Raw genomic sequence first — 71183 nt, 5'->3', positions numbered from 1 at the left:
TCAGTATAAACTCCTTTCACACACAGAGTGGTGATAAAGAGGAACCACTTACTTCAATGCCATGCAAAGACAAACTGTGGCATGTTTAAACATGCAATGTGGCAAGATCTCATAGAAATTATAGCAAAATTCTATTTAATGTGGGTTTTTACACAAAAAACAGTAATTATATGAAATACCATCACCAAAACACACCAGTATTTAGTCTAATCTGCTCTTCATCTCTATTGTGAATAAATGAAAAGGTAGTGTGCAATTTGGCTAAATGAGTATTTAACCTTTTCTTGGCAGCAGTTATCACTTCGCCTAACAGACTGTTTGGTAAATATAATTTGATAATTCAGTCACTATCCTATCTTTTTGAGGCAAGACAATGGCTGAGCTTTCAACTTAAATGTTTGTCTGCCTAAACAGACTTGCAACTTTTCTGGTGCTTTATATTTTAGTCAGCAATGTCATGGCCTACATTTAATTTCATGACTTGAATCATATTTAAATGGTGGTTGTTTCTAGAAAAGAGAACCAGCTCCTAGTAGACAGAACATGTAATGAGACACTTTGCACCAATTCAATTATTCAAGACGAAAGGATCGGCCTAAGTCCAAGACGGGATACAGAGTACTACAACTCATTTAACTCATCATGAACCAGGTAGCTCGCATAGAAAGTTGGACTCCAATGAGGACACCAGTACACAGAAGAGAGTTAAAAGGCAGTTTACAAGGACAAGGTCTTTCAGCAGCTGTCAACAGGCAGTCAGGTTAGATGAGGCAAACACACACTGTAAAACTGAAAGACAGACAGAATGTTGGCAACATGTTGTGCGATACAGAGCCACAGCCCGGGCCAAGAATAAAGAGAGACTGACTGGAGCAAAGAGAGGGGTGGGGAGATGACTGGTGCTGAGTCAGACTGACGCCCATTACCAGGGCTGAGGAACAAGAACATGTTCTGACATTGAAACAGTCCCTGTCCACTGAAGCTGTCCCTTACCCCAAACAACAAAAACAGTGAATCCTGTTTTTGTTGTTTGGGATAAGGGACAGCAAAGATCCAGAGAAATTGGATCCAAAAAAAAAAAAGGCAAAGGCTAGATAGTTACTGGTCCTGACAAGGAAGTGGTTCAGCCAAAGACGATGGGATAGGAAACAGAGATCAGAGAGAGATTCCAACAGACAGACATTCAGGCAATGGGATTGGGTCTGACTGATGAATGAGGGTGGCATGCAGCATGAATATCTGTGGAAGAACACAGGGAGAACAAACTGACTGAGAGATAGTCGGTGAGCTCAGCAGCTGATAAAAACATGAGTCAAACCGGTCAGGCCAGCAGCTGGAGAGTTAATGAACAAAGAAAAACTAATCATGACCTGGTAAACACAAAGTGAAGAGAAGAAGTGGGACACTTCTTCATCATCGCTCATGGAGTGAAACATAATAACCAGATCACATTTTGTGGTGCATTAATTTAGTTCTAGCTGCGAGGTGTCTAGAGGTTATCTTTGATACAACTGTTTGATCCCACTGTCTATTTCTCAGGACCTGGATAGTTTATTATTTCATTTTCATTTCATTTTATCATATTACACTGTTCTTAAACTGGTAACAACAGTATATATAAAAAATGACACAACAGATATAGCTTTGTTTGCAATGCAAGTCTTACAGTCAATTCACCACACAAATTATACGTCAGCACCAACATGTTGTTGTGACCATGTTAGCATGCTGATGTTAGCATTTCATGGAACCATTGTAGCCTAAAAGTTAGAACCTTTGCATGTTAGCATTGTCATTGTGAGCATGTCAGAAAGATGCTGTACCACACAGAGCTTTTAGCAAGGATGTCAATTATTACTCTTGTTTATACACAAGAAAACCCCCAAAAACTATCTGCAACTGCCTGATCTTAATAGATTTCAATGAACATAGAGTAGGTAAGTGACAAAGTAGATGGATTACATTGACTTTAGGTTAAATTGCTTTTCTGACTTTGGCTATGACATAACACTAACTGGGTCAAAGGTTGTTTCTGCGCAGGTGTGTTACAATGGAAAGCAATAGATTATATTTTAACCTATATCTCAAATGTATAACAGCTGTCTTTAGTGGCTTTAAATACAGTATGCCCCCATCTAAGGGTCAGTCACTGAACACTTGAGAACCCAGGGCCACAGTCATGGTAACATGGTTGGTGCTGGGATCTTCACGACACCATCACAACTCATCACAAAGAGACATGTGTGTCAGGGATTCTTTTCTAAATTTATGATGCACGTCTATAAAGTCTTCCTGTTCTAAAATAGATTGACCCATATTTTAGCTCAGCTGCCTTTTTAGGCACTATACAACCCCATCCATCTGTGTCAGGAGCATATGGTGACAACCTCATGCTGACCAAAGGTTAACTCTAGACATGAAATCAAATGTTACTTTCTCTTTGTAGCTTAGATAAAATATTGATTAGCACTACAGGTGCAGAGTAATAATCTACATCCTGGGTTGTTTTGTTGAATGAACTGACCCTGTTTAAGGCCTGCTGAAAACTTTCTGCCCTTCAAGGCTTATGTTACGCTAATGGTGGTGCAAATTTAGCTCACTGGGAATACAAAATTATTACATAACTCCAAGAGGAGTATCTGTACAGTACACATGAGGGAATCGCCTTCTCTACTATTTCTATTATTATTACCATATAGTAATAACAATAATCAAAATAGATGTTTTTTAATCATAAGAATAAAAATACAAATAAATATTAGTCTTAATTCAGAGAAAGGTAGCATCAGTCTACAGCAGGGGGGCAAACTGGGAACATACATAATTGGTGGGGAGTCTGGGGGTCCCACCCCAGAAAAAGATATTCTAATTTCCTGCATTTTTACACCCCCTAACCTCTTTGAATTAAGTCAAGACACAGCCCCCTGCACTGGTCGTCTAGATTAGTTAGACTGAGGTGCTATGAAAACCAAGAATGCATCAAAAACAGTTTATAACTGGTGGAACAGGACAGGAAGTGATTATTAGAAGAATGGCTATTTCATATTTGAAATTATATTATAAAAACATCATGTACTGTATCTAAAATGGTAGGTCACAGGCTACTAGACCATTTTCAAGGTCAAACAAGGACAAACAATTGATAAAAAAAATTAAATTACAACACATTTGGATAATTCAACCAGGTTAAACAATGTTAAACCAGAGGGTTGCTGTTCTCAATACTCACAAGGTCATCTTCAAAGTCTAACAACTGCAACAATTAATGTGCAAACAATCTGGATGAATGAAATGGCTTCACAACAACTACCTAATGCCACCTGTTTATTTTACTCACAGGCTCCAGTGGTAGCTGCTCTCATAGCTCCACTAGTTGCTGTACTTGTAATGGTTTGCAGGAAGGAATAATCATGACTTCAACAGCAGATCATTTAACCTACATTATCTCAGATCAAGGACTATTGTAATGCACACAACCTGTGCTCGGATGTTTAGACTTTGTCCTGTGTGCACAGAAAGTCGATTTAACATAATCATAAATCTATTTCTACATGACTGAGTGGATTTGAGGCTTCCTCTGTCTTCAATTATTTTAACCAAAAATGTAGAATTATATCAATAGATTTTAAATTCAAATGCATACTAACCTAAAAACCTGTTACTGGCATCTAAATGAACGTTTCTGAGCGACAGAGACGCAGAGCGTCTCGTAACCATAGTAACTCCGTCCCATACCTGTCTGCGTGCGCACGGCGTGAGAGGAGCAGCATGGGAGTAAATTACCATCACAGATTTGTGGATATTTCTCACATTACCCCGTCTCGTCTGCGCTGTTCTGTCGTGTCTATCTGTGTGCTGTCAGTGTATTACCGCGCAGCAACGTTATCAGTTATCAATTTGTTTTTCATGCTAATGCTAATTTTTGTGTGTCAAATTGAAATAGCTAGCTGAGGGACGAGCGAGAACATGTCTAGTTCACCTGGGCAACATAGCTTAGTAAATACACAAAAGATGTTAGCCAACTCACAAATGAACATGAAGACTGAAGAAAACTTACCATGAAGAAAGACGATTCCTGAATGTCAGATGATGCTGTTTGTGCCTATAGGCGCTGGATGCATTTGATGACGTATGCTTCTGATGACGTAAGACCATTGATTGATACTAGTAACGTATAAAACTCGTTGTTAACATTGGTTTGGTGTAAAAATCTCCTCATATCTTACACTTTGTTGTCTAGAGAATTATTTATCAAGACCCATATGCTATCAGGTTCACTTGGAGATTTAGAAAATGCAAGTGTGATATGATATGAATTTAACCCCTACAGAATTAATATATTTTTATAATTTATATTTTATAATTAATATATATTTTTTTATTAATCTACACCAGTGTGAACAGACTTCTAAATCATGATAACTAAATACTTATGCCTAAATAGCTCTCTGACCTCTACCAAGAACGGAGTTCACTGACGAGTGATGGTTTGTTTAATTAATAATTAAAGGTTTTGTAAACCAACGTCAGTGCAACTAGATGTGCCACAAGACCAACAGCATCTCAGACCAAAACAAGTTTAGTCGGTTACACAACTGCCTGCCAAAAAGTTCTTTCTGTCCGCGGGAGCGCGCGCAGCCTGTTAAAGCTGAAAAGTGCAGTTTCTATGCCTCTACAGCTGATTTCATCTGGATCAAACAGCCATTACGAACAAATACACTAACTCTATGTCCGAGCTAATAGTGATGTTATGTATGCGTGAGACGATAACGTTTATTTCAACAGAATTTGCGGCCATAAACGTGTTTGCTGTTTACAGTCAATAATGTTATTTTTATGTTTGTGTGTTTGTTATGTCTGATATCCTTGTTAAATAGACTGTAATTAACATGATGTACATCTGACTTATGTATGCAATAAAGACATTTGGGACTGAAAAGGTTTTCTGCCCCAAAATTACTTCAAATCACTCACCACGATTATGATTTGAAGATTATACCATAACCAGTACTCTTTACCTGTTGAAAACTCTGTAAAGGGCCAATGTAGTTGGCAATGCAGTTTTTTACTTGCCAAAAATTGATTCCAGCTCCTAATGTTGGACTGAAAGAGGTTTTCTGCCTCAAAATGTCTTCATGTAACTCACCAGATTTCTAATTTGAAGATTATACCATAACCAGTACTCTTTACCTGTTGAAAACTCTGTAAAGGGCCAATGTAGTTGGCAATGCAGTTTTTTACTTGCCAAAAATTGATTCCAGCTCCTAATGTTGGACTTAATAGGTATATATATATATATAGAGTACTGGTTATGGTAATAAACAAACAACCTAGAATGGCACTCAGTTGAATGCATGCCTCCACCAAGGCCAAACAATCCTACACATGTGCCAGATCTGGATCATTACCTGGATCTACACACAACTGTACAAACTCATAGATCTCAATACAATAAAAATGTCTAATTTTCAAGATTCATACATCATTTCCTGAGCAATTGATTGATTGATTGATTGATTGATTGATTGATTGATTGATTGATTGAAAGTTTTGAAAAATGCCCTGTTTCACAATGTTAAGGGGGGAATGGGAAAAGTAAAAAAAACATAGAAAATCAATGTATGGTGGTCAATGTTTCACATTTGACATTGTTGCATTCTGCCACAAGTGTATAGCAAATGCTGTTAAGAAGAAAAAAGGAAAGCAGTTTTTCCTTCTCACATTTTCTAAATTCATTAATATTCTGTAGGCTAACAACAGACAACACATTCAGTAAATCAACAAACTTAACTACATCAACAAATGTAAGTACCGTACAAAAGGAAATCAAGGAAATTATTGACCAAAAATGACCTTCATATTTAGACAAATATCAAATCACTTGATGAAATTGTTAATTTTAACATTTATTCAAGAAATATCTAAACACACTGGATTCTTAAGGACATAACATTGGATGCTGATAGACACTTGCTTATGCTTTTAAAGCTGCATTGAGTTGGTTGGATGGAAAATCAGGTCTGTGTAGTGAGCTGGAACAAAGCCTTTGACAGATTGTGTGACAGTATCTGCAACCTGTCTGTGCTGTTAATTACAATTTTTGTAAATCTCCAAAAGAGACAATCCAACATGAACACCCACGTCACTTGGTGAGTGAGAAGGTAAGAGAGTAGGCAGGATATGAGCTTCTCTTTTAAGCTCTCTGTGTTCATCCTTCCCACTACTTCCATCACTTTTTGTATACGTACAATGTATACGAGTGTGACACCATGTAAGCCTCAGAGGAGAGACTATAAAAGTACATCATTGTCCACATTTGACAGATAATCTCATTTCAACTTTTGCCTAATACGTGGTTGGATGACACTTTGTACAAATTTCTTTGTATCAAGCATAACCCCAGCCTTACTGAAAAGAAAGAGAAAGGGAGAGAGACAGATCCATTGTATAACATCTGAATGACCTTTATTTATAGCCTTCCACATCTTTACCTTTCAAAAACAAGTTTTTCTGAGGAAAGGATGACATGTCAGTCATATCATTCAGGTGGAAACAGAGTAAAAGAAACACTGAATTAAATAGGCCAGCTAAACAAAAACAAAAACTAGAGTTAGAAGTGTTACTTCACCCAAATCACAAAAAAAACAATTTCTTACTTAAACCTAGTAATTCAAATTTAATTTCAATTTCACAGATGAAATACAATTTTTCTCCAGTGTATTTGGGTTGCAACATAATATCAGTAAACAAAACACAACTATTTGCATGGGTGGATGTCACTAGGGGAAGAGGGGGAAATACTCTGTTTTGTGTGATATGTGTGACTATATTATGCATCCATTTATGGCTTTGATCACCTATTAACCCTATGAAACTATGATACCTTTTGTATTTTGTGTAATCTCCTGTTTTTTGAGATCATCACTTTTTCATGTATCTTGAATACAAAAAACAAATATTTACAATATGCAGTATATTTATGATGAAACACAAAGCTTTTAGGTGTGTAAACTCCCTCATCACCCATTAGAAGTTTTCTGCTAATAGGAAAGCCGCTTTGTGAAAGCAACTTTTTTATACAGTTATTAAAATCATTATAAAATGTGGGTCAGCAACTTAACAAAAGGAAATACAAAAGGTTATGATCCAGTCTGCTACATTGGCTGTAAGGCAAGTCCACATATGTTTTCATCACACTCTGCATCACTTGCAACAGTTTCTTTGAGATTCTGTGTGATAGTATCTGCTGGTGACACAGTAATGGAGGGTTTTACTTTGAAAATGTCCCACCTTTCAGGAAGCAGGCCATGGTTGAACAAGAACAAACCCAGCATGGAAAACACTATGATGGTCACAAGGGTGCAGAGCATGGAGACTGTTCTGATCGGGTACTTTTGGACATAGATGCCATCTTCCAACGTGCAACCAGGAAGTTGAAGAACGACAGGAAGACCTATAGTGTTCTCTCCCAACAAAATCCTTACAGTCAGCCCTATGATGTAACCCACCATGGCACCGTATCCATTTGTCATTTCAATGAAGAGCACGCAGATCAGGTGGGGGAATATAAGGGTGTAGGAAACATCTGCTCCAAGAATCCAGAGGACCAGGGTGCTCTTGGTGAAGAACGTTATGGATGTCCCAACCACACCCACCACCACCACTGTGACCCGAATCACCCATTGTATTTCATAGTCTGAAGCCTAGGGACATGGAGACGAGTAAAAAGAAACACTTCATGATTCATTCATGTATGTTGGATCCAAAATGGATTTATTTAATTTGTTTGTCCTTTTTTAGTTTGCAATGAATGGAAACATTAAGGACAGAGAGACCAGCCCTAGCCCACAGGTCTAGAGACACACTGTGCCACTGAGCTGCCACCGTCAACATCCGCACTTCCTTACCTGTTTACGCAAAATGTTCTTGTAGATGTTTGACGAGAAAACAGAAGTTGCAGACAAGAGGCTGGAGTCTGTGGATGACATGACAGCAGCAGCCACAGCTCCGATTCCAATGATTGAGATGTAAGATGGAGTGAGGTATTGTAGGGTCAGGGGAAGGACCAGACTCTGCTCACCACGTATGTATGGAGGTGGAGAGCCATACAGCGTCAGGTTCCAGTCTGGACAAGAGAAATGACAAAGTTCAATTTCCTCACCTGGATATTATATCCTTACAGCACTCCAACAGAAATCTTGGCTCTATTCTGTAATTAAAAGGTTTTGCTATCAAAGACAGTTCTCTACCAACTCGCATTTATTTATAATTATATAATATTATATTTATAATAATATAATATATAGAATTATAAAACGTTTACAATCTATAATGACATAAATTAAGTTGTATTAAACTGAACAAGCTGTACACAAAAAGCTGTGTTTCTCTGATAACTTAAGACCCAGATACCAATGACTAAAATCCTCCATCTGGTTAAAATGTATTGTTAAAAAAGACCAAGATCTAAGAAGTGTATCGTAAAACTGTGGCTTAAAACGGGATAAAAAATCCATATTGACCACTTCTGGCAGACAACCACAATGCTGACAAATAGAGACACATAGAGAATATGACGGCATTGGCAGGCAACCAAATGAAACAGTTACCTTGATTAAAATTACGTATTTCTCAAGGTTTGAAAATTGCTCGAAACATTTGAGATAATATAAGGTAAGGTGTAAGGATAGGTCTAATCGTTTTTTGGCTTTTTAATGTGGAAAAATTACATATTATACCTTTATGGCAAACATGTTAGCAAATAGTTGCTTATTTACACATCTAGCAGAAACACAGCATCATTACCATTCATTTGGTGTTGTATTTTTAGCCGTCTGATTCAAACTCCTGAGGGAAACATCTATCTCTTCAGTTACTAAATACCCCATTGTGTTCACCAGCTAGTTGCTAATTTTGTCTCCCTGACCTCTCTGACTTTAGGTGCTGGGCAGGTAGTGCACAATGAGTGTTTTCACTGAAAACAGCTGCCTATTGTGGCTATTAATGGGATTGATGAGAGCACTGACAGAGAACCAAATGAGCAACTACAAAGCTGGGTGATATTTCGCTGAGTTCATCCCTTTGTGCAGTCCCTTTAACATAACACATTTGTTCCACTGTTAACATAAAAACATTGACTTGTATTTTGTTACACAACATCTGAAATAACAGTCACAGGCTGCAACAAACAAGCAAAAGAATTCATCAAATTACTAGAACCCCATTTCATATTCAATAATCAATAGAACAATCAAAATACAAACATAAAACGGAGATAAAAAAAATACAAGGACAACGTGAAATAAACACAAATAGTATTTATCAAAAAGAAAATCTTATATATTACAGTAATCTTATATAGAATATAAGCTATAGTGTAGCTTATATTCATTTCCAATTCCAGATGAGCATTAGAGTTTATATATCATTTTGAATTATATTTACACTTATTGTATATGTACAAAAGCAACCTAACTATCAAAACAGTCAGAAAAGCCTGCCTCACCTAGCCCCACAAACACAGCATCTGCTGTTAGCCATGTCTACAGCCTCTGACTGACCAGGTGTTTAATACCTGAATGTTGTGCTCAACGGAAGCACTTGAAGTCAAAGAAAATAACTGTAAGACAGTAGCTGTATCTGTTTTATATTGTTCCAGTATGAAAAGTGGAACAAAGAAGCATTTGTTTTGCCTAAAACAATAATCTACAAATGATTACTATTCAGGAAGTAGAATGAGGCTCCTTGTGTTCCAGGTCAAAAGTATTGCAAAGTGAGTGTTATAGAGAGTGCTTGTGTGACAGGGGCCTCTGTTTAATACTGGGCAAACTGTCTGTGGGCTTTCAAGAAATAAGCAGTGCTTTACAGTAGATCAGCAAACCGCATTTTCACAGAAAGCCCAGAATTGAAGCTTAGTGCAAGTTCAATCAGGAAGACTAGCTCTATTCTCCCTCTCTCACCCCTCTTCTCCTCATAATCACCAGATTTCAGGTGTTCGGGAACCAATCACATCGTGCCACAATCTCATACTGCCAATCAAGTTGTCCCAGTCATACTTTAAAATTGGTTCTCCTCTCTCTCCCATCGTCAGCTGTCATCTCAGAGCGGTTGCTGCGACCCTCCTCCAGCCCTTTCACCTCCAGTCTTCATATCGAGTTAGGCTGAGCTCATCATCACTCTCTTCACATCCAGATCTCCAGCCTCTCCCCTTCCTATCTCCAGGACCACCACCAGTGTCTAGACCCGGGGGGGTTTCCTATATTTTGCCATGGTCTGATGTACACCGACCATGGTAACTAGCAAACTAGTGCTGCTTTCTCTGTTATATTGCAAAATGACTAACAATCAATAATTTGTCCAAAGAACACAAATAGCTCCAGACCATAATGTGTTTGTATTAAAGGTCTGTCATCTCGAACCTAATTCCCACCTGTGGAGGCGGCGACAGCCCCGACCAAGATGGGGGGGACTCCCAGTATGCTGATGACAAGTGCAGCAGCGTAGCAGGTTAACTGGGCTGTTAGTGTTGAGGAGGCAGACAGCGTCCTCTGGTGGAAACTCTGAAATGCAACACTGCCAAGAGCCTGGAAGAAAAGAGCAGAGGGAGAGGAGGAAAATGCACGATGAGGACGAGGAAAGATGAGGAAGACGGGGAAAGAGTGAAAAGATAAATTGATAGAGAGCATTTCTCCATCACACTGTGAAGTTCAGGAAGAAACAATGTCCTAAAGATTTCTAATACTGCTCTGACAAGTTGAAATATTTACTCACAGCGATTTATTTATTCATTCCCACTATACCTACTCCAATTCAAGAGCTACAGTCTGTCACAGAATGCATCTCGCCAAAGGCAGCAAAACACTCTAGTAAGGTCAAAGGTCAAACACAGGGTCCATCTTAGTTGTGTTCTTAGAGCTGTGGAAGGAAACCAGAGAAACCGCGGAGTAACTCACACACAGACTCTGAGCTGACATTCAGACCTTAGACCTTACTTGTGTGAAGTAGCATTGCTAACCATTGAACCACTGAGGTGACCTTTATATGACATTGTAATTTAGGGGCAGGGTGAGACTCACTGTTGTAGCGTGGTTAAGTGGTGAAGAGGTGAGTTTTTATATTTATATACTTTATATATCCATTACAATCATGTAACGTTTTATATTTTTTAATATAAAAAACCCAGTATTTGACAACAGTGTAGATGTAAATGTTATACAAGCTTTACGTACAAATAAAAATAAAAAGCCATGCACACATCTCCAAATGAACAACTTCTCACAGCTGCATGTCTAAGTCATAAGAAGCAACATGATGTGCATGTATATCATGTACTGTACAACTGCTGTCACGACAACTACTGACCTCACCTCCTCTTGCCTCTCTTCAGCCTCCTGTTACTGGTATTAATCCTGTTGTATTTATCCTGCTTATTCACAACCTGTCAAACCCACTCACTTCACCGTTACCACACCATTAATCCAGCTGCTCCATTATTCTCCAATCAGCATCAACTATACAGAAAACTTCAGTCGTGAAAAGTAACTGATTAAATTTGTTCAAGTACCATATTTAAGTGAATATTGTAAATGTAGAAAAATATTGACGGTACTTGTTGTTCTACATATCTATATCGTAGGTAGATGTCATAGGTACTGGAGATGTGATTCTTCCAGCACTGATGAGGCAGTATAATAACCCTGTAAATGTGTTGTAGTCTGACAACAAACGAAAAAGAGAAGAAGAAGACAGGCACAGTAAACAATAACAACACATGGAATGGCAGCAGCAAGTGCTGGTGCAGCGACAGGTCTGAGGCGACTTGTGGAAAAAAAAAGACACACAGAGAAACAGTATCGTTTTTGTACCCAAAGGTACATTTTTCAGAAAAAGTACCCTGTACAGTACTGAAATGGTCCTTAGGGAGATAACTGTGGAGCTTTGTTTAATTTTAAAGGTACAAAATCATTGCTGACAGCAAAAGGTACATAATTGTACTTTTAACAAGATTAAGGTACAGGCAGGTGATGCGGCGAGTCAGACAGTTGGGTTTGTTGTAATAAAACAGGCTACAATTTCCATTCAATTCTTGGTCTGGGAATAATTTTATCAGCTTCATTAACAACATAGCTGGGTTTGCATTTTAGTGATTTCAGCCAGTCTTTACATTGTTATAATGCTGTTAATAATGTTGTAGGGTCATAAGGCAGACTTACAAAGCCAGATCTGCTTTTTGTCATGTGCTGGACCTTTTTTAAGGATAAATCAGTTCCATCACAACAATACATTGAAATGCACTGAAAATGGATTAGTTTACATCTAAAAGGTTGATTTTGTTATAAGATGTAAACTAATTGTCGGTTTTTTAAAAATAGATTTTAGTCAATAACTGTAAACAACTTTGTGTCTGAATTTAGGGGCATGTTTTTGCCTCATAGAGGTACAAAATGACATGTCACTCCAACTGTACCTCATAAGGTACCAGTTCTGTTTAGTGGTATTTGCAGGGGCCATGGGTGTGAGTCCGACCCGTGGCCCTTTGCTGCATGTAATTCCCTCTCTCTCTCCCTGACTTTCCTGCCTGTCTCTCACCGCACCTACCTGCTAGGGTGCACCTGGAGCAACAAAGCCTTTGTACCTTTTTAGGTCCATTCCTGTACTTTGATTTCTTAGTGTGCACGGGGACATTTTGAACTTGACACAGATCATCAGGGAAAAGTTCTAGACAACCAAAAGCCATATATGGCTGTCTGATTATGTCCAAATGTTAACCTATATAAACTGACTTCTTTGGACTTCTCAGTGCTATTTAGTGATAGTTTCAGTTTTAGCCAGACTTTAAATTAAATTATTTTTAATTCGAGGAGGATGTATCGATAGAAGATGAAGGAAGGTGGCAAGAACGGGGGACAAGTCGGTGAGTACTGCGTGTACAGTGGGTATTCTTAAGGGTGTATCTAATGGTGCAGTGCAGATGTAAACCCTAGTTGTCACATGTCAAGATGACTCCTAACATTGTGCTGTTCTGCTGTCACAGCAATATTTTCCGTTTGAAGTGTTTGTCATGCACACGCAATAAACATCAAAAACCCTGTTCTGTGTATGAATGGCCAGGAAATCTAGTCCGGCAGATTTCTTTAATTCTCTACCTTGATTATGGAAACAAGATTTCACATTTACATGAAACTGAAGAAATCATATTAGTGCAGAACGCGGATAGTAACTCAGTTATATTCATGTAAAGGCACTGACATTAGGTCTGTCGGTCCAGTGCCTGTGCTCTTGGCTTATGGATGGAACCAGGAAAAATACACATATTTGCCTACAAAGGTTCAGGTCCAGTAAGTCAAAGAAGTATGAATATTCTCAACTCACCAGCATCAGGAAGTCATCAGTCCACCTCAAGACTTTATCCTGCTCCAGGGTGCCAACCCAGGGCTCTTGGAACGTGTGGTTAAAGGCAGTCTGGGCAATGTTTGTGGATATGGGGTTGAGCAGAAGGAAGGGAACACACAGCCACTGCAAACAGATATCGAGATCATGAGACTGAAGACCTGAACACAACAAGTCGGTTATTTTGTCAGATGTCAAAGTGAAAATATGACCTTTGAATATTTGTAAAACCCCCCCCCCTTTTCTTTTTCACCTCTCCGTTGAGAGGTTCTTTGTGTTTGTACGTGTCTCCCATACTGCCAACTGACTAAATGGATTGAGGTAATTTTCTTAAAAGATTCAACTGACAGTGGAGACACTAAACATGGGGAGAAAGCTATGAAGACACACCAAAGGTTTCTAGTTGGATTTAGACCAGGGTCTTTGCAGTTAACATGGTGTGCTCCTTAGGCATTGAAGACTTTCCAGGATGAGTGTAATTGTTTTTGCTGTTTGCGATATATGTGTTTCCAGTAACCGTTTTACTAACGTGTCAAAATGTATCTCAAACCATTTCGCCTGCTTCGGGATCAGCTTGTGAATTCCCATCTGACTTTTTCAGCTCAGAATTGAGACTCTGCTTGAGAGCTCCATTTTGTTTCAGAAAATTTGGATTTGTTGTGCAAACTTCTTAAGATTGATGCAACAGCCGCTCAACTACAACAAACAAAAAAACAGGATTATTTTAAAGGGTTAAGGCTTCTAGTGATTTCGAAACAACATGACAGAAAAACAGCTCATTTGAGACATTGCTTGCAAAATACATTTATACAATTTTATACAATTATTTATATTTTATACAATTATCCAGAATACAATGATTTCACGCTGTTTCTCATGCCTTTTTCTGTGCCTCTACTACTACGATATGTTAATATGCTGTACATACCTGTAGACACTGTATGTCTTGGGGCACCCCGATGGCTCACCTGGTAGAGTGCGCACCACGAAATCCTAACCGCAGCGGCCCGGGTTTGAATCCGACCCGTGGCCCTTTGCTGCATGTCATCCCCCCTCTCTCTCCCTGACTTTCCTGTCTCTCTCTCTCTCTCTGCAACTATCGGATTAAAGGCAAAAAATGCCCAAAAAAATAACTTAAAAAAAAAAAAAGACACCGTATGTCTTTAAAAAGAATGTGTGCTACTGTAAAAGATGCTGTAACTCACCAAACTGAGGAAAACTAGAGAGAGCTGGATGATGTCAGTGTAGGCCACTGAATACAGGCCTCCTGACAAAGTGTAGATGATGGCCACGGCTGATGAGATCCAGACAGAATAACTATATGGCAAGTCCAGTATCACACTCATAGTTGTTCCTGTCAGACAAAAACCACAAACACAGATGTGCAAATTGAAATGCTTTAATTGCAACCACTAAATAAAAAGGTGTGTTTTTACTTGATATGTCGGTGTGTTTACCTAAACCAAGCAGAGTGCAGGACACCCACAGCACATCCACCAGCAGAGAAGGCAGTACCAGAGCACCACTCAGCACTGTGCCGTACTTCCTCTGGAATGGGTCCATGATGGTGATATACTTCTTGTCCCTCATTGGCTTGACAAAGAAAAGACCACCTTGTGCAGTGGGGGAGATTAACTAATACTTTCTATTTGATATCAGAATACATTTTTAAGAACTCTAGTTTTGCGTTAGACAGTTTTCACCATGTCCTTGAGTTTTTTGATGCTGCATGCACTATGTGATTTCAGAAGGCGAGCCAACACACATGGCAACACATCCAATCAAGGTCAGACAAATCCTACAAATACCTTGGGATAATTATTGAACTTTGAGGTAAATTGTGAATCTGTGTGTAAAAAGTGGCATCAGCGCTTGCTGTGTCTGAGGAAACTGTTGCATTTCCAGATTGACAAGACCATGATGATTTGATTCTACCGTGCTTTAATTAAATCGATTTTATCCTTTTCTCTGGCATCATAGTTTGGAAATCTGTCTTTGAAGAGCAGGAATTCTCTCAGCCAAATTGCTAAATGGTCCAGTAAGCCGATTGGTGAGTCACGTCTTAACCTAGCATCCCTGTACACCAGACAGTTACAGCGGATAGCTGGATTTTAAATGACGACTCCAACCACTTGAACTGTGTGCGTGGGACTGATGACTCTTTTATTGCAAACAGAATTTACCTACGGGTACAAATAAAGTAACCTGAACCTGAACTTGGACTGTGCACTGCAAATTATCAATATTAAGCACATCATGCTCACCAAAACAAATTCCTGACTGTGCACACTACAGTGTTGTACATCTTAATGTAGCACTTTAATAAAATCAGTTAGATCACATCATAGAAACAGTACGTCTTACCTATTATGAAAGACACAGAATACTGTATAGGCATAAGAGCCCACATCAAGCCCAGTTTGGGAGTGTACACTGCCTCAGCTAGACCCAGGAGAAAACCACCTCCGACCCATGTAGCTGCAGAAAAATCACACACACACACACACACACACACACACACACACACACACACACACACACACACACACACACGCACACACACAAATAAAACAATTCAATTGGAATATAATTTCCTGCAGTGTGAGTATGCTGCAGTCCAGATATTGCTGAGGTATATGGACGTGGATAAAACAGTGATCCATAAAACTATAGTAGAATAAATAAAAGAAAAAACAAAGGTGTTGTGTATCATCTAGCAGACTGCATTTGCTTTTGCAGTTTCACCTGTGTTTACATGCAGTAAGAGTCACTATCACTTGAGCTGGGAATTAAACAACTGGCTATTTGTTTAAGACAAACATAGTTGCATTAACAGACAGACCCCTCCTACTATCCATAACTGTGGGTGTTTTCAAATATTTTTCCAGTCACTAATATGTTTAATAAATATTATTCTACTACATGGTGTTGGTTATTGTGGTTATTGATTATTGTTTACTGATTAAGAATGCAATACTTCGTGTGCTGCACTTCTTTTCCAGACAAACTGGAATGAAAGCATTGACTGATGCAGCCTTGAAAACATGTCCATATTTAGCAGCAGCTGGTTGCGCAAGATTGAACCAAGTTACCCACATTGAATTTGGCACAGTGGCTATCTTGCTGTTAAATTTTATTGGTCTGGCAGTTGAATTAAGAGCTAATGTGTTTCAAATGAAAGGAGGACAATATGTACATTCTGGCCATAAAGTAAATGTTACTATAGCAATCAATCATCCACTTTTCACATAATACAGTCAGCAATTAAAATTACACATCACAACATCTTGAATGCATTAGGCTTGGTGCATCTGTGTCTTGAATCATGAATCACTCTAATTACAGCCCGTGACATGAGTACAATGTAATCCCAAAATTAGCTAATCTGGCCCCTAATGCATTATTTGACCCCAATGAAATTAAAAGTATCCACCGGATTACTAAATTTTAATGATCTGTGAAGCTGCAGCCTGGCTGGTCTTCTCCTGAAATGAAAAACACTGATTTGGATGTTATCCTCAATAAAATACACAATGCAGTTGCTCTTTGAGTTAGCCTGCACTCTGATGCAGTAATCAACAATAAATGATTCCAGATTGACAACTACTGTTCATCCTGAGAGAATAACATTTTCTCAGGATAAAAACATAACAGCAAGAGCTGACCTAGTAAAAACTGCATTTTTGTTAGTGCATCAATCTCTTGGAAAAGTCTGCAATGTCAACAAGAAGACTGTCATTAACCATCCTCTACCTGCTTGTGACTTCTTTTGCAGACCATGCACATTGCATACTGTCTGATGTCTGTTTTAAATATGTGTCTTGTTGCTGTGTAGCTATAATTTCACTTAACTATGCTATAAAAGAGCAGGTATGCACAGCAACCCACCAAGTATAAATAAAGGCTTAATGAATAAATAAATAAATAATAACTTTTCTTTACCCCAAAAGAATGACATGATTAACTTAATCTGGAAAAAATAATATATGACAAAATAAACATATTCATAATCATATTATCTATTATCATCTAGGCTAAGATGAGTTTCTGAGTCCCACTGAATAACTGACCACTCATGGTGAAAATCCCAACCAGCAAGTTGATATTCCTGTCTCCAAGGAGAATCACTTCGGTTCTGTTTCCACGGCTGTTCCTCTCAGCCTTCCTGGACTTCCGGGCGGCCCAGAACCCTGTCCCCAGAATAAGCAAGTAGAACACCACCACCGCAACCACGCCGGGGATGTTCAGAGCCATGGTGGTCAGCCACTATGGAGCACACTGACAAACAGATCAGATGAATGGATAACAAATACTGACACTGTATATTTACCAAGAGGGTGCAGGCACAAAGGTCGCCAACTGAATCAGGAACCCGGAAACCGTGTTTTAGTAGCACTCATGAGTTCACCAGACGTCGCAATATTGCTGATAGTGATTAATTTAACGTCACTTAAAGTGCCAGTGAATGAAGGCAGTGGGTATGCCAAAACCACAGCACTTACCCATCACCACATGAAGGATGAGCAAATATAAATAAAAGATACTGCAGCTGGTGTTAGTGGAAACTGGTTTTAAAAAAAAGGCTGGCACAACACTTACAGTAAATAATACAGCCGACAGCATTGCAAAGAAAAAAAAAATTCAAACACTGGTAGACTTAAAACAATAAGTTAATTGTTAGATTAAGCGATTACTCAACTGAATTTTTTTTTTTATCAGTCTTATAAGTAATTTTTTGAAGCAGAAACTTTTCTCTGGGTTCATTTTCTGCTGTGAGAACTTTATGTTGCATATCTTGGTATTTTAGACATTTTCACCAGTCTCTTATCTTTCACAGTCCAAACAATAAATTAATTGATAGGAGAAAATAACATGCAGGTTATTAAATGGAGAAAATAACTGGTAACTGCACTTCTACACTGTGGCTAAAGCTAAAACACTGCAAGTCAAACCACCACCATAGGTCACTAAAAGTATCACTAAAGCACAAAACAGTTTCTACTACAATGTAAGTAGAAAAGTAAGCCCATGTAAAATTATATTGTTTCCACTCTTTAATACCCAAATATCACCGTTTCCGTTGCTAACCACAATATGTAGACTGTAGCTGTTAAATATTTCATAAAATGACTTTTCATATTACCACCCTATGAGGACCAAATGTTTACAACTTTCTGACTTATTCGGATGCTGAGGAGCCACATGTTCATGATATTGCTGCCTCATTTCACTGGAAGTGTGTTGCTTTTGAAACAGCTGTGGTCCAAATATATTTATCTGAGCTACTGACATTAGTAAACTGCAAACAATGACCCATTCACAAATGACCATGACAACAAGTTAGCAAACAGTTTGAAACACGGAAATAATACTTTTACAACTAGCTACCGTTAGCTAAATAACAAGTATTTACACCAGTCTAATAAGCAGTGACTTCATGACTTGAAGAGCCTAACAATTCAATGCATTCATACCGTTAGGAGCAATAACAAAAATGTTTACAGAGTGGGCTCTACAGTAAATTCATTTACAGTTATGTCTCTTTGACTTACCTTACTTTGACATCTGCAGTCTGTTCCACGGTCTGTTCCACTGTGGTCAAGCCAGCCGTCATCCGTGGCCAAACCAGCTGCTCCTGTGGTCAAACCGTCATTGGTCATTCGTGTCTCCGTGGTCAACCCAGCCGTTCCTGTATTTCGAGTGCGCGATTTATCAAATATTTACGAAAGTCGCACTGAGACAGCTCTGGGGAAATGCTGGAAATTGCAAATCAAGCGAAAAGGGTTATTATAGTTCTCTGGAAGGGACAAATTGTTGACTGCTCAAAAACTACACAGTAAAAGTACTTCATAGTAATTTCGCACGTCCAGCTGTGTATGTGTTTGAACTACTTATGTAAAAAGAAAAATTGAAGGAAATAGATTATATTTCAGATTCTTTTCCTTTCATGTTTCAACACACATTGTTCTGTTAAAAGAAATATTGGAAATGAAATCCCACGCGATCTTTTATTTTGAAATCCAGGGGTACTCCTTGGTGGGATTTACAGCTTGTATCTTGTATCTAAGTGGCCGACTATAGTATACTGTATATGAAACTTCATTGAACTTTATCATTCGATGTTCCTGCAGGTCATTTACTAGAATAATTAAGTGTTCCAGTATCACTTTTTTTTACATGTGAGATTATATTCAAAAGTCATTTCCAGCAGTTGTTTCAGTGCGACTACCGTAAAAATTTGATAGATCGCGCACTCGAAATACAGAAAAGGTTGGTTTTGACCACGGAGACACGAATAACGGATGGTTTGATCGCGTAGTCTCGTTCCTCTGGATGTTTGTTATATTTTTTGGAGAAGTTGTGGTTAAGGCAGGTACTCAAACTATGACACGACCAGTTACATTGTGTCAAATGAATCTAATAAAATCCAGTGAAAGTGGTCGTTTCCAAACAAGGACCAACCAGAAATCACCGTCTTTTAAGAAATAACCGTTAGAAATGAGTTCAAGTCCGCAGAACACAGCAGGAGTGGGCGGATCGACCCAAAAATATAGATACTAACTACGTCTCGTTTTTGACGATCGATTCTAGCGTCAGTAGCATCGACACCAGTCTCGGTTTCTCTCTACTATGTTCGACTCATTTCATCAAAGAGCAGAACTGTCTTTGCAAACTTATAAACTTGTGCACACACTCTTTACGTCTGCGCTACTGTTGTCCTGTCGCACGCACTCAAACATAAACACGAGCGTCGCGCACGCGCAGCGTACCCTACCCTCTCTGACACAGGAATGCAGTGATGGCTGACAGAAGGAGAGGCATCCTGTGGAGCTATTTTACAGCTGTTAGTGAAAACAATGCCAACTTAGAAGGCTCTTCTCTACTGTGGCAGTACCATCAATGTGTTTAAACACTTAAAAATCACGAGGCAGAGAACTCTGACCTGGAACAGAAAACAAGGGAGGTGGAGGGAAATGCCTCAGACAGACACAGAGACACAGTAGCCTACTCTGGCAGTCTTTACAGAGAGGCAAGGAATATCCATTAGTGAAATCAACAGTTTGGTCAAATGTGATCTTCAGTATTGGTATGTTATATTTTCTAACTGAAATTGGCTGTTACTGTAATCATTAGCTGTTACTGTAGCAGACTGATTAAAGTTCCTCTCCAGACATGTTTTAAACTATGTAAAAAATACATAAAATGCTATGATTAATATTTTGTTTGACATGGTCTTCCCACATAACATGAAACTGGGGCTGAAGCAGGCTTTCTTCCTCTTTGAGAAATTCTGGATCAGGCCTTGTGCCTCGCCCACGACTACTGCTTGCGCTAGGTTGAGGTGAAAGAGCAGTGCGTATAGAGATGGTTAGCGTTAGAGGAAACATTGGAGAGAGTCTGATCTGCTCTACATTAGTGATGTATCATAACGGTTGGCGTAGGTAGCATCTTTGAATTTTTTATGTTGTTTATCAGCTTCTAAATGGCAGTGGCTGACACAGAGTTAGTGGATGTGCTAATGTAAACTCACCTCTCTGTACTGACAAGGTTTCAGGTTTATTTTGCCTGTGGCAGCAATATGAGGAATGCTGCTCAAATGACATGTGCCAAGAGCCACAGAGCCTTACTGAACTCATGCCATGTTGATGAGAACTGGAAAATAAAAGCATATATAGCAACCTGTAGTTTTGCAGCAACACAGTGCTGACAACATTTGCTCAGAATGAAAAAGAATCACTGTTGAATGGGGCTAACTGGCAAAATAAAATGCCAAACCAGTTATAGCCTACAAGTGAATTGTAGAAGTTTATAGCAGTGAGCAGCAGACAGACAAACTCTGCCTGCTATGAAAAACCACACGCCATGTGAAGTCAGCAGTGTCAGTTGTTGCATGTAACCAATAAAGAATAATCAGCAAATTGATCATGCTAATATTCCATCCATTCACATAGATTTAAGATTATTATTTTTTCAGTTTAAAACATCTACATAAATAACCCTTTCAGTCTATAATTCATAAGCATACATGTTTTTTTTTTCTAAGGAAAAAAGTATCAAACTATCCTTTTAAATTCTTTTTTCTCTTTTCATTTTAAACGTAACCTAAAAGATGTCCTCGCACCAAAGGCAGTGGAGGAAGTGGTGAAGATTTTTTGACATCATAGAGACTTCCAACGTTTTCTGTTCAAACTGATGCCTCAAACAAAGGAAAGAGAAAAATATTTCCGCTTGCAGTGCAGTTCTTTACACGTGAAAAAGGAGTAATGAACAAAATGATTGATTTCATGGAAAATCCCATCCCCCCCAGACTATGCTGACGCTCAGCACAGATGTTGCTGGAATGCAGGGTGAAGACAACCATGATGTTGTGGAGGTTTACCTTCTTTTCTGCAATAACATTTTGTCTCTTTTTGAAGATGTTGTGAAGAAGCTTGAGGCCAATTGGACTACCTGTGTAGAGCTGTACTCCATTATGCATTCCTTTAGAGCCAAACTGATACAAAGGCGAAATGATCAGTTCTTTGGCTACTTGACAAAAGTGAGGCAGCAGCATCTTACACCAGTTGATACAGACAAGGCAAAGGAAGAATTCATTGCATTCATTGACACATCCATCATTGAAAAATGGTTTGACTTTTCCAACAGCAACTGGCTTTACTGTAGTCAGCCCCTCCCTCTCCAAGATGGCAAGATCACCTTCAGTGCAACCTGACAAGCAGACTGAACATGGACCAGCTGTATGATGAAGGCACTACAGTCAACTGCCTTCTAGAGAAGCTTCAGGACGCTGATCAATGGAGGAGCAAAAATGTAGCGGTGAGGTGGATGGCTGTATTTCAAGCATCTGATCTACCAAATATGGTGTCAGTTATCTCCTACATCATGAACATACCAGCTTCAAAGGGATATGTGGAAAGAATCTTCCTCTCACAGTCCTCTGTCTTCTTAGAAAGAGGTCACTGTGCTTTAATGAGGAAGATGGGTCCACGATCAGGCTCTCCGCTGATGTCCTGAAACCCTTTGAGGAGGTTACAAGAGTGATATCAGCTGAAAAACATGTTTCAGTTTCAAAGGTGATCCTCCTCATTTCAATACCTCTGAGAGCAACTGCATCTTATGAGCACAAAGGTAGCAAGCTAGCTGCTGAGCTGCCACTGTAATGCCAATATCGTTTCAAAGGTATTGAAACCTTTTACAGTCTCGCTGTCACCACCTTCCTGGACTCAGGATTTTAAAATCTTGGGTTCAGCAGTGCAGCAAATGTTGAACACATGAAAGGGTGACTCATCACTGAAATAAAGTTAATGAACGAGATCTCAGCTACTTCAGTGTCAGCTCCTGAACCTGCCTAGAACTCTGCCTCAGCAATGGAAACTGTGACTTCCTCAAGCTTCCCTGCAGGGGCTGCTGCATCCCAACCTGCAGCAAAAGGTGAGATATGGGCAGAGTTTGACATTCAAGTGCTTGCTTCCCAGCAGCATCGCAAGACTGACACTGATTGTCTTAAATGATATCTAACTCAGTGGCTTTCAACAAGGGGGCTCAGGCCTCAGGGAATATTTCCTTGGACATGGAAGAGTCTTACTGGTGAAAAGGAACCATTGCTCCAACTGAAGGAATAGAACTGAAGGACAGAAGAGTCGTTGAGGGTAGTTTTTGCTTTTATTTGCACTGGATAAACGTAAAAGTTGCATTATTGTTCTCCACAAATAACTGATTAATTTAGCTTCTTTTTTTTTTTTTTACAACATGCTACATAAATGAATGAAGCCACTTTTGTCCTGCTTCACTACATACATAAATATGTATGCGTACATAAATTCTGACACTTCTTAAAATGATTGCTAACCTTTGTCAAATCATTTAGTGTCCCTTAAAATGTATTAAAATTTAATCAATTGATGATGCATATACCTCATTAATTACGACACACTGCTCTCCCCTACATGAAAATACATAGACTGCTTTTAATTATAAAAAGTATCTGTATCAATATTCTTGGAATTGGATTGAAAAGAATTTTACAGTATTGCTCTCCCTCAGCCAACAGCACACGCATTGAAGCGCTCCTCACGTACATGTAGGAAGGATGTGCTGATGTGTGTGATACTTTAGCTGTTTGTGATGTACAAGATTTTCCTTTTTTTTTTTTGCAAGTTCCCTAAAACTATCAGAAGACATACAGAAGACATGATCTCAGTGGTAGCTATGGCCCTGACCCCTCTATCCTTAGGGTTCTGCATTGTCTGTACACTGGACCCATCCTGGAGAACACAGCTTCAGCTCAGATTCTGGAGGTATCACGGTGACTTTACCCACTGCACTTTGTTAAAACCAGTTGCTCCCGCCTGTGACATGTGGCAATGCTGCAAAAACTTGAGTGTTGTGGAGACACATTCAGTAACAAAACTCACCTTTGACACACACAGTGGTTAGTTGTAGTTCATTTCTAAACAAACAAAACACAAAAGCAATTCAACCTTCAACACAAATGACTCAACTTTCAACTTTTTTGGTCAGGTATAATTTGAAGTACTATTTTATACACACAAACAGCAAACAAGTTATATTAATCATTTAACTATTTATTTAAATTGAGAGAAGACATGAGCTGAGATGAGAATACTGCTCATATAAATTACTGTCAGTGTATTGCTTACATAATGTCCTTGGTATTGCGGAATTTCCCTTTGATAACTGTCTTTGGTATTTGCCAATAAACACTCTGAGATGAACACATTTAGAGAACAGTAAATGCAATTCAATTTGCATACTACAAACCACAGACTGTTTCAGGAACAGGAAAACAATATTATCTACATATGTACTCCAACAACATACAAGGTTTGACTAAGATTTAAAAAAAAAATACATATATATACTATATATATATATATATAGTATATATATGTATTTTTTATATCACAGTATATATCACAGTTTTTATGTTTTGGTGTTGCACAACCCTTTAAAGAGAAAATAAGGAGCACTAGTGTCATATAATCTTACAATGTCTATCAGCTGTCCCACTGTGGAATGTGTTGTCACTATTTATATATTCCTACTGAAAAATACACTTGTCTTCATTTAAACTGACTGAACAGATTGTAAAAGTCTCAAAATTGTTACTCTAAACGAAACAATCCTGAACTTTGGCATGTTCTGTATGAAACATAAACATGTACAGCACTTTACTCCTGGTGCTTGTTATGGGGCATAATTCAGGGGCCACATCCTACAGAGGCTGTGTTTGAAGGCCAATTGCGTCACAGCGGCACAACTAGACTACTCCCATTTTGAAGGCTCCTTCAAGTGCGGCAGAGAAATGCGTCCATTTCCTGAACAACGGGTGGATCCTTTGTGACCCAACATATCCCAAGATTCATTCAATGGTAATGAAAATAACATGGGAGCAAGCAACGCAAACAGAGAGCCCCAGGATTACACTTTTAAATCTAGTTATTGGGTTTCAGCTCTGTTCAACAGCTAACGGTACAACTGATAAAAACCCTCTGACAGGAGCTGCACTTTGTGATGCAACAGTAATGGCGGGCACAGCTGGTGACGCAAAACGAGAATCCATCCCATAGATCTTTGCGGTCTACGAAAGGGCCATGCCTTTGTAGACCACATCCTCTGATGGATGTGACCCCTGAATTGGGACACAGCTAATATCTGAATGCTGAAGCAAACATGGCATGTCCTAACAGGTTCATTTAAGTTGCATTTCTTTTAACCTCAAGGGGTCACAAAACCCCAAGACAAAAATTAGAGTAAAAAGCACTGGCATAAAGCACTACATCAGCTTTTGTCATGACTATCATGATAGCAAAAACCTGCCTGATGTTTATCACACATTTAACAGAAAATCTACAACATAAGCATCCCAATACTCCAAGTTTAACAATTTGTATTTCAGCCCTGGTTTGGTCTGCTACCTCCTCAAACATAGATACCTAGGTCCCTTCAGCTTGCTACATGTATCATGAATTTCACCTAGGGGATAAATAAAGTATCTATCTGCCTATCCATCTATGTGCAACTCTTGTCACCTGTGTGGCTGTCTACTTACATACAGTATGAGAGGGTCTGATGGTGGCACTAAAGGCTGTATAAATCTGCAGACTGAACTGTTGATCCTCAGTGGGATCAGCAGCATGAATAACCCTTTCATACTACAAGGTGATTCAGTGCTAACATAATAATATTGTTTAGTGGAACTTTATGCTACCAAACTTGACAACCATCACTCTGATTGCCAGCTCTGCATCTCATTTCAGCAGCTTGATGAGGAAGCTGTAAGCGAAGATTCCAGCGACGAGGATGACGACCATGGCCAGCAATGTCAGTCCACGCCGCAAAACCAGTTGCGTTACTGAGAGAACATCTCCCACTGTAGTATTAGTGGATTTATTCTGGCCCGGCCCATGCACCTCCTGGTATGCATGATCCTCCTCAGTACCCTCACAACTGGATGCAGTAGTACTGACCTGGGCCTGGTTATGATTCGGGTCTGGAAGTTTGAAGGAGAACCTTTTAGTATTAACTCTAAATTGCCACACAAGGGATGTTTTAGTTAGTGTGCTGGTGTTTACCTGTGTTTTCAATCCTGTCCATCTCTTTTTCTTCTTTGACCTGGACTCCTGCTCTCACACGAGCCTGATCATAGATAGTAAGAACAGTTGTTAATGGCTTGTTTTAACTTCAACTTTAACTTTAACTTGGTGAAGGGATGCAGGTACGCACCTCTTCAGCAGCCTTCTTCCAATCAAGTTTGTACAGAAATGCAATGAAGAAAATCGACTGCATTAGCACACAAACAGTAAGTCCTGTCCATAGTCCTATTACAGAGATGAAAGGAGGGTTTAAAGACTTTCCTGAATGTTACTTGACAAACAGGAGAAAAGGCTGCAATATAATTTCTCCACACTATTGGTTAGTCCTTACCTACAATCCCCATGTTCGCTGCAAACATTAGGGACGCACCAATGGGGAAGCCAATGAAGTAGTATCCCACCAGGTTACACAGAGCACCAACCATCTGTTTTCCTGCTCCTCTAAGAACTCCTCCAGCCACACCCTGTCGTCATCAAACAGATCCGGTCAAAAACATTCCGTCAGTCGAGTTAATATTCTGTCGATATTAGATCTCAAATGTACAAAATTGTTGCTGAAATTGTTTCTCACCGCGACAGCATCAGCAAGATGCGTGAAACCAAATACAAACATGACGTCGGCAACCCTGTGTAAAATTTCTCTAAAAAACACACAGATGGAGATTCAGTTCATCTCATCTCTATTTCAACACAATGGGGTCCACAAGTCTGAGATCACTAGTTAAGATGTGTTTATTTTGCATTTGTTTTGACTGTAATTCTATTTTGTCATTACAAATGATATCAGCTTTACAATTCCAGAGAAAAGTAGAATATTTGATAAGTGTACATGAATTTCCTTTTACTCTAATGGCAGCATGCACTCAAGCTGGCATGGACTCCACGAGTTTGTGCAAAACCTGATGACCCATGTTATCCCGGTAGGATCTGACAATGTTCCAGAGTGCCCCTATAATTGTTCAGTGGAGTTGAGGTCAGCTGACTGTGGAGAAAAGTCTATGACAGTCATGACTGCTTGGTCTTCTTTAGTCTAAGTAGTTCTTGCAAAGCTTTGAGGTGTGCTTGGGGCCATTACCCTGTAGCCATATGAATCCTCCTCCACAATGATACAAACTGGAGGGTGTAGCATGTCTTTGAGAAATGGAGTGATACTTGTTGGGTTGGGGTGCAGTCAATTCTGTGCAGGTGTCCAACTCCACAGTAGGCTAAACACCCCAGACTTGAATATTCCCACCACCATGTTTTCATGGCCATGCATCTCAAACTTGGATCTGTAAATACAACTTTTTTTTTTCAGACATCCACTGTGAAATGTTGGTATTTCTTAGCCCACAGAGGGTAGCCTTGTTTCCCCTGCTGACAAGTGGTTTAGAAATTGCTACTTGTCCTCTAAGACTGCCACAAGAAAGCCTTCTTTTGACTGTACTTTTTCTGATTGGAGTCTTGCGTTTTGAATTTAGCAAATTCTGTATCTGTGATGACGTTGTTTTTCTATCTCTCAGGGAGCTAAGATTGATGTATTGATCTTCTGATGGTGTGGTCATTTTTAGTCTGCCAATTGTGCTTTGGATACAACTTATCCAGTTTATGCAAAGCATTTTAGAGCTCCTGGCACTGCCCCCTTAAAAACATAGAGTCCAGCCATGATTTGATGCTGAGAAAGCCTCTCTGCTTAGAATAACAATTTGACTTCTGACACTTTCATTTAGTTCTGATATCATTTTCCCACCATCACAATGCTATATATAGTAATATATGCCTGTTATATTTCACTGCAAACTGGGAAAAGTGTGCTTATGTAATCATTTGAAGTTAATAGGCTTGTTTAGGTTCACTGAAATGGAACTAACTGGGTGGAATCTGTGAGGATGATATGATTAGCTGGCTTTGGCATCACCAGTAAGGAGTTCAGTGTTTGTGAGTCAGCATGAAGATGATGACCTTGTAGAAAAAGTCTGGATAACAATGTGAAACTAGCGGACAGACTGCAACAAAAAGATAGACATTATAGATGAATGATTCTGTCAGTGCAACAAAGTGAAAGGTTATTGTGTCAAAGGTTTTACTCACTGCTCTGAGGTGAAAATGTATCCGACGACATTTCTGGCGATGCTGAGACTCGCTCCAACAAAACATGCAATTATGACTACAACAAGAAACAAAAAGCAAAATATATAGTTAAAAAACTTGCACACTGAATGAAGATAATTTATCTATGGCCATGACACTACTAACCCCAACGTGTTCAATATTAAATAACTGAAAAAAAGTGAAATATTAGGAGTGCACTGGTGGCCGAATGGTTACACATGACAGCAGTATCCACAGTTCCATTCTGACTGTGGACCTTTGTTGCACGTCAAACCCCTTCTCTCTCCCCATGTTCCCTGTCTACCTCTTCACTATGTTGTAGTAGTATAAATATATAAATGAATGAACTGAAGACATTGTTAAAACCAGTTAGCTTCTGTTAGCTAGAGAAACAACAACAAGGCCAGTTATTCTGAATCAACTCATATTGGCACATTTAGCAATAACAAGTATAAACCCCCAAAAACTTCCCATAAAGACTCATGACAGAGTTCACTGCTGCTGCCCCAGGAGCCTGAAGTGGGGCCCCTGATGATGTGTGCTGTAGTTAGCCTCTACTGATTCACTGAACATCTTTAAATTGTAGCGTGACAGTCTAAATCTGATAGCAACTGTAAAGCCTCCTAGCTTTCAACAGAGGCAGGGGACATGTATGTCTGACAACACCACTGACATGAAAGTTAACAGTATGAGGGCACTGCCCTGGCCTCCTGCACCAATGCAGAGAATTTAGGATATGCAAGCAAGCAACCAAGCAAAACTATTTATATGGCACATGTCATTCCAAGGAAGTTTCAACCACAAAAACTATGTAGATAGTGTAAAGATAAAACATTAAACACAAAAGTATGAATAAAATGTGATTAAAAAATAATAAATAGTCCAAAAAAAAAGACATATAAAACCAATAAAAAGAATAAAAGTAAAATAAAATGGTAAATTAAGACCAGCAAACCTACTGGAAAGCGCAACTGAAAAGGATTGTTTTCAGTTTAGATTTAGATGATAGTGTAGGAGCACCTTAGTTTCACCAGTTTTTGTGGAGACCCAGGGAGTAACCAGACAGCCTATTCCAGCTGACCTGAGGGGTCAAGCTGGGTCATAGCTCACAAGCAAGACCATGTATGGCCTTAAAATTTTAAAATCAATTCTAAAATTTACTGGAAACCAATGTAAGGACCTCAGAACAGGTGTTATATGGTCAGATATAGGTCCTTTAACTGCCACATAAAACAAACTTCAAGGACTGTCTCTCTCACCTTCATAACACTGCAAAAATCAGGCACATCCCGTCTCAAAAAGATGCAAAAGATGCATTTGTCACTTTTAGGTTGTACTATTGCAATTTTTTAATATCAGGCTGCCCCAACAAGTCTCTGAAGACTCTCCAGCTGATCCAGAAAGCTGCTGCATGTGCACTGACAACAACATTTGCTCTATTGTTTCATTTATATATTTTACATAAATTATTCATGAAATTTATTTTGTAATTTATTCAAAATTGAACACTTTAGAGCTTCATATAAAACCACTCGGCCAAAGAGCTAAAGGTGTTTCATTACTTTCTGTGTTGGTTCTTACATGCACAGATGATGGGGACTTTACTCGATAACTTGGCTTGCTCTATGTTTCCTGCACCAAGAGCATTTCCAACCCGCACACTGGCAGCAGCAGAGAATCCTAGTGGGAACTGTGAGGAAAAATATATAGGTAATACCCAAAAGTGTATTAAAGCTTTTTCATAACTATAACTTCATTGGTGCAACGACCAATCAGAGAATCAGCATTTATAATTACCATGTAAGCTACAACAGCCAGCTGATAGGTTATCGACTGAGCTCCCAGCTCAGCCTCGCTAATCACACCGGCCAGGAATCCTCCCACTTCAAACATCCACCACTCCAGACAAAGCATGAGCATACTGGGAATGGCCAACTGGACGAAGGGTCCCCACTCCTGTAGACAGTCGAGTGACCAGCCTAAGGGTCAGGGTTCCAGACGTTAAGCAAGTGTGTAAAAACCAATACCACCTTTTCGAATTGAATCAAATTTTTCAATTCATGTTAAAGGAAGCACATGCAAATCTACCCATGTGAGTTCATCATTTAATATTATTCAAATACTGCAGGTGTGTTTGACAAAAAATGAATTGGGCTTAAAGTATAATCCAGACTAGGTTGAAAATGTTCACTCAACTCATAACTAGTCATGAAAACTTTTACTTCAAATCAGAAAACAACTAGAACAACTGTATTACCAGTAAATTAATAACTCGTCTTACATAACAGGCTTCTGACAAATGGTAGAGCTTAAAAGTAAGTGCAACTATGTCACTACTGTAACCTCTCCTCTACATTGCATTACACAGTTACAGAGTGTTACTCATTTTGTCAATCAATGCTCACAGGAACGTTTACGATGGACAACTATTGTGAAAGACAGCAGACTAGAACAATGAAGGATGATGAAATTACTAAAGAGAATAAGATAATTAATACAGTCAACCACATAAAAAATAAGAAGATCAGAAGACATCTTACCTCCCCATGTGGCCTTGTGCAGACCCCTCCAGCAGATGTAAACATACAAGACCACAGCCAGCAAATACTGAGAGATGGCATTAGCTGTTGCAGATCCACTTAAAGAAAAGACAGCAGATTTTAGAGCAAAGAGGAAACGAAGAAACAAACAGAAGTTGTGTCTGACACATATTCACATTTTGTTGGCAAAGAAACTAGACTATGTGAGTTGTGTTCAGGATGTTACTATAGCCCCTTTTCAACTGGCTGAAAAACATGCCGGGTTGTCAGCAATGGAAAAGGGAACAATTGGCATTGACTCTGCATTAGAGGCAGGTATTTATCGACTTCGGCGAGTATGGATTTAAACACAACACCCGGGTGAAATCACTAACTGTTGCGCCTTTTCCGGCTGTGATGTCTTTCATAGCTCAAACACTGTAGACAGACCTGTCACCTGCCCAGCATGGTGCTGTTACACCAGACACATCGCAGCTACACTGCGCTCGTAGATGAAAGAGTGAGGACAGCCCCCAAATAAGTTTCAAAAACACACAATCACCGATCACAGTGTCTCACATGGAGGCTCCGACACTGAGAGAAGCACCAGCCCAGGGATGAGAGTCTGCACTGCGGCTAACAGCTCACTCTCTCTCCCCCGTGTTTGTGTGTTTTCTGTAACTGCATGTGATGACATTGTTCCTTTCAGTTGTGTGTGTCTCCTCTCCAAACAGAAAGGCAAACTCAGTTGGCAGTGTAAAAGGAGTCAATTGCCTTTTTTTAGCGGGTTTACCCATGTTTAAAAAAGCCACTGAGACCTGCTAATTCTGGTGTAAACAGGGTATATAATTTCATAATGACAAGATAAATTGAAACCTATTTACATTGTTACCCAATATTCAGTCTGATAATCAGGCTTGGACAGACTGATGGAGTGACCACCATTACTAAAGATCAACAGTCATTAAGTCATTATAAGCAGAAATTAAAACAAGTCTAATTGTTTCTGCAGATAGGACTGAGTGTTATAATACACTAATAATTATTAAACTCTATTATAATAATGATGCAGGAAAACTTACGCAACACCCATATCCAGACGATAGAGGAAGATGTAGTTGATGAAAGCATTTAGGACATTTGCAACTGCTCCAGTTATCACCTGAGGCCATATAATTCCCTGTAAAGCACAGCACAACCTTGGCTCAATATCATCAATTTTGATGACTAAATTAAGTTTCTGTCAACAAAGTTTGAGAACATGAGAGAAGGTGTCACCTGATTTTGAAGATACCTCCCTTGCAGCTGGTACATAAAGGCTGCCTGCAGGAGGAACATGAAATTGCAACAGTGTCACTTTGACATAGGAAAGCATCAAATGAGCAACAAGACAAGAAGAAGAGTCTGCAGCCCTGCTAGCAGCTCTGTGAGGCTGCATGCTGGACAGGACATCCTAAAAAAAATCGGTGCGGCTCTACTCCTGCTCTGTTCAGTCAGTTTGCAATAAATACTTCTGCCGAAGACATCTGAACTCCTGGTCATCATGTTTCCTTCAGCTCACAAGATTTCAACCACAGTGGTAAACACAAAGTACAGCCGAGGCTTATGAGAATGTTTTAGTTCTGCAAATATTTAGTCATAAACTATCTGACAATTAAAAATTTTGATCTGATGATGGTAAACCCAATGTCATGATAATCCATCCAATAGGTGTCAAGATATTTCAATAGCAACCCAAATACCTGCCTGTGGGGGTAGATCAGTGGTTCCCAACCCTGTGGGCTGGGGCCCACTGGTGGGCCACGAAGGTATTGCATGTGGGCCAACAAATCATTTTCAAAATATTACATATATGTGTATGTGTGTGTGTGTGTGTGTGTGTGTGTGTGTGTGAACAGTGGTTCTAAATATTTTAAAACAAAAACAACACAATCATTCTCAGTCTAAGAGATTACATACATGGGAAAAACTGAGTGTCAAAATGAATGTGGTTAGAAACAGGGAGAATTAAAAGGAAAGAGAGTCAAGAGACAGATGGTGAATTGACAAGTGATCTGAAAAAATTGAGCTTCCCCTGTTTTCAATTCAGACACGATTGTTATCAATAAAAGAAAAAGTGCTCTGTGGCATTATTAGGCCTCCATATTGTTACAGGGTTTGATGTGGGCTGCTAACATTTTTGAGATTTTCAAGTTGGCCATGAGCTGGAAAAGGTTGGGAACCACTGTGCTAGATGAAGTCAGGGGATCACTAAAGTCTGGACCACAGTGGTGGGGTGACAGTGACCTCCATCCATGCTGCTAACATGGCTGAAAATTGAAACCCTCTTTGAGATTTGTATCTACTGCATTAGTGTCTAGAATGTACCAAACTCACCGGCAGAGCAGGCATGAAGATCTTCACATACAGCTGGGCAAGACTTCATGCACAAAGACAAAGTAAAAAAGAGCAAATAATGTTTGCATGTGATATGGTGGGATTGAGACATGGGATGGCACATAAAATGAACATGTATGAGGTTATGAGACCTTAGGATTCTTCTTTTAGTGAATGTCTTTATCGAAGTTCGTGGCAACTTTGACCCTAGAGTGAAGGCAGTTCACTCTGAACCAAAGTGTTGGACTGACCAACTCACCACCATTGCTGTCCCTTAGAGGCGAAAACAACTGAATCTGTATGAATGAGTCTAACTAAAACACTTCTTACCAGACAAAAGTGTTTTTTGAACTACTCAATCTCATACAAAGCTGATTATACCCTGATCATGTGTGCCAATGATGTTGTTCATGAGTTGTTTCCATCATCTCTGAACAACAGATTATTTCTAATACAGACAAAAGTTTTGTTGACATCAAAAGATGCAGTTTTTAGCAAATGTTTGCATGTAATGAATGCTAAATGTACAAATCAATCATTTGTTCCTTTAAATGAATAATTCATAAATTCAAATTAGTTAATTAATTAGTTGAAATTATATTATTGTAAAAAGGCATTTGGAACTACCATTAAAAGTTGCTGTGACCAGTCAAGGTAAGGATGAGCAGCCACAGTATTAGCAGCTGGCTAGAAGCTGTGTATTAAAGCTGCTATAACCAACACTTTTATGTTAACAATGGATCAAATGACAAGGTGTAGAAACATTTTAGCATATTTTAGCTCAATGTTTTGATTTTATGAGCCACAAACAAACTGTATTCAGGAGCGGAGCTACACTCTGAGGACAGAGAGGCCCTTCTGATAAAGTCAATTTAATATTCACAACTGTAAAATAGCTGATATATCCTATCCTACAGACAGTCAAACCACTTTGTCAGAAAAGTTTGTTCTGAAGAACAAAAAGAGAAAACAGGTTGGCAGTCACGTTCAAGTGTTTCCAGGAGCACAACTCTAAATGAAGGCCATTGTTACTCCCTATCTGCTAGATGTGTAAGCAACTATTTGCTAACAAGTTTGCCAGATCAACTTCAAAAGTGATATGTCAGTGTTGACTTTACAGCTTGTTTTCGTTGCCCCCAAGTGGCCTAGTAAGGTAAGTGTAAGTAAATAAATGAATTAATACTCATTCCATTTCTAAATTTCTAAAAGTGTAGATTGTCCTAATAAAAATCCACATCTGCAGCAGCAATGTCACTGAAAGAGATGCTGAAGGCCTGTGTTGTTTTGGGGATTGAGTAATGACTGACCTGGCGACCTCGGGGCTCTGCTGGACAGCGAGGAGGAGAGGTTCAGTGTTGATGATGACGGCCCAGCAGGGGAAACAGGCCAGCAGCAGAATCAGAATCCCTCTCTGGAGAATCACACCCACACGCTTCAAGTTACCGCTCCCATACGTCTGCATGAAACAGGTAGACAGATACTTACACCACACCAATAACCAAGGATATGACTGGTCAAAGAAAGCTAACATGATACAAAAGCTCATTGTTGAATTGTTTTTAAGGGGACCCCAGGACGACCTGGGAACCCAGCAGTACTGGTTGTGTTTGTCTTGGCTAGATAAACAGTGAAAGAACAACCTCTGGTGTGGACATTACCTGAGATATCAGGGTATCACAAGTTAACGACAAACCAGTTCCGATGCAAATACCAGTGACATTAACCACCTGCAAATGATAACAGAACAAAATTCAGGGTAAACATTTATATAACCAAATTAAAGCACGTACTGGCTGTGATACCAGGATAAACACAGATAAGACTCAAGCAAGTCTCCTCACCGCAATTGCCAATGATACTCCTGCAAGTTCAGTTTTTCCCAGGTGACCACAGAACACTGTGCTGACGAAACTGAGCATAAAGACCATCAACTGGGAAATTACCTGGAACAAAACAAACACAACAACTTAAGGTTGTTTGCTATTTCATACAAATGCCAGATACATTCATACAAAAATAAACATGGACGTTTTCAAAAAAGACCTAAGAGTTATCATTTAATTAAAAAAAAAACACAAATACAGCTCATTGAGAAAGTAGTCAGACCCTTTTAACTTTTCACATTTTATGCTGCAGCCTAATGCTAAAATAAAATAATTTTTCCCCAATCGATCTGCACTCAATACACCATAATGACAAAGTTAAAACAGAATTTTATTACAAACTTATTAAAAAGGAAAAAAATGAAATGTCACATTGACAGAAGTATTCAGACACTTTGCTATGACATTTGAAATTTAGCTCAGGTTTCTCCCTTGATCAACTTTGAGGTGTTTCTACACTTTGACTGGAAGTCCACCTGTGGTAAATTCAGGTGACTGGACATGATTTGGAAGGACATACACCTGTCTCACAGTTGACAATGCTTATCAGAGCAAAAAACCCAGCCATGAGGTGAAGGAGCTGCCTGCAGAGGCCAGAGACAGCATTATGTCGCCGCACAGATCTGGGGAAGCTACAAATACCTTTCTGCTGCATTGAAGGTTCCCAATAGCACAGTGACCTCTATTATTCTTCAATGGAATAAGTTTGGAACAACCAGGACTCTTTCTAGAGCTGGCTGCCCGACCAAACCGAGCAATCAGCGAGAAGGGTCTTGGTAAGAGAGGTGACCAAGAACCTGATGGTCACTCTAGCTCCAGAGGTCCTGTGTGGAGATGGAGAAACTTCCAGAAGGACAACCAGCACTCCACTGATCTGGGCTTTATGGCAGACTGAAGCCTCTCCTCAGGAAGTTTGCAGAGACACACCTAAAGGTCTCTCAGACTGTCAAGGTGACATCTATATTATTACATAATGCTAAGGTTCCTATTTTAAAGAAGGGCCTTGAATTCAAGTCGAGTTTATTTACTTACATATACTGCATCAGTAAATTTAGATAACTAACTAATATATACACAATGCACAGTGTTAGAAACTTCAACACCGTCAGACTAGATCCAGGTTTAGTCAGATATTATACACCTGCTACCGGTTAATTTCAAATGCTGGAAATCAGGGTCAAAACACACACACACACACACACGCACGCACGCACGCACACACGCACACACGCACACACACACAGATAGCACACAGGTAGTACACTTGGAGGTGCTCAGCCTTACCACCGGCCCCGCTAGTTGGAAAAGTTGTACCAGCTCAAGTTGGTACTCCGGCGGGATGCAGCCCCGCATGCTCTTCAGGCAAGAGCTCCCGCCTTGAGCAGGAGAAGCCGCTTCACCTGCCTTTAAATCTTCCTTCGGTCCTTCACTGTATTTAATAGGTGTTTTGCCAGAAGCGTCCATAACTTAACAACCTGCGGTGCTCTCTGCAGACAGTCTGGCCTCTCGGGTCACACGAGCTTCATAACCAGCAGTAAGAGGAGGGGTTGAGCACTTGCAGTGTGATTGAGGAGGGTCCACCCAGTGCCCGCCTGTTGAGGCGTCACTAGCATTGGGCAGATCTCATGTTGCATTTAAGTGCACGTGCTGAGGTTCAATTTACTTAGACTCAGAGTAAACACATTGCCCGAATTTGTGGCTCTGTCACAGTGTTTAATGATACAGTCGTACTTGAATGTGTCTCTGACACTATTGAAAAAAGGTACTTGGATATTCATTAATATTAAACGCAAATAATGATTTCTAAATACTACAACAATCAAGGCGTGTTCTCTAAAGCTAATAAAAGGTTTATTTTAAGGAAATTAACCAAGTTTAAAAAAAAAAATTGGACCAAGTGGTCCCAATTCCAGGCTTGGCTTCAGGCTTAATCAGTGTTACAATCTGGAGGGCTGAAACAGCTCTTTCCTCTTCACTGCTCTGGTGTAAACATGAGTCAAAACTGCAGCAGATGTCAAGTAATCTCACTCTGCAGTTATTTACGAGGTCTAATTCAAATCTAGGGCTCAGACACGAGAGGATCAGCAAATAATTACAAATATGCACTTTTAAATGCACAGGAAAGGATCTCCTTTATACTTTAATGCTGTAGACCCATGGACGCATATGTAATGTATGTACGTATATTGAATTTGAACATATAAAATTAAAATATGTATGTAAAATATTATAAATGAAACGTATTAGAAATGGGATCAACCTTCATATATCGACATATATGTCTAGCCCATAAAAATATGTGTGTTTATGCATGTATACTTATATTGTACACATAGGAAATATATACATAAATATATATCCATCCCAAGGCCTGTCAATATGTTGATATTATATACAGTGGGTTCCTAAAGTCTGAGAACACTTTCCCAGAATGGGAAGATAGACATGTTTAAAATTAGAGAGGAAAGAAATTATATATATATGTGTGTGTGTGTGTGTTTATTTATATATGTATATGTATATATACTAATATAGAGGATGTATATATGTGATAATAAAAAGTTATATATGGCAACATCACTCTTGATATAGGGACATATGTCATATATTACATGTCTGTATGGGCAGGTACAGAATCATTTTAAATTTCATGTAGGCCTATATATAACATATATAAATAAAATTTAAGAAAATGAAACAGGAATCCAAACATACTTTCATTTAAAATGTACAATAGAGAGAACAGTCTAAGTGCATTAGAACAATATTTCCACAGTTTGGAGACTGTTATGTGACATAATCCACTTGACAGACTTTAAATTGCTGGTAATTTGAAATTATAATACATAACCTGTCTAGAGTCCATCCTATGTGACACTTAAGTCAGTGTTTTTCATCTTGAGTGTGTTCATTTTCAACAGTCATACAAAGAAAAAGAAACAGTCTCCTTCAGCTGACTGCTGGTGGACAACATGCTCTGTTTTCTTTACTGTGATGTGATAAGATCTGTGCTTGTCTTGGGTCTGGGTTTTAAAGTCATGCATGAGCAGTTCACTTCAGCTCTACCTTGGTTTAATGAATAGCTTAATCCTTTTTGTGAGAACTGGTTGGGGCTGAAGATTACAAGTATGAAAATGAAACAAATGTGGGGGTGTAGAGTTAAAAAGCAGTGAGCTTTACCAGACCTCTGTATCCCACTCCTCATCTCAGCTACATTAGCTGCTAGTACCATAACACACCTGCATCCTGACTAAACTATAGCAGTTGAGCTGTGATGTAGGCGCCAGGTTTTGACAAAGAAAAAGAATGCATGGAATAAAGAAGACCAGACAAGAGCAGGACGAACGTTATATAAATCAGTGGAGTAATCTTTTAAAACAAACTGAACAGATTGTACAATAAAACTTATTTGATGCATAAACTCACACTAACAAGCACTGACATGCTACATTACTAACAAACACAAGTCCACTATTTACTTGCATTTTAGCCCTGGTTTGGTCTGCTAGCTGAGGAAAATATATGGTTCTCTTTGGCTCTTTGACTCATCACAAGTCACTTACTTCAGCTCCCCGTCATTTGCATTGTGGCAGAAAGTGGAAACACGAGGAGGTTCCTGAGACCTGGATCCAGACAGACCAGGAAGCCAAAACATAAGCCTGAGACTGACTGAAAGCTGCACAGAGCTGCAGAGTGGGGTGTTGATTCTCAGTGGGATCAACATCACGAGCAGCACTTTGACACTCATATACCTGAGCTCTCAGGATAAGAGTCATTTGAACAGTTTCACCAGCAAGGTGCTGCTTACAATCCCAGTGATGAGGATGACGATCATGATAAGCAATGTCAGGCCACGCCTTAAAACCAGCTGTCTTGCTGACAGAACATCTCCCACTGTGGTTGTAGTGGTGAATTCAGCGTGTCCTGGAACAAGCACCTCCAGGTCTGTGTCACCCTCCTCACTCACGGAGCTGGACAGAGTTGTACTGGCCAGAGCCGGGCTCCGATCTGAGTCTAAAGATTAGAGGCAGAGTTTGAGAACAAATTCTTAGTATTAACACAAAACTAGTCCAGTATTGACTCAAGACGGGTTGTTTCATATAACTACTGCACAGAATGAAGTAGTAAGGGGGTGCCTTTGCTTACCTGGGTGCTCCATCCCATCCATCTCTTTTTCTTCTGTGATCTGGACTCCTGCTCTCACAAGAGCCTGATTGGAGACATTAGGGACAGTTGCTGATAGTGTGCTTCAGCTTCTAATACATCTTAAGACAAAAAAATTGCAAAGAGGCATTTTGGTGATGTGATGTACACTGCTTTTAGAAAATCATCATACCCTGTGAAAATCTTTACCTGTTGTCACAAAACACCCTTAACTTTTTAAAGCTGTATATGCACATTATAACCCTCATATCAAGTTAAAATGAATTTGTGAAATTCCTGGTTTGGTTTAGTGATGAGCCTCTTAGAGTTTGTCATCATAAACTTCCTTTAGTGCAACCAATCAACTTCCACATCAAACACCCGGCTAATATATTTAATAATAATAATAATAATTATATTTAGGCCATTGTTGCGGATGAAATGAAATCTTGTTTTGATCTGAAAAAGTTAAAGGTTTGTTTCACACATCTAAACTTGAAAACGGGTCAAAATTGACCCTAACACAATAGGAGAGTTAAGGCAAAGCAACTACTTCAAAGTGGTATGATGACTTTCAGTAGGCACTGTAGCTACTGTACCCACCTCTTCAGTCGTCTTTTTCCAGTCAAGTTTGCACAAAAACGTGACGAAAACAATCGCCTGCAGTGACACACAAAGAGTAAGTCCTGTCCATAGTCCTACACAAAAATTAGAGAAGAGTTTTACTAGCTGCCCTAAATGTTAGTTAACAATCAGGAGCCACAAGACAGCGTTATTAGTAGTTTGTTCTTACCCACAATCCCCATCTTCGCCGCAAACATCAGGTACACACCGATGGGGAAGCCAATGATGTAGAGTCCTATCAGGTTACACAGAGCGCCAAACAACTGCTTTCCTGCTCCTCTGAGAACTCCTGCAGCCACACCCTGTGGACATTTATGGACATTTGGTCAAACCACATTCTGGACTGTATGTCAATATGTCTAAAATGCTTTATGGATAACTTGCATGAAAAGTTAACTGCGTATTGTTACTCACTGCAGTGGCATCACCAACATGCATGAAACCGAATAGGAGCATGACATCAGCAACCCTCTTAATAATGTCTCTACAAAAAGACGCAGATGTAGATTTTTGTTAGTGTAAACGTATAAACAGACAATCACACCTGAAATGTATCATTAAAAGACGAGGTGATATCCGAGTTCTTTAGTGAGGTAACTGCATTTTAAATCAATGCCATCCAACCTCAGTACAGCGTCTGTTTGTTCAGCATGGCATAGGGAAGTTATGTTTTTACTTATAAATAACAATAAATAGATAACTGTGCTCAAATTATTTATTCAGTCAGGTGATAAAAGTGAAAGAAATCTATTTGCTGTCAGCTGTCTTCACAGTGTTAAATTCAACTTTAGCAGTAATGAACCAAAACACCTGTTAAACATAACTGGGGCTCATTAAACAATCACAGACCAGTGCATGTGAGTCAGCATGAAGATGATGAACATGAGTTAATGTACAACTGCCTGAATGGCATTGTGAAACCAAGCCTGCTGTGGCACATGGACACCAACTAAGATACTGATACACTTGTACACAAAATAATTTGTGAAGGTTATTGTGTCAGAGATTTTACTCACTGCTCCGAGGTGAAAATGTATCCAATGACATTTCTGGCGATGCTGAGACTAGCTCCGACAAAACATGCCAATATGACTGTGTTGGACAAAAGAATGTTGTTAATAATGTGGAATAATAGACTTTTCAGAACATATTTAAACACCAGAGACTAGAAGTTCAACCTAGCAGTTGTACGCCTCTGCCAACCAGTCCAGTTGCAGTTTAGATGCACGTTAGTCTAGACTACAACCATCTATATAATCACCAACTCTCCAAGGTGGGCATCTAAGATTACAGTCACCAGGTCATGGTCACAGTTTCCCGTTATGTTCCTGAGTTATGAGTTTTTAATAATGGCTGTATTTTTGTTGAACATTATGAGGTTACGGTGAAGTTGACTTTCGACCTTTTGGATATAAAATGTCGTCACTTGAGCATTTTATCCTATTAGATTATGTGTGTTAAATTGTGTCATAATTAGTGTATGAATTTTTGAGTTATGGCCAAAAAGTGTTCTGTGAGTTCACAATGACCTTGACCTTTGACCTTTGACTACCAAGATCTGATCAGTTCATCCTTGAGTCCAGGTAAATGTATGTACATACAGTGATGCCTCTGGCCATGGCTGCTACCGGCGCAAACATAGGGAACAAAAGAGCTTTAAATTGAAGTTGCAATTGTATAAATTAGCTGAATAAAAACCTGTTTTATATAACAGAACTGAGAATATATAACCTTAATAATGTATTTAATATTACATTATACATAAACATTAGTCCAGATAAAACATGATTCTTTATGGAATGTGGACTGAATGAATTCTCTCAGGTTCCATGTGATGTATGCAAAGTTACACCTCATCAACACTGCATTCCTCTGTAATATCTGCTTTGAATGCATGCCTCTAATATACCGTCATTCTTAAGTTTTATTGTGGTGATGTGACATCTGTCCAGCCTCCACTTGTCCCAGCTATGAGAGGTCCTGTGATTACATTCTAACTTTCTGTGAGTGTAATGTTATGTAAGCTATATGTGCTGTATACATTGGGTCTTACATGCACAGATGATGGGGACTTTGCAAGAGAGCTTAGCCTGCTTTGTGTTTCCTGCACCGAGAGCATTCCCAACCCGTACACTGGCAGCAACAGAGAATCCTAGAGGGAACTGTGGTAGAAAAAAAATAAATGATTACTATGGAAATACATTATTTGAGGGGCTTTTAAGATATTTTAAATCATATTTTTTTAAAAAGTGATAAAAGCTGCCTTCTCTAAATTAAGGTTTCATAGAAGCAGTCACCAACACACTATTAGCATGCCTGATTACAAGACAGGAAAAAGTGAAGAGCTGTTACCATGTACGCTATAATGCAAAGCTGGTACGCTATGGACTGAGCACCCAGCTCGACCTCACTTATCACTCCAGCCAGGAATCCTCCTATTTCAAATATCCACCATGATAAACAAATCATGAGCATACTGGGGATGGCCAGCTTGACGAAGGGACCCCACTCCTGCAGACAGTCCAGTGACCAACCTGTGGGCCAAAGGTTTGTAGTTATAGAGTGCAACTTAGATTTATAAACAATTACACACTGGAATGGCTATAAAGGATAACCGATTAACACGCTGCAAGAGACGTCAATGATGAAACAGGAGGAAAGAATTGGATGAGTCTGAAATGAATTCAGACAAAAGGAGATATCTTAACAGCAAGCTCATGTGGTGGTCCAAACCACAGTGAGAAGAGAACTGACCTCCCCATGTGGCCTTGTGCAGACCCCTCCAACAGATGTAACCACACAAGAACAGAGCCAGCAAATATTGTGAGATGGCATTGGCTGCTGCAGATCCACTTCAGTAGAACCAGCAGGTTTTAGAGCAAAAGTAGAAAACAGAAAATAAAATTTTTGTCATTCACATTTTGCTGGCAGCTATTATAGACTAAAACTACGGATTATTCTTCATGTTTATTCTGTATACAGATGGTAATTCAGATTGTTGCTAAATCACCTCACAGTGATTGACAGTGATTTACATCATAATCCAGCTCAGCAGTCCTGTAATACTGCAAATACTACCACAATGGAAGCAAGAAAACATGTGACGCTCACCCTAACATATAAAGTGACCTCATGAGTGCTTCTAAATAAAACATTAATTCGTACATGTGCCTGTATGTTGGATTTGAATGACTTGTTTGCTTGATGAGCATCACCAGTTTCTTCGATGTCAAAAGTCTGGCAATATAATTCTTTACATGTCGTTTTGTTTTCTGAATAAATCTTGCTAACCTAAATCCTCTTAATGCTGCTAGCAGCCACATCTGTACTGAACACAATGTCAAATATAAGCTGTCAATGAATGTGCATGAGAGCATGTGTTCTGTTAAGGAAAACACACCTCTACCTATCCAAGTGAGACTTTTCACAGCTGAGGCGGATAAGAATTTGAGAATTAGGTTTTTAGGTATCATGTCATGAACTGAAGTGTTGCACAGGTGGAAACTTGCACATGTTAATGGTGGTTCATTCAAAGTAAGAAGTTCATCAAAGTCAGTAGGATGAATGATGAAGTGATGAACCAACTTTCATGGGAATCCAAAAACATTCCAGGGATCGTATTACAGAAACTTTCAATTTGGTTTTACACAAGCAAACGCTAACTAACTTTAGGAATCCCATCTTATCTTACTTATACTTGAATTATATCACTTGACTACACATTCCAACATCAGTTATTACATTTTATGTCTGTTACCTAGCAACCAAAGCTACTTCCCTCATCTCACTGAGGTGTTGTTTAGATTTCTCGTTGAAACCCAAAAAAATGGAACTAAAACAACGCCTGACACTTTACCTCAAGACAGATGAGTTAGAAGTGTTGGTAACATCTGTGGAAAAATCCAGAGATGTTCATTTTGGGAAATTTACAACAACAATGCTAACTCTGGAGATAACAGAGGGAGAGTGGGCTTAGACAGTCTGTATATGCTAACAAGATTTTTGTCATCAAACACAACGTTAAGCCTCTCAATGAATAAGCTCAGCCTGCTGACATTTTGTTGGTTGAAAGCGATAAAATAGCAGCGATATGGATGAAACAAATTAGCTAAGTGGTGGAAAAGTCAGGAAAGCTTAACAGTTATCCAAAGTTAGGAGAGATTATTTAAGCTGGTGCCTGTTTTACTCTGGAAGTGTTGGACCAGATGCACAGAAAGTTAAACTGCCAGAGTAAACATATTGATTCTGCTTATGAGAAAGACCATGAGATAATCTCTAGTACACCAATAATTACTGCTCCCCATAATCACAGTGGTGCAAACACTCACGCGACACCCCACTCCAGGGGATACAGGAAGATGTAGTTGATGATTACATTAAGGACATTTCCAATCGCTCCAGTTACAACCTGAGGCCACATGATTCCCTGTAAAACACAAGCACAACTTAATGTCAGTCTTAATGTTGATTTTAGTTATTATGTGTCAGCCATAATTAAGTGCCATTCATACATTACATTAGTCTTGTCATAAGAGACTGCACCTGATTTTGAAGATACTTCCCTTGCAGCTGGTACATAAAAACAGCCTGAAGAAAGAAAACAGACCAGAGTAAAACTGACAAGAACATATTTGGAAGCTCAAACTTCCCTTGTTGCATTATGCAATGCTGCAAATCAGTGAGCAGGACATCATAATGGAAATATGGAATTTAAAAGAAGAAGCGCACGCAAATACCTTGATTCGTGGTATTATGTTTATGATTAATCAGAAACATTCCCTTTAGGCTATTTCATCCACAATTGTTTTCTCGTTTGAGTCGCCGGAAAATGTATTTTAAGATAGTACTGTGATATAAATGTACATAGTGGAGATAGAAGATGTAATTGATATCACCCACCCCTACTGTAACTGGACGCAAGTACACAGGGCTGTGAAGGAAACACAACAGAAGGCCACAAACTCACCGGCAGAGCAGGCATGAAGATCTTCACATACAACTGAGAGAGACTTGATGGAAAAAAGACAAACATATGTGTTAGACTGAATTAATTAATTATGTATAATTGATGTGTGACATAGCAACATATAGAAGTCGAATCAACACAACTTCAGGTGGGCTTCTCTCAGCAACAAACTCAGGGGAGGTACTATTGTAGGAGCCATGAATTATTTTCACAGAGGAATGGATTTTGTGGTTTATATTTTGGGTCGTTGTGGTTTATATATTGTTATTCATTAGTGTTTGTGATATCACTTATTAATGTCATTTATTTTGCTTTCAAGGCGATTATGGAGAGTGGGTCACTGTATTTTTGGTTGACCACCACTTTCCTTTTGATCACTGTGGTTATTTATATCATAAATTTGTGCATGATGTAATAAGTTCATCTTTTTGTTAATAGAGGGTTTTTTCGTTAACGTATTTTGGACGAATCTTTTTGTAGCATGTCAGACAATTCAAACCAGGCCCGACCTCAGCCTCTCAGCGAATTTTAGTTTAGTTAGTTTAGTTTGGTTTAGTTTCCTGAAGTCGCTACAACTATTGCTCAATAGTTAGCGCTGTTGTCTTCTGTATGAGTCGCTGCTGGCACGTGTGGAAATATCACATTCTGGTTTCTCCATATTCCTCCCATATTTCAAAGATGGTGCAGGTAAGGTGAGTGTGAAAGCTAAGGGCTCTTGCTAAGTCCAGCAACAGTATTGAAAAAAATGGTGAATGTGTATGATTAAATAAGGTTAGAACTAGGGCAAAAACGATATCCAGAAAAATCATATTGCAATTATTTTGGCAGATATCACAATTCTGTTTTGAATCCCGATTTCAGCTGGAACTGTCATTTCTGCATTTGATTTTCATTGAAAAAAATATAAAAATGATGATGAAGAGATTTTTGTTTGTGCTTGTACCAAACAAACATGTCCCTTTATGTCTAGAGAATATGATTTACAGGCAAGGGTGTCTCTGCAGCACCAAATTGCTTCAAATATGGTATTTTGTGACACATTTTACATTCATCAAAAAATTGCAGCTCCTGCAATTTGGATATTGCACTAGGCCATACCGTGATTTCAATAATATTTCAAGTAATTTCACTGAGACTCACCTGGCGACCTCTGGGCTCTGTTTGACAGCAAGCAGGAGAGGTTCAGTGTTGATGAGGACGGCCCAGCAGGGGAAACAGGCCAGCAAGAGAATCAGAATCCCTCTCTGGAGAATCACACCCACACGCTTCAAGTTACCGCTCCCATACGTCTGCGTGAAACAGGCAGACAGATGAAGAAGTGGAATAAGAAAATACACCACACCATCACAAGCAAGGGTGCGACTGGGTCAAGAAAACAAACCTGATACAAAGGCTCATAGCTGAGCTGTTTTTAAGGGGAAAGAACAACTTTTGTTTTGTTGAAGACACTACCTGAGATATGAGGGTATCACAAGTCGACGACAAACCAGTGCCAATAGAAATACCAGAGACATTAACCACCTGTAATTGACAAAGGAACACTATTACCAAACGATAAAAATTCAAAGGCAAGCTTATAGAGGGAAATAACAGCAAGTCTCCTCACCGCAGCTGCCAATGATACCCCTGCTAGTTCTGTTTTCCCCAGGTGACCACAGAACACCATACTGATGATACTGATCATGAACACCATCAACTGGGAAATGAGCTGGAAAACAAAAACAAACACAACACCCGCCAGATATTGATATATAAAAAAAGCTGGTTTGTATTGAAACAGTACTTGAAACACAAGTAAAGTCAAATAAACTATCCAAACCACCCTGTGTAATATATACAGAGACTAGTAAAGATCCCTATTTTCTTTCATTTTCCTCTTCCTTTCTTCACCTTCCTCACTTCCTTTCCTTTCCTTATCACTGATTGGCTCTTGTTTTCACCCTTACCACGCCTCATTCACCTGGGCACTACAAAATTATTTAAGGGTTTCACTCCACTCATTCACTCTTTTTCACCTTCACATGGGGAGGTCGTTTCTGGTAAGAGAAGTTTGTTACTCTTTAATTCTTAGAATTGGTCTGTTAGTCTTGGAGAGCTTTCTTTATCCTTATGTCTTTAGGAAGTACATAATGGGACTACTTTGATTTGTTGTGTTAAATTTTACATTTACACTTTGTTGTTTCAGAACCAGCAGCCCATGTGTGTTTTCCCTTTCATGTTCGAAACAGTTATTTGAGAATAAACCTTTTGTTGAATTGGATTGATGTTTCATGGCCTTCCTTCTTTCCATGCATCCTGACCCTATGCCCATGGTGATTAATTTTCTGAACCTCATACTTAACACGGAGCCTTGTAGAAAAGCATTAGCTTTGAGGAGATGTGTTGTTCTATACAGTGTTTCAGAGTTACTAATAAATTCATGCCTCTTCCTTTGTTTCAAACACACTGAAAAACCTTGTGGTTGAATTAATTTAAATTTTCTGAAGGTAATCCTTATCTTTACTGCCATACTGTGGTTTATGTCGATCTATTATGTGGCGCACTAAAGTCGTTTGCATTTTTTCCCCCTTGAATTGATTTGCGAATTGTTCAGCTTCACCTTATGTGGAGTCTCACGTGACTTCTTCACGTGACTTATGTTGTCGAAAATTTGAAAGAATACTTTAAAGCCATTTACGAATCCTAAAACTGCAAGTACTTGGAACTACTTGTTTAGTGCCAGAGTATTGTCCTGCATTACTTTCCAGCTCTGTACAACAGGACAGGCGCTCAGACCCAGGCTTACCACCGGCCCCGCTAGTTTAACCAGCTGGACTGTCTCATTCCGGTACTCCAGCGGGATGAAGCCTCTGATGTTCCTCAGGCAGGAGCCACAGCACTCACCAGAGCACGGGACTGAGGGAACCGCTTCACATGGTGTCAAGGCTCCGTTCGCTCCCATAGTATGTGTTGTTGCTGATGCAGGACCAGCCATTACCGAAAAAGAGAAGCGCTGTAAATAGACGGACGGCTTGATTTGTACAGCTGTTCTACAATTTAGCACCTCTGGAAAAAGTGAAGTATCAAACAGAGCTGGCGCATATCTGTCAACGGTGGGTCATACTGAGAGCAGTCCGTCGAAACCGTCTCGGGCTTCGGACCGAAACGGGATGTGACGGAACTGGCCTGACGTACAGAATCGGGAAATTTTGCTCAAACACATATGCCTTAAGAGTCTAAGGCCGAAGCTACTGTGTTCATGTGCGGGTAGTGTTACATTATTAGTCAAAACGGTTACGCCATCTACGCATCAGAAAAGCAGTTATTCTAACGCAACTTAAAAACGATTGCGCGTCTACATCGCCTTGTACGTTAACGCGTGTGGGCACAACAGGCTTCATGGTTCATTCAAGTGTACCTCGTAAATTCAGCAATCTATACTCGAATGGTGACGAAGGTTGTTTAAGACAAGTCTATTCTTTTTTTCTTTGTCAAAATACCCATGGGTGCATTTAACGAGCTACCATCATTAAAAACAACACAGATAACATGAAGGGGATCTCACCGGACACGGAAAGAAAACTGTCAATAAACGGTCCAATCATGTTTGAATATGATGGTAGCTCCTTCCATACACAGACGTATGTATTTCAACAAAGGAAAATTAGACAAAATGGAAACTTCCCCATTTTAAACAACCTTAATATCCATTCTAGAATAGGTTTCAGAGTTTACGAGGTGTGCTGAATGCACCCTGTCGGCGCCCACACTCTTTACCGTACAAAGTGATATAGACACGCAATAGTTTTAAGTTAAGACGGCTATCGGCCTGGTTTGATTGACGTGTATGGTGAGAAGCGATTTGGTGCTTGAATGAGGAAGGAGAACTCAGTTCCAATCACATTAGACTTAGCTGTGTTATAATTACTGATATTAGACCCAGCTGTGTTATAATTACTGATATTTGTCGGTGGAGTGGGCGTTTTCCCTCTCACAGTTTTTCCGTTAGTTTTAATCAGTTATCGGGTTCACCTTTATAATGGTGTGTTAATGTGAATTACAGATGCACCTCGCTAACCAATCTAGCGCTAGTTGAAAACTTAACCTAGTGTAAGTACGACGTTTGTTTTGTGTTTCTGGTATATGTGTGACTGAAGTTAAGTGTACTGCGTAAGTGTAATAATCTATATTAATTGTAAAATGCCCATCAGGACGTTTTAAGTTTTAGAGCGGTTAATGTAACAATCAGCTAACTTTAATGTGGTTTAAACAGTAAGGTTAACTTACTCCATTGTCATTGGTAGATCTGAAAAGCTGCTATAGCTCTTTAGTTAAACAGGTGAGAAAAGTTGTATGAAAGTCTATGTAGCAGTGTAATGTAAATGTCAAATTATGTTGGCTGGGTAGGAACCAAATAAGGAATAAGTTTCCTACATTTCATTAACAGATCCTGCTGCATGATTTCCCCCATGCTGTGAATCAGGTGCGGATCTAGAGAAATACTCGTTGAGTGGCAGGAGGCTGGAGACTTTAAAAGGTGGCAGAGTTATATATTTGCTTATTTATTTATTTATTTATTTGTAAGCAATCACATAAATCACAATTTTCATGGAAAAGCCTGCAAATTATGATATTTTAAGATTTTTGACCCATAAATGTCATTGTGGTATGAGGAAAACATTGTATAGACAGACATATATAAAGGTGTATAGACAAACATACAAAATTATTTTACTTGTCTTAATGCAGTTTAATGTTCCAAAACTAAAACCAATAAAAAAAAGAAAAAATCAATAAAAAGACTGATTTAAAGTGAGGGCCACCTTCAATGCCTTCCTGTATTCTACAAACCAGGCTAAAACATTGTTTAAACCCACTGTGATGTATGATATGCACTATATAAAAAGATGACCTACTACAAAATACTGTCTTGTGCACTATTAGACCAACAGGGGCCACCAAATCTATGCAAAGACCGCCACAAGCAGGTCTCATTTGTATTTATCATGCAGTTGTAGGAATGAGTTATTCCCATCAGCCGTCAGTCGTAAGTCCAACTTGATTGCAATGATCAGTCTATTCAGATACCAAGACATTTCATTCACTTAAATTCATGCGTGGCTGCTTCTTTTTCACAATCTGGCCAACTTAAAACATGGTTGTTCGGGGGAGGATTTGAAAATGTCCAAGGGTAGGAGCAGTGAGACAATCTTGGAAGTGTCTAGTTGTCCGTGTTGACCTCGTTGGGTTCTAGGTTGTAGAAGTGTCACTTCTTTTACATGTGTCAAGTGTTTTCAGTCCACAGTTCATTGAAAATGTACCTGTCTATTTGTCTAATGTCTATTTAAGTGCTTCAGTTAACTCAACAGCCTTAGCATGGTCAACTGTTTTAGACTGGAGCATATCCGACAAAAATGTAGTCACTCAAAACCTTTCAGAGATGGAGGGAACAAAATTCAGATCAATCTGAACTAATATCCCTCTGGCTTCGACAGCTGTTTGTGGATGGATCTCAGATGCAATCTCTTCAAGCACCCGTACAATTGCAGGCAACCTAACATTGTGACATGCTTTGCTACAAGCCCAACATCACTGAGCTTTTGCAGTTCCCTTGGTGCACCATCAGACATCCCCTGCTGCACTTCCAACCATTTGTTCTGTTTGTAAGACCCAGATCTGAATATGTGTTGTCTTTCTAACAATGAGAAGAAATTTCCAGCATCAGTTGCACCTTTGACAGAGTCTACTATGACTAAATTGAAATTGTGTGCACTGCAATGAACATAGACAGTATACTTGGCTATGTCTTTTATTTTCGCTTGGACAGTTGAACATTGCCCGATCACCACAGCAACACCATCTTAGCCCTGGCCTACGAGGTTTTTCTTATACTCCAACACATGCTTCTCAAGAAAGTGCTTAACGCAGCAGCATCCAGGCCTTCTGCCTCTGCAAACTCCAGAGAGCTCTCATGGACCACACTGTTGGAGCAATATCTTAGAACAAATTAGATTTTCTCTTTTTTTTTCTCTTAATCATAGGGTTATGGTTGTCCAGCACATCCAACAGGAAAACACCCTTTTTTTTCCGCATCAGGACACTCCCTGCAACCACTGGTTGTGTTTTCTGTGGCAGTTCATATTAGAATCTCAGCTAGTGCTTTAATGTAGTTTTGATTTTCAATCACCTGTTTCTTATTTTGTTCATCCATTATCCCCAACAGCGAGGTATTTTTGTCATACCTTTTTCTGTTCTCTGCCCATGCATACATTGCATTTGCATTGCTTCCACATCGGGAGAACAGAATCCACTGTTTTTAAATGTGGCTTTTTTTCCAATTACAATACCCCTCAGTGGAGGTAAAAACACTCTTAGGAGCATCAGGCAGAGAGAAATGTCGACAGGGGAAACAGTAAGCTGTTTTTTTGGACTGTGAGTACTCCAGCAATGAATGGGCTTTGTATCGCTCACTCCTCCGGCTCCTCCCTGTAGGGTCTTGGAGAAACTCTCTAGTTACGGCTGAGCTGGCCCATCACACCTGGACTTGGATATTTCTATTTCTAGAAGGGGGGGAATTCAACCTTAAATAAAACAAACCTTGTTGTACAATATATTAACTCACACTTTGGAGTAGTCATTTACTGGATATTTATTTAAAGCAAACATTTATTAAATTGAATAATACATTTATTAGACTGGGGTTAAGCCATGTCTCTTAAATGCACCATTTTGGGAAATATCCATTTCTTATTCAGATGTAAAATACATGTATAATATAAACAATTTTCATACCATGAAGACCAGCTGGACAGGTAACTTGTGATAACTGTTACTCATATTTCCCTCTCACTGTCTGAGCTCTGTCTTGAACTGTCTTGATTTCTCTCTCTCTCTCTTAACTTTTTTCTCTTCTTCCTCATCATCTCTGATGTTCTTTGCCTTCTATCAGTTCTCCTGGTGTCCACTGGCTGAAAAAATGGCAATGTCTCCCTTCCTTAACTACTATGTTTTTCTTTCAGTAGTCATCATTATTAATAATGGTGCACAACATAACAATGAATGTTGTCTACAGTTTGAGTGAATGTGTGTTGTTTTTCAACTTCCTGCATCCACAGGAATCCTCATTGTTTCCAACAGCTTTCTGAAATAAGATTCAAAGTGATTAGATTCAAAGTGATCAGATAATTATTTCAATACAAGCTTTCTTTAAAGGTTTATCTTAGGGATTAGAGACCTTCATATAAAGACAATATTCACTAATTATGTCACTCATCTGTGAAGCCACACATTTAGTGTCACAGCAATCCAAGATACCTGGTTTTTATCCAGTAATGCTGATTAACTGGCAAAAATTGAATTGACAATGTGGTGAAAGTGCAAACTCTCAGGCACTGAGCATTAAATGAAGCATTACTGCATTACTGACTGATGTGACTTTATGTTTAAGGCTTGAGCGAGTGATTTTTAGTGCTTTTTAAACTGTTGCTTTCGTATGTTGCACTTGTATGGCTGATCTGAAGTTTGGACACATTTGTCTGCACAATGAGCAGTTACAGAGATGTTGAAGATGCAGCCAATTTGGGTTTTGTCAGGTTTAATCCATCCCTCACACAGTCAAACATGAGTTCATGTACTGAAGAATTCTTATTCTCATTATCTACCTCAGTATGAATGTATGGATGCATATACTGTATGTATGTACTTTATGTGAGTGAAAGTATGGATTTGTACAATTTTATGCATATGTGTGGATATGAAAGTGAATAATTTTTATACATTTTTTATTCTTTCAGCTGGACAAAACAACTGATGGCATAAGGATAGGGAGACAGCAAACTAAAAATGTCATTACACTGATAAAAAAATTAAATTTAAAAATAAATTATTTCTGCATATATGTCAATAAAGCCTTTGAATTTTATTGATTTTAAATTGTACTTAATTACTGCCACAGCACCCACAGTCTAAGACTCAAATCTGTATATTACAATAGAACAGGGACAAACTGCAATGACAACTTAGTTGTTTTTTTTAATTGCACATGCACAGAACAGCCTACATTGCATTTGTATATCGTTATTGTATATAGTATTTCTAATTTATCTTATTTATTTCAGATTTTGTTTCTATTATTTTATTATTACATTTTCCCCTCCCCATGCTGCTGTGTCAACTTGAATTTCCTCTTTGGGGGATCAATAAAGGTAAATCTTATGTTCATTACAGTACGTGTCTCTAATTTTAAGTTTCATAAGATTCATTTGGTTCACCTGTCCACAATAAGAATCCACTGTGACACAGGTGTACGATCAAATCCCAAACTTTTACTTTGAAAGAAGCTTGTTTCACTTCCGGTGGCCACAGCTGCTCCTGCCTACTTCTTGCACGCAGCCGTCTCTCCTTTGAGTCCTCTCTCCTCTTGCCAGCAGCAGACCTCCGCTCTGCCAACTTCTCTACGGCGTTGCGTAAAGACAGGTGAGTCAGAAATATACTTTTGTCTCATGTTTCACTTTCAGGGCTTCACATAATATCCGCTCAGCACGGCCGGGAGTAGTAACAGTTTAGGCGGGGGACAAAGAGCAGCTAAAGAAACCGGTGTAGTAGATGAAGCTAACGTTTAGCTAGCCAGGCAGTCTGGGTCTGTTTCTCCCCTCCTTCTTAAGTGTTTAGGCCTGTTTCTGTCTTTGTCCCCGTGCTGCATCTTACAGGAGAGACTGGCCAATGTCCCCTCGCTTTGTTCGACCTCTGCTGCTGCTGCGACACCGTTTGGCAGAGGGCTTTAGAATTTAAAACCTTGAGTTACACGGGTGAACTTTGACCAAGCAATGTCTGCGGCGTGTAGCTCCACAAACCAATCCAGACGACAAAGGAGTCATAGCTTTTGTCTGCTCTTGAATTATGACGACGGCAGAAAAATAAAGAAAATGTCTTTGTACACAATTCTTTCACTGCACCATCGAATTATATCAGTTTCAAAGAGTCAGCCATTTACGGCTTCTGTGAAAAGGTTTAAAAATGAAACTTAATGATATTTTTTATATGTCTGTGTAACTGCAGGGTAAAACTGCAGACAGGCAGCCTAGCTAAATAACTGCATGAATATCACTCATTTAAAAACGTGTATACAGCCAATAAGCACCCCCTTATTGGTTTGCCTTATCATGGTTATGTAAGCCCTCTAATAGGCTATTGTTCCCTGCTGGCTGAACATGACTTGCATGTGACTTTACAAGCTTTTGAACCATGCACCAAAGTGATGCAAAACCTGGGTGTCTGTTTCAAACCTCAGGCACTTCGCACTTTTTGGTCTGAATGTCATATTTGTTCTTAAGTTCAAGTTGCCAGAGGATTTTGCTGCTATCACAGCCCCAGGTTGTGCCTCAGGCTCCACCCATCTGCACTTAATAATATAATGGTTTGTGAACATCAGGAATTTTCTGGTAATTATATGTGCTATCTCATCTACAGTCATTTATCACCACCACCATGTCTGCTGGAAATGCTAAGATTGGCAAGCCTGCCCCAGACTTCAAAGCCACAGCTGTAGTGAATGGACAGTTTAAGGACATCCAGCTGTCAGACTACAGAGGTAACTGTTATTTTGACAGTATGTCTACAATGATAGTAAATGGATTTATCTACTCAATCTAACTTTGTATTTACCATAAATATAGACCCAATCTTTTCAGTTAATATAGAATAAAAACAAGGTTTTTATATGTTTGAAGACATTTATGTAGGTTAACCAGACTTAATGCTGTCCTTATTTTCCCCCTGTGCTCTTTAGGGAAGTATGTGATCTTCTTCTTCTACCCTCTGGACTTCACATTTGTGTGCCCTACTGAGATTGTGGCTTTCAGTGACAGGGCAGATGAGTTCCGCAGTATCAACTGTGAAGTTATCGGCTGCTCCATTGACTCTCACTTCAGTCACTTGGCATGGTGAGAATTCCTTCTAGTTACAGGGAATTATGAATCGAGTTTGACTGTTATTTGTGTGATTGTAGGCTGTGGGAACGGCTTCACTGGTCCTGAGCCAACACTTAAGAAATAATAATATTCACACAGTTGTGTGGGCAACTTTAGCAAAGGTTTTCATTGTACTGGAACTATCTGTTTTTGAGAGTGCATTTCATCTCTGGTATTTTATTCTTGCCTGTGATGAAGAGCGTCTCTCCTAACCCTGTCACAAATGATACACAACAATGCAAGTCTCTCCACTAAAATACAAAAAGCTATTACACAGGAGGAAGCCAGGAAATGCAAATGTATGGTTTATACTTTACTTTCTTAAGAGCCACTCAGTAGTCAGATCTATCTAATGTGGATTGGTATTGGCTATTTTTTGATGTAGGCATACTTCATGGGTAGTGTGCACTAAGCAGCTCGAATATGTAGGGAAACTTAAAAAAATATTGGAGTAGGATTTTGTAGATATCAGATTAATAAATGTCTCACGTTGGGACGTTCCTAGTTGGCAGTTTCTAATTACACCGTTAATGTTGAGGATTTTTGGCAGATCTGAAGAAGCACCCACCCGAGTTTATCAGTTTATCTCCCGTCACTCTGCTCCTCTGCAGAGTCTTGATAAGTTCTGAGGTAACGGTCTCTGATTCAAACTGCACTTACACAATAAACACAATAAAAAGATGACGAATCTACATTCAGCGTGTTGGTTTGATGTATGATATTATTTGATTTGACAGTTTTTATGGTAATGTTGCTCAATTAGGCCATCTTCTGTCTAACTGACTTAACATGTCACTGTTTGGTTGTAAGGAACTATGTTTATTCATTGACTGCATCAGTTATAAAAGTCTTATCTCAGATTTCTGTTCTTTTATTTTGTAGCAAAGGTTCTGTTCTTTGGTTCATCTCTACCTAATGGATAAAACTGCTGAAGGCTACTTTGTCGTCTGTGTGTAACATCACATTAGTTTTATCCATAAAATACTTCTACATGCACATGGTTTTGATGAGATTTTTTAAAAACGTACTTGAAGTACATTACATCAAGTTAGAATAAGCTAGAGTCTTGTAAGGCTGTTGCCTTATGTGAACTTGGAACATTAAATGCATTTTGGATCAATTATTAATTAGAATGTTTTTATTCCTACAGGATCAACACACCAAGGAAGCAGGGAGGTCTAGGTGCCATGAACATCCCCCTTGTGGCAGACCTCACCAAGACGATCTCCAGAGACTACGGTGTGCTGAAGGAGGATGACGGCATTGCATACAGGTTGGGCAGACTGCTTGTCATCTTAATTGAAGGCTTTGCTGCAAAAGCCCAGTAGTCTCTGTCTAATGGGAGCTTGGTAGCATGTATTACCTCTGCTCTATAATTACTATGATGACTAAGTAAGCACTGAAATGTGGAGAGACTAAAGGATGTACATGTAGATGTAACAGTTTGTGCCTCTCAGGGGTCTATTTGTGATTGACGACAAGGGCGTCTTGAGGCAGATCACCATCAATGACTTGCCCGTGGGTCGCTCTGTGGACGAGACTCTGCGCTTGGTGCAGGCCTTCCAGCACACTGACAAACACGGAGAGGGTGAGTAAAATCTCTGTATGCTGTTTACTCCCAGTTTAAGGCTCTGGCATCAGTTAATGTACAACATTACACTCTAATATTACATGTAAAAACACAATACATAGTTTTTTGTCCTCCTTTTCTTTTACAGGAACTGAAAAATCACAAATTTGTTAAATATTTAAAGTAATGCTGCCTGTAGTTGTAAACTGACTCAGAGGGTTCAGTTTATAGACATGGCCTTGCATTGTTAGTTTACCCTCCTGGGTATTTACACATGCACTTTGTCCTCAGGGTTTTCAAACTTCATCGCTTGCCACTGAGACCTAATGGTACACTTTGTCCTCTCTCCCTCTCCACACAGTGTGCCCCGCTGGCTGGAAACCTGGGAGCGACACCATCGTCCCTGACGTCGAGAAGAGCAAAGAGTTCTTCTCCAAGCAATAAATGTGAAGTTCTTCTTGCTGACTTCCTAACCGTAGCACTTGCCTTCAGATGAGAGGTGTCCCCCATGAAGCAGTATCTCATGGCGTCCAGTCTAATCTATTAAACCTAACAGCATTTCAGAACTTGTTAGAAAAAGATCCTTTTATCTTTGTTTGTCCCGTTTACAGTTGGTAGGGCGACCTCGTAGTCTCAAGCACTGAACGTCTAGTTGTTTTGTTCCTTTTTCAGAAAAAAAGTATTGATTTTTTTTTTCCTTGCTGTCATGAGTAAGTCATGTAACCATCTTTATTAAAGCAGTGGGGAAAATTGTGACTGTTTCGTCTGATAATTGTAGCAGGACTCTACAATCAATGTAATTCCAGGTGTTTCCTCTAGGTGGTGCCATAATTCTTCCAAAAACTTTCTCTTTCAAGTTTAGTGACTGTAAAGGTTGTACACATTATTGTTATTATTATTATTATTATTATTATTATACCAGCAGACATTTGTGAACAATGAACTTGGTGTGTCAGGAAGTGTCCTGTGCCTGCGTCATGAGGCTGTGAAGTCTTGGTTAATATTGGAATTATTGTGGTGATTGACTCAGCATAACAACCTGGTGTTGCCAAATGGCACCAAAGCTGCTTGGGAAATATTGGATTGTTGGAAATGATTCAACACAGACCTGCATGACTGTCCCAACTACACACACCTAGTTAGCTATGTTTTTCCCACTATGTTTAATATAATTTCCAGTGTAATTATAATGCCTTTTTCCACTATCATTGAAGTAAAATAGGATGACACCCAAGTAACCACTCTTACTTTTATTTATTTATATTAACTATTATTATTACTAATGAGCTACTGGACACCTGCATTTCCCCTTGGGGATAAATAAAGTATCTATCTACAGAAATATAGTGGGATATATCATCACTGTTCAGACACAGTAATCCTTAATGTCTAAGTTTATACAACTTAGTGGGCACTTTCTGTTACACCTGGATCCTACATACTATTTGTGACCCCTACTCTTCCACAATAGTTACGTCTGCCAGTGTTGTCACTAATTCTTGTAATTTCAAACTAGCTCTTAACCATCAGACAGAAAGTTTTCTCTGCATGTTTGTCTGGAACCTTTTGCAACCATTTTTCCTGAGCTAGTGTTCTCACGGCTTGTTTTGGGAAATTGAAAGCAGAATGGGGAAACTCCCTTAACTCGAATAAGCCACTCATCGACAAAACCTCTTCATTCACACACACACACACACACACATACACACACACACACACATTGTGGTGTGAATGGGGCGTGAAGGGGGGAGCGCAGCATTTCTGACTGGCAATGTAGGAGGGAGTTCCCGGAAACCTTTTCGTGATGTGACGCTAGTCAGCTAAATTGACCATATATGGAATGACGTATGTACGTCAATAGGGAAACAATCCTACGCTGGGACGTCTACAACGTCAGGCTGCTACTGTAAACTTCTGTGCTGACCAGAAAGATCACTAACAACAGTGCGGTTGCGCTAACGAGAATCACTGTGATAAATAAGGATTCCTAAGAAGTGGCGGTTTTAAATACACATAACCTCAAAAAGAAACAACACCAGATATTTCTTAGTTTCATAATTTCGTTTACTTAAATATACTGTACAAGTAAAAAAAGACAGGCTCATCAGGCTCAACCTGACAAACACAAATAACTTACATAAGAAGCATCACAATCAAAAAAACAAAATGTAAACAGGCAAACCCGAGACGACACTTTTAAAAACTTATTCAAAAATGCCCTAAGTGTTTTAGTCTTGTATGATTTCTGTGTGGAGGCTACTTTTCTTTCAGCCAAAGAAACCATGATGATCCAGTTCTCGCATACTATGTATAAAGACATTGTTCATTGTGTTGTCAGTGCAGTCATTGTCCAGTGTTTCTAAAAGTGCAATGTTACTTCAATAAGACTTCACTTTGGGCGCTAACATGAGCTGGCAGCCACTGCTCACATGTGTCATGACTTTCTGTTTGAGTTGGGCCACCTGCTCCCGCAGTAGAGAAGCCGTGTTTGACAGTCCGGCGTTGTCTGTTTTCAACACCTTCACTTTGTCCTCAAGACGAGCGATGCGCTCCAGCTTGCGCCTCCGACACTTTGAGGCTGCGAGCCGGTTCCTCAGCCGCTTGCGCTCCGCTTTGATCCGCTCCTGGTTCTCCAAGTCGATGGGGGACATTGGCGGAGAGCCGTTGTCGCTGCTTTGCATGTCGGGAACTGTCTGAGGCTCCTCTTTCAACCCGCCGAAGCGCTGCGAGTGGATGCCAGCACTGGCCAGGGAGTGCTGGAAATGGTGAGATCCGTGCGCAACGGCCTGAGGATGCTGGTGGTACTGGTGGTGGGGCAGGTAGCTGATAGTGGTGGATGGGTAGCTGGCTGCAGAGGACAGGCTGGGGTTATTGGTGCAGCTGCCCAGTGTGGTGTACTCGAGCGGTTCTGGCTGCATGGAGGAGCCGAACACAGAGGCTGGAGCCGAACAGCCAACGCCACCGGTGCCGATGGACACGTTTGGAGGAGCCATCTGGTTCATCTTGTGTAGATCGTCCAGTGCTTTTACAAAACCTTCAGCAAAGCCCTCCTGCTCCTCTGTGATCCCGCGGTTGTACAGGTACTGGGCAGGTGTCGGCGTTGTAGTGATGACTCCGTTGCTGTTCTGGATGATCAGTCGCTCCAGTTCAGGAGAGGCGAGCTTCAGGGAGCCCACGTCCGCCGTCCCCGTTGAATAGAAATCACTGTCGGCGCGCAGGTGCTGTGACTTGAAGTTTGAGTTCCGATATGATTCGGAGAAGTTCAAGTTCATATTCTGCTTTAGCAGCTTGTAGTCTGGCAGAGCTGCGCCTGGATGGCCATAAGCAGAGAGAAACGAGTCGTCATAAAAAGGCTGTTCCATTATTGTGGACATATTTCAAATCAGACAGTCAAATACAAGAGTGCGCTGCAAAGATGCTGCTCGGACACCGAGGCTTCAGTGTCCCAACTGATTCAATCTCCAGCACAAAGTCCCGCTGTATTATTTTACTGAAGATCAAAGTTATCAAAAACAGAGCAAAACTTCCAAAATAGTGGAACTGTACTGTACCAAGTCGTCGATTTGTACCTTTAGTTGGATTCAAAGCGGAGTCCAGTGACTAATTCAGATGTTTTCAATCCACTCGTGTGTAGGAGAGTCTTTTCTGCTCTCAATCAGACTTCCACTTCTGTTTCCTCTTTACTGACAGCCGGCCGGCGCGTTCCGCTCTATTTATATAATCCGGCGCGAAGCGCTCCAACCAACCTGCTGATTGGTTGTTTGTGTCCCCGCCTCCGGGATGTCAGATGGAGTAGATGACGTTGTTGCCAGGAACAGGGACTGTAAACAAGACGAAGCCTATTCGGCGTGGGGGAAACTCAACCCAGGTAAACACGCAAAAGACCTCGTGCGCATCCACACTCCTTATTATTTATTAACAAGTCAGTTTAAATGTTTCCCACAGCGCACAGTCATTCAAGGCTCTATTGGGCTATTCCAGTCAAAATGGGACACCTACAACACTCCTGCGACCACTCTGTCTGTTTCCCTCAGCAACAATCCCAGCGGCCAGGATATATAGTCTACTCCGGTGCTGAGTCATGCGATCCAAACTGATATCGACCAGTCCATATTTGGGTATCCTGGCGCACCAGTTCCTCCCTGACAGGAGCGGGAAGCCAATCCCATCCTGGCGCGCTTCCAGTTCTCCGGGATGTGGGAGGCGGAGGAGGAGCACTGCTGCGCTCCTTCACCCTGCAGGCAGGGAGAGGATGGGTAGGTGGTGTTAACTGTTGGGCGTGATGTCCTCAAAAATGCAGGGAGCATAATGGCTGTCTGGCAAGAAAGGACATATGCTCAGTCTATCAGACAGAGGAATGTATCCATGTGATAAAGAAAAGTAAAGATAACACACAGACAAGCCTAATACTCAATGGTGGAAGGTGGTAACACTCAGCAAACTTACTCACCAACTTCTGCTTTAGTACTTTTAATTTGTCACGTAGGAGTTACATGGTTGTATCATTAGAGTAATAATAAAAAAGTTGTACTAGCTCATTTCTAACTGGGTCTTACTCTTAGCCAGTGGTTTGGGTTTATTATGTGTACTGAACTGAACACGTTACTATAGAAATTACAGGAGCGTAAACAAATGACAGAGCCTCAAAGGTATTTGAGGGTGAAGACATGACCCCTGAGCTGAACACCTGTTTGATAGAAAGACGTCTTTGTCTTCTGTGTTTGGTAATGACCTCTGAATCACTTCCCAGAGGGCAGTGCACCCATACACATTAGGATCTTCCAATTTGACTTTCCGACGTCCTCCTTACCTATCCTCAGAACAAACAAGTTCTCACACATATCAGCTGTAATATTAAGCACATAGTAACAATTTAAGCTATCCCAGACTATTAAAGTTAATGGTAATATCACAAAGTTGCACTGTGAGTAAAACAATCTAAATGTAACTTCAGTATCTCTGGTGTTTTTCAATGTTAGGCTCCTGTCAGACTGTGCATTTTCATTTCATACTGGATTTGAATTACAGGTTAAAATCCTCTTTTGAAATTGTGCATGGGGGTTTCCCTCATAGAATAAGACCACGTTGACCTTTGAATCTTTGCCATTATCTTCACACCAACCACACATCTTGATGAAATGATATTGAAATGATATCTACTGGGCCTCACCAGAGCTGCTGCATTTTAGGAAATTTATTTAGAATATCTGTTGCAACATCAAGTTGTATCCTGAGTGCTTCCTCATTTTGTGGGAGTCAAAAGTTGCAGAGTTTTGGCCAGCTGTCACGCAGCGGTCAGTGGTCAGCTTGGGCCAAGCTCCTCCCACTAAAACAGTGGTCCGATGCGCCAGTTACATCTCCTGTCAGTGAGAAAAAATCTAAGGGGGAAACAGAGAAACAGAAGTAGTTTCAGGGAAACAGAGTGAAGTATCACTCAGTGGTCAGTTCCAGTTTCAGAGTGACCTAATCCACTTACTAAAGGTCACTAGAGTCACTGCTTTGAGATATCACAAAACTGTGACCTCTTATCGCATCTGGTTCAATACTGATGAACATTCACTTCTAATTAGACTATAAATAAATGGTTCTTAGGATGACAATTCTTAGGACTATTAATTTCATTTACATATTATTGGTTTTTTGAAGTGTTGATCCATAAGAAGATATATTTGTGGTTTTAAGAACCAAAAACCATCTCAATGTAGTTTAACATCTCCTCTCTCAGGCTTTTCTCTGGAGCTCTAGTAACAACGGGTCAGTATTTGGCTGACTGTTTTCTGAGTGATCAAATAAAAATATAGCAGATTTCAGGCCTGGTGTACTCCTGGGAGTGGTAACTGCTTTGTTGTGACATCACAAAGTTACAGAAATCCTGACAGCTCGTTTTGAGGCTCAGTTTCTGAATAAAGGCTGTGTGCATTTCTTTGTGGACTGAGCACTTTGATACTTTCACAGTATTAATATAGAACCTAGACCTGCTTTATAATCAAAGAAGACATGGAAATTTACCTTTATACAATATGGGACCTTTAGATTTGCATGTGCAAGAAATTCTGCTATGGAATATTTACATGTGACTTTTCTGTTTGAGACCCTTAATATGCTCTGAACAATTTCTTGCTCATGTGCACATGATTACATGTGGCAATGCACAGAAATTCTTAGAGGCGCAGCTCAAACACCTCATACATGCAATTTTTTCAGCTTTTTTGAGTGCTGGTGTGATTGAGGTTGACAGAAAGGGTGACAGAGAACAAGCGCAACAGCAGAAATATGAAAAAAACAAAACATGAACGCAACAGTGGTGCATATAGGTGTTCTTCATTGGTTATTAGCACCTCACTGGGTTACGTGATGACTGCTGGCTGTGCCTGGGAGAGATACCGAGGGCATGTGAAGTGAACTGTAGCGGGGTAGAAGCCCGCAATAGCATAGATGAGAGGAATTAATTGAATCTGACACATTGTATTGTACAAATGTGTCATTTAGAGGAAAGTCTATATGTCAAGTACACACCTATACTTGTTCAGTTATGAATCATACTTCCAAAATATGTTTTTTTGTTGTTTTTTTTACTGAGAATTCATTCAACTATCTGGAAGTGGCCAGGACTGCTGACAGAGCTGATTTAACCACATTGTGAAAAAGTCATAAAGTATCTAAGCTGGGATGAGTTTACAGAACATTAGAGCTAGCCAATAAAATTAGTGATTTGGATTCACAAAATGAGGGTTGTCTTTTTATCACTAGAGGACGTGTGATGCTTCAAATTCATTTAGCTTGCATGAATATTTACTTATCAGAAAAAAAATCCTGTTTGGTATCATCCTCTCTGACCATGCTCTGTAATTACTTCTCTGACTTCAAATACAAAACTTTTGTCAGAAAAGGACAAAACGGAAGAATGCCTGAAAGCTGCTGATGTTCATTTGGCCTTCATCATGACTTTAACTCCCTCCTTTCCTTCTCGCCTCCCATCGCAACCTCTGCAGCTTATTCAGGCACTAAAACACTGGCCAGCTTTATCAAATGAACCAGAAGTAACATTTCTCTTGCATCTTTGGCAAGGTCTTCCACGCTGGAAGCTTGGTGACCTGGAAGTGGCCTGTAGGTGTGGTGAGTCAGGTAGGGGTGTTCATCAGGGCAAAAAGCTGGCTGTCCCTGCGAGGAGAGGACAGCTCACCCCCTCACACAGCACATTAAGTCAGAAGACTGTTAGTCCTTAGAGAGTGTGTGAGCCACTTAAATTAATGCTAACAAGCAGCCCTTGTCAATTTCTCTTTCACCCCCTCCTCCTCTCTATGAACTAAACCCTCTCCCTGCACCAAAAGCCTTTTCCTTTTGTCTTCTTCCCCTTCATCGTTATTTGGCTGCCCGTGGGAAATTGAACCATCTTGTGCATGTAATCGCTTTAATGAAGGCATGTTTAATCAGCATATTCTTTCGTCTGTAGCTTCCAGATAGTGCCAAGGAGCCTTGTAGCGATGAGAGACCTTTAGCACAAGACAAGATGATTGCTGAGGCCAAATGAGTGTGGCAGGGAAAGACAGTCAGACCCAGCTGTCCCCTCGGGCAGACGTAACGCATATGGAGCTGTCCTTCCCACTTCCCCTCCATCTACACGGATGCTTAAACTCCCTGTCACTCTGCCAGTCTATAAAAAAAAGGCAAACAGCAGGAAGTGGGGTTGGGGGTGGGGGGTGGGGGGAGGGTTTAATTAGGTCTAATCTGATTTCACATGCCCATTTGGTTTATTAATTGAGCTGGCTCATTGTTGCCTTTTTTGTTGGAAAGAGACAAAAATGTGAACTTCATTATGAGTGGGGGGTGAAACTGAGCGTGATGGTGTTAACTGTGGGGTTAGGAGTTGTGTTGATATATTTTGGTCAACCCTGTTGCAGACAGTGGTGTCCTTTGTCCGATTCTGATCAAATCCCCCCAGTATCAGTTTTATTGTATCTGTGTACATTTATGCAACAAAGGTCTGCAGCTACACTATAGTGGCTCTCTGAGGCTGCAATTAGGCTTTGAGCCAAATGCTTATGCAAGCATGGCAACATCCTCATAATGCTACAATCCTGATGTTAGGCAGGTGTAATGTTTACTATGTTCACTATCTTCATATTTCATGAATTTCTATCTATCTATCTATCTATCTATCTATCTATCTATCTATCTATCTATCTATCTATCTATCTTAGTTTAGTGTTAGCATGCTAACATTTACTAATTAGCACTAATGCAGCTGAGGCCAATGGGAAATCTTCCGACTTTCAAGTGTTTGAAAAACTGAAACTTTGGCCTGATGGTTGTGTTAGATGAAAAGTCAAGGGATCACCAGTCATTGCAGTTTATCCTGAGGGGAACATGAATGTGTGTGCCAAATTTCATGACCATCCACCCAGTAGATATTTGAGTCAGAACCAAAGTTCTGTACTGACTGAAAGACCAACATGGTCATCACTGAATTCCCCCAATATCAGTTTTATTGTATCTGTGTACATTTATGTGTACTTATACAGAAGTCAATATAGAAAAGAGCTGATAAAAAGGGAAGAATCTTACTTTTTATGACTCTTGTAGGAGAAGTGCCTGAAGTGGATATGAACTACAATAAAAAAAACCATAAATGCACCCAGACAGGTCAGAGACAGGTGTCAAATAAGCATAATAGTAAAATGACAGAGGTGAGTAATAAGCAAAACACGCCCTTTTCTGCAAACGCACCCAAACAAGACACATCATACATTTGCTGTGAAACTATGAGGGCTGATATACTGTAAGTGACTAAAAGGTTGCTCACAGTGTTGTGACATCATTCAACCTTATAGAGCAGAAGTCCATATCATTATGATTACAATAAAATACATGGAGCATGGTACATTCTGTATTTGTTTTAACCCTAAATAAGCCACATGCAGACACACAGATGACAACTGGATTCAGATTTGTTCTAAACTGGGGGGTCAGGGAGGAGAGGTGGGATGTGTTTCAGAAGTTTGATTCCTCTGTCTGACACTGGCCAAGAGTTCCTCTTTGTGTAAATAGGAGAAGTGAGTGTGAGGTGGCAGGAGGCCAGGGTGTGGAGGATTTGGGTACACCGCATTTTCATTTCCTCAGTAAGTTGCGGTAATGGGCCGACTGCGGTGATGGTGTGGCAACAGTAGCGTTGAAAAGGTTCACGTCAGGAATCATGCTAACGGCTGCACCAGATCTGCAGATGTCCAGGACTGATAGCTCTTTATACAGGATGTATTAAAATTAGATGTTAAATAGGAGTTTTATATCACACCACTGCTGCCTTGATTAACCTTTATAAATCAAACAGCGCTTGCTGAGTGTTGTCTGTGTTTTCTAATATCTAATTTTATCATCATATTCTACATCATTATGAAACAAATGAAATCTTTATGTCTGCTAATATGCTATTACACAACTGTCAACAAAAGTGTGTCAAAGAAAACAACAAGTTGCGAATTCAAGGCAGGACGTGTGCCAGATTGCTTCTTGGCTGGGAGCAGTAATTCCCTGGAGCCACTGTTGGTTATCTGTTAAACGCATGGTGACAACAAGACACCAGGCTTTATGCTAAGCTAAGATAACCATCACTTGGCTCCGACTTTGTATGTACTGTACAGACATGAGAGTGGTATCAATCTTCTCATCTTAACTCTCAGCAAAGAAGCAAATAAGTGTTTTTTTTTTTTAATGTTGAACTGTTCCTTTAACATTGGAAATTGTCTTTCCATCAAATATTTGTACACAGCCCTCGTGGTAAAATTTGTGCTTAATGCATTCTTCTCCCTGTGTGCATTTGTGACAAGGTACAGTTTGTTGTTGCATATCTACAATGCATGTTATGTTTTGTTTTTTTTTCAGTATTTCCTTTTTGGATCATTCAGTGTTCATGTTTCTAAGGATGGGTTAAGTGTATGGTCGTTTTTTGGGCCTCGTGTAAATATCTCACCCTGCCGTTTGGCATGTCTGTAACATCACTCGGCTAAAGTCATTGCTCCCACGAAAATAAAGAGGTGGTGAAAATATGTATTGACCTGTGAGAAAGATGGCTCATTCACATGGCAGGGCAGATGGTAACATTAATCACAGTAGCGGGTAAAAGACTTGGCTTATTTACTCTCGGCATGTAGAATGAGTAGCTGTAGTATTGGTTTGAGGTTAGTGCCTCACTTCAGCCTACACAATTTCCCAGCAGGAAATTTAAATGAGAGATGATAGCTATGTTTATCTTTCAGTGCAAAGACAGTGTCGCTTATGGTAGATAGTTACTGATATAACATGATGTTTCTGGGCATATCTGGTTGCTGTAGTAGAGGTTTGAAATCCAAACAACACACACAGGAAACTGATTTCCAAGAACTTTTCTTTCTCTATCTAATTTATCTACAGCCTCTCCGTCTCTACATGTGTTCAGATGCATTTCTATAAATATCAATAGTCTACTCATATAGAACATTAATTGATGTGCCTTGTCTGTTTGAATCTGTCACATCTGCAACTGAGAGCATGCATTATGAGAAATGTTTACCAAAGAGACACTACGTAGATACAGGGAAAGGACAGTGTGTCTAATCATGTGGTTACTGGCGAGATCAATGGTGCGAGTTGGGCTGAAACTGTGTAGGCGCCCAAAAGCGCATTCTGATGCTCTCACTGCTGCTGATGATCATTGAGACTCAGCACTTCTAGACTTCATTGCTTCCTGTAAATAAAGAGATGTGAACAGAAGTGGATGCCATGATACGGCAGCCTGAGAATACTTAATTATCATGAAAGTCTAGGTCCCGCAAAACTGCTGTAACAATGAACAAAAGAGTGTGGAGCACTTGTTGATTTATGTAGATAGGTTAGGTTTCATTATTGAACCTCTGTGTTTGTCCCATGCAACAGAGAAGTCAGTTTCCAACCCATTGATTCATTAGAACAGCGAGTACATCTCACTGTATTCCACAGAGTGATGTACATTTTGATAATGTGGCAGAGTGATGATGCCCACGCTGTCCCGGTTTACTGGTTTCATTGTTTTCAGACAGATTTGATCATACTTTAAAAGCTTCAAACATCCAGTAAATGTGTACAACTTTTTTTATAGGCCTTAATACAATCTCATCACAATGTATCAGTCCTATAATATTCAGCACACAGCTCAACACTAACATAATATTAATCCCATAATCAAATTGTCTACACTGAGAGGGATTACAGTCATAATACATGCTAACTTAATCTCCTAATTAGTCATTCAAGCCCCTAAAACTTTCATCTGAATTCAGCAGTCACTCACTCATTATTTACTGCCAGTTTCACAGCAATGTGGAGATGACACCAGCAAGCAATAAGCCCACTTCTATTTTACTTACCAGAAGTGGTTCACCAGAATGGGTTTTCACACATACTCAGTTCTATGTGCACGCACACACACACAGACACACACACACACACGCTCACACACAGACAGGAACTTTCCTGTCAAAGGATAGTTGTTCTCTTACCAAGAAAGCCGAGAGAGAGAGAGTACAAAGGCGGTCAAAGGCAATTGCTTTTTTGATCTACATGCATTGAATGCCTCCACTAAATGCTATAATAGGATCGTCGATAATTGGTACCAACTTGTACATGAATATCAAACTGTGAGGAGAGGCGTTTCAGCCCTTGAATTAGCAGATATTACTGCCTGTCTGCTCCGTCATTTACTGTATCTGCTGTTTTCAAGTCCTTTTACTGACATGTGGGTATGTGTGTGATAATTAGGAGTGAGCCTTTTATCTGAAGGCTCTATGATGTAAGAAGAATTTCCTGATAAATTAGTACTCTCATATTCCAGCCTACGGACTTTTCAGTGCAACACATATGTAAAGGTAGCCTGCATGGGTGGTTGTGTTGGTCTGCCACATATTTAGCATCATCATCATCACACAACAAAGGGGGAGATATGTTAAAGATATGACAACTTATAAATTACACACATTAGCAAGCCATTTCAGCCCAAAACATTACACACCATGTCTCATCAAAACAACAAACCACAGATGCTTGTTGTAAACATGAGACTCATTTGTGTCACCTGTACATTCACATTCTCTGTTCAGTCCCCCAGCAACATGACACATATGTGTACACTCAAATACACACACACAAGGGGCATTTTGTTTTTGCATGTCTTCAGTTTTATGTAGATTCAACAGTGTTTACTCCTGTGAGGGGTGACTTTAAAAAAATCACACAGTAAAAGATCTTTTACCTTGACTTCTATTGACTCTTGATGAAAGTATAACTGAGCTAATGATTTAGCTCTCACAGCTCTATTTGTAAGTTTTCTCTGCTGCAGAATGTGATTTCTTGCTGGGAGCGCGTGGTAGTGATTGACGCTTGACAAGAGCTTCCACCATTGTTGCGTTTGCAAAACGAGAGGTTATAATTCGACTTCTGAGCAGCGCTACGTCTTCCGGACAGATTGGAGGTTAAAGTGAGTCGCTATCAGAGAGCGCGGACTGGTTGGCATGCTAACTTCGTTAGAAGAAAAGACGTGATAGAGACAGAAGTTAACATTGGTGTTGCTTTCCACTACTGGAGACAGCTCTTGGCGAGTAAAGGAGTTTGATGCTGAACTCGCAACATTTCTTCTAGACCTGTAAGTAAACAGCTGTGAATGCCAACGTTGGCTATATAGCAATAGCAAAATTTACAAATAGCTCCTTTAAAGTTGGTCTGGAAGTATATGATTTGTTTGAATTGAGAATATATTACTTTTAAAAGAAAAATTAACTCAATCCTTCTCAAGCAAATAAAAAGCTAATTCGTGAGCAATCAAATGCATAATTTCTCAGTTTAACACAGGGGTTATGCTGCTACAGACTAAATTGGTCTGGTATGACCAGTAGCTTATGGTGGCTAATGTTTGTAAACTTCAGCTGTGTAAGTTTGGTGACTTGATTATCTTCTCTACGTATTTTATTGTTAAACTATAGTTTAGTATTTTACATTATCCCAAAATTGTCACTTTGTGGCCGGGCCAGTGCACATGTTACATGATACTTCATCAAGTGTTAAAAAATACAGCAAAGATTTTGATCAAAAGTTTCCTTCAAAGTATTATCCAGTTAACAGAATTTAAGGGCTAAATTGTCAATTCATGTATGCTTTATTCACACCTGTTTTTAAATTTGTGTCCGAATTATTTTACTCACTGTCCTCATCTGCTTTTTATCACATAATTTTTGTGAGTCCCACCCCTCATATTTACTCCCCTTGCATTCCCATGAGAGCAAAGGGGAAAGAGAGACGCAGCAGGGGGGAAATCGCAGAGTCATTTGTAGTCATAACTTCTACAAAAAATATCCCCTGTGCACAAACACTGAAATCCAGAAGTGGTGAACACTTCATTTTTAACATTTCCAGAAGCGATGAACCACATATGCTCGTCTCATGTATTCATCAGGACATTTGGTTTCATTTCAGGACTGTGCAGATTGATCACATACACACCGAAGCCATTACTGATGAGTTACTTGAAAAGCCTCCTCATCGTCCACAGCAATCTGTCAGGTAGTGGTAGAGACAGGCGTGACTGGGAGCGGTCTACTGACACTTTCATCAGTATGCATTGGAGTGAAACCACTAATATATAGAGACTGAGAGAGAAAGCTTTTAGTCAGACAACCACAGCCAACTCAATTCTGTCTGGCAGTGAAACGGTTAAACTGCACTTTTGCTTTTTTCTGCCTCCCAGCTGTCTGGTATTACTGGTGGAGTCTTGTGCCCAGAAATGAGGTGGAGGGTATTATCACTCAATCAGATGGGTATGATAGTAACCATCAGGCAATGTGTAAAAAAGATCTTTTCTTGGCTAAAAGTTTTTCTCTGGAAAACTGCATCCTTTTGTTCCTTGTAGCTCTTCCTCTCTATCCGTACATCTATCCGCCTGTTTGTCTGCCTCTAGTTCTCTTCCCGTGTACATGCATTATGTGTGCTTTGCTGAGCATGCTGTTTGACCTTGGGGTGTTTTTTTATGCAGACATGCTTGGCACAAGCAGTGTATTTAAAATTCTGCCCAGGGGCAACACTTGACCCTTGTTTACAATGCGGGAACACATAGGTGCATGCATGATAACGATGAGACAAAGTCGTCTTGTCGTGCAGTTGCTTGATCAAAGCAAATACACATACAAGTGTGCACATGCAGGCACTATTGTTCTGCAGACACATGGCTAATTGACCTCTTGCTAAATCCTGATGTTCTTTGGTTCTATCATGGAAAGCAAGTTGGAAATTCATAGTAATTTTTTAAACAGAAAGTCTTTACTTTAAGAAAAATTTAGAGTAGTTTAGGGTAGTAGTAGGTTTTGCATTTCTAACTGATGACTCTCAGTTTTGTTGGCTGCAGCTAGTTAGCAGATATCAGCAGTAGCTAGCAAGTGAATTGACGCTAATTTCATGAATAGGTTGAAAGCTTCATCTCAAGATGACTTTTTATTGTTTCCAGCTGACTTCTTTTAAAATCGGTTAAAGGAAGTTAAATAAATTGATGTCTCATGTCACTCTCAGTCTCTGATGTCTGTGTAGGTTAAAATTAGCAGGATTGTTCATGTATTGAAGGCTAGAGCTCATTAGCCCTAGCATTATAGTACAGTATCAAAAGTTAATTAAAATAGTATTTATGCTAGCATAACCTTGGATGCATGAAATTATTATTAATAATAATAATAATAATATCTGGCATCATTCTCTTGGTTAAGGAGTGTGCCAGGGATTGCTGGAGTATAAACTTCCCCAAACCAAATAAAGAACAAGAATAATATTACTACTGTTAATATTACTCTTACTCTGCAGTTTTTTATAATGCAACCTACCATACAAAATAATGTAGAAATGGTCTGCTCCTTGGCCTTGGAAGTAACGCTAGGTTGCAAGTAGTAAGCTAGTGGCATGCTAAAGATTACATTTTTTTTTTTAAGTATTTTTTTGGGCTCTTTATGCCTTTATTTGATAGTGCAGTAGAGAGAGACAGGAAATGGGGAGGCAGAGAGAGGGGGAATGACAT

The 71183-nt window shown here is 39.7% G+C and overlaps 5 protein-coding genes across 8 annotated transcripts; 1 reads left to right on the top strand and 4 right to left on the bottom strand.

Annotated features, from left to right (window-relative positions):
• Nucleotides 1-6349: 6349 nt before the first annotated feature.
• Nucleotides 6350-19063, bottom strand: LOC111217997 (high affinity choline transporter 1-like). Of its 3 annotated transcripts, none has more exons than XM_022740080.1 (9): nucleotides 18942-19063; nucleotides 17460-17655; nucleotides 15754-15867; nucleotides 14847-15002; nucleotides 14595-14743; nucleotides 13372-13515; nucleotides 10430-10583; nucleotides 7908-8125; nucleotides 6350-7703 (listed from the first exon to the last, which is right to left on the bottom strand). In XM_022740080.1, exons 1-9 carry the CDS (start codon nucleotides 19047-19049, stop codon nucleotides 7155-7157), a joined length of 1788 nt encoding a protein of 595 aa, XP_022595801.1. In that variant the 5' UTR covers nucleotides 19050-19063; the 3' UTR covers nucleotides 6350-7154. The 3 variants fall into 3 exon arrangements, with proteins under 3 accessions (XP_022595801.1, XP_022595802.1, XP_022595803.1); XM_022740081.1 differs by having other exon boundaries at nucleotides 17460-17667; nucleotides 18942-19029; XM_022740082.1 differs by having other exon boundaries at nucleotides 17460-17667; nucleotides 18947-18965.
• Nucleotides 19064-24323: 5260 nt separating this feature from the next.
• On the bottom strand, nucleotides 24324-36419 carry LOC111217944 (multidrug and toxin extrusion protein 1-like). The gene is made up of 16 exons (XM_022739992.1): nucleotides 36160-36419; nucleotides 34834-34935; nucleotides 34651-34719; nucleotides 34300-34448; nucleotides 32993-33035; nucleotides 31895-31939; nucleotides 31699-31796; nucleotides 30638-30735; nucleotides 29895-30076; nucleotides 29679-29787; nucleotides 28077-28152; nucleotides 26578-26647; nucleotides 26338-26470; nucleotides 26137-26231; nucleotides 25986-26049; nucleotides 24324-25903 (listed from the first exon to the last, which is right to left on the bottom strand). Exons 1-16 carry the CDS (start codon nucleotides 36337-36339, stop codon nucleotides 25662-25664), a joined length of 1755 nt encoding a protein of 584 aa, XP_022595713.1. The 5' UTR covers nucleotides 36340-36419; the 3' UTR covers nucleotides 24324-25661.
• Nucleotides 36420-37588: 1169 nt separating this feature from the next.
• Nucleotides 37589-48067, bottom strand: LOC111218002 (multidrug and toxin extrusion protein 1-like). Of its 2 annotated transcripts, XM_022740085.1 has the most exons (16): nucleotides 47394-48067; nucleotides 46215-46316; nucleotides 46061-46129; nucleotides 45749-45897; nucleotides 44609-44651; nucleotides 44185-44229; nucleotides 43971-44068; nucleotides 42397-42494; nucleotides 41995-42176; nucleotides 41696-41804; nucleotides 40659-40734; nucleotides 40057-40126; nucleotides 39812-39944; nucleotides 39622-39716; nucleotides 39022-39085; nucleotides 37589-38889 (listed from the first exon to the last, which is right to left on the bottom strand). In XM_022740085.1, exons 1-16 carry the CDS (start codon nucleotides 47580-47582, stop codon nucleotides 38648-38650), a joined length of 1764 nt encoding a protein of 587 aa, XP_022595806.1. In that variant the 5' UTR covers nucleotides 47583-48067; the 3' UTR covers nucleotides 37589-38647. The 2 variants fall into 2 exon arrangements, with proteins under 2 accessions (XP_022595806.1, XP_022595807.1); XM_022740086.1 differs by lacking the exons at nucleotides 43971-44068; nucleotides 44185-44229; nucleotides 44609-44651 and having other exon boundaries at nucleotides 37590-38889.
• A 4878-nt stretch (nucleotides 48068-52945) lies between these two features.
• On the top strand, nucleotides 52946-56881 carry LOC111218003 (peroxiredoxin-1-like). Its single transcript, XM_022740087.1, has 6 exons — nucleotides 52946-53062; nucleotides 54056-54176; nucleotides 54375-54528; nucleotides 55706-55828; nucleotides 56013-56143; nucleotides 56487-56881. The coding sequence occupies exons 2-6, from the start codon at nucleotides 54074-54076 to the stop codon at nucleotides 56567-56569; spliced, it is 594 nt and encodes a 197-aa protein (XP_022595808.1). The 5' UTR covers nucleotides 52946-53062; nucleotides 54056-54073; the 3' UTR covers nucleotides 56570-56881.
• Nucleotides 56882-58173: 1292 nt separating this feature from the next.
• On the bottom strand, nucleotides 58174-60141 carry LOC111217919 (transcription factor jun-B-like). Its single transcript, XM_022739953.1, has one exon. The coding sequence runs from the start codon at nucleotides 59497-59499 to the stop codon at nucleotides 58504-58506; it is 996 nt and encodes a 331-aa protein (XP_022595674.1). The 5' UTR covers nucleotides 59500-60141; the 3' UTR covers nucleotides 58174-58503.
• Between the last annotated feature and the right edge of the window lie 11042 nt (nucleotides 60142-71183).

Source organism: Seriola dumerili, unplaced genomic scaffold (genome assembly GCF_002260705.1).
Source record: "Seriola dumerili isolate Sdu_G_001 unplaced genomic scaffold, Sdu_1.0 BDQW01000050.1, whole genome shotgun sequence".
Taxonomy (NCBI): Eukaryota; Metazoa; Chordata; class Actinopteri; order Carangiformes; family Carangidae; genus Seriola; species Seriola dumerili.
This window is presented reverse-complemented; position numbering and strand designations above follow the sequence as displayed.

Coding starts and splice junctions, on each gene's coding strand:
- LOC111217997 (XM_022740080.1), bottom strand. CDS start 19,049: ATGACCAATGACGGTTTGACCACAGGAGCAGCTGGTTTGGCCACGGAT. Junction 14,744..14,846: donor CTGCACTCTGCTTGGTTTAG/GTAAACACACCG, acceptor TTTGTCTGACAG/GAACAACTATGAGTGTGATA. Junction 7,704..7,907: donor AGAACATTTTGCGTAAACAG/GTAAGGAAGTGC, acceptor CCATGTCCCTAG/GCTTCAGACTATGAAATACA.
- LOC111217944 (XM_022739992.1), bottom strand. CDS start 36,339: ATGGACGCTTCTGGCAAAACACCTATTAAATACAGTGAAGGACCGAAG. Junction 31,797..31,894: donor GGAGGTATCTTCAAAATCAG/GTGACACCTTCT, acceptor TGTGCTTTACAG/GGAATTATATGGCCTCAGGT. Junction 26,648..28,076: donor TACATTTTCACCTCAGAGCA/GTGAGTAAAACC, acceptor TGTGTTTTTTAG/AGAAATTTTACACAGGGTTG.
- LOC111218002 (XM_022740085.1), bottom strand. CDS start 47,582: ATGGCTGGTCCTGCATCAGCAACAACACATACTATGGGAGCGAACGGA. Junction 46,317..47,393: donor TTAAACTAGCGGGGCCGGTG/GTAAGCCTGGGT, acceptor TTTGTTTTCCAG/CTCATTTCCCAGTTGATGGT. Junction 41,805..41,994: donor TTTGCATTATAGCGTACATG/GTAACAGCTCTT, acceptor TTTCTACCACAG/TTCCCTCTAGGATTCTCTGT.
- LOC111218003 (XM_022740087.1), top strand. CDS start 54,074: ATGTCTGCTGGAAATGCTAAGATTGGCAAGCCTGCCCCAGACTTCAAA. Junction 55,829..56,012: donor GATGACGGCATTGCATACAG/GTTGGGCAGACT, acceptor TGTGCCTCTCAG/GGGTCTATTTGTGATTGACG. Junction 56,144..56,486: donor CACTGACAAACACGGAGAGG/GTGAGTAAAATC, acceptor CTCTCCACACAG/TGTGCCCCGCTGGCTGGAAA.
- LOC111217919 (XM_022739953.1), bottom strand. CDS start 59,499: ATGTCCACAATAATGGAACAGCCTTTTTATGACGACTCGTTTCTCTCT.